Source organism: Anomaloglossus baeobatrachus, chromosome 2, assembly GCF_048569485.1.
Source record: "Anomaloglossus baeobatrachus isolate aAnoBae1 chromosome 2, aAnoBae1.hap1, whole genome shotgun sequence".
NCBI lineage: Eukaryota > Metazoa > Chordata > Amphibia > Anura > Aromobatidae > Anomaloglossus > Anomaloglossus baeobatrachus.
In genome coordinates, this window is record NC_134354.1 from 48,373,874 (window position 1) to 48,445,962 (window position 72,089).

At 49.2% G+C, this 72,089-nt stretch overlaps 2 protein-coding genes across 10 annotated transcripts in view; both read right to left on the minus strand.

The window, feature by feature from the left end:
* Positions 1-8,243: 8,243 nt before the first annotated feature.
* CFAP298 (cilia and flagella associated protein 298) lies at positions 8,244-58,708 on the minus strand. 4 transcript variants are annotated; one of them, XM_075332999.1, is made up of 8 exons: positions 58,614-58,708; positions 56,325-56,468; positions 43,713-43,880; positions 37,728-37,795; positions 35,351-35,509; positions 25,446-25,577; positions 23,622-23,717; positions 8,244-8,405 (listed from the first exon to the last, which is right to left on the minus strand). In XM_075332999.1, exons 1-8 carry the CDS (start codon positions 58,696-58,698, stop codon positions 8,295-8,297), a joined length of 963 nt encoding a protein of 320 aa, XP_075189114.1. In that variant the 5' UTR covers positions 58,699-58,708; the 3' UTR covers positions 8,244-8,294. The 4 variants fall into 4 exon arrangements, with proteins under 4 accessions (XP_075189114.1, XP_075189116.1, XP_075189117.1 ...); XM_075333001.1 differs by having other exon boundaries at positions 56,325-56,465; positions 58,614-58,695; XM_075333002.1 differs by lacking the exon at positions 58,614-58,708 and adding an exon at positions 57,743-57,820.
* A 12,339-nt stretch (positions 58,709-71,047) lies between these two features.
* The window catches only part of SYNJ1 (synaptojanin 1), a 191,692-nt gene continuing 190,650 nt past the window's right edge, over positions 71,048-72,089 (minus strand). For all 6 annotated transcript variants that reach the window (XM_075335047.1, XM_075335051.1, XM_075335048.1 and 3 more), the window contains one exon: positions 71,048-72,089. This exon is cut by the window's right edge and continues 715 nt beyond it. In XM_075335047.1, coding sequence (XP_075191162.1) covers positions 72,007-72,089 — 83 coding nt within the window. In that variant the 3' untranslated portion in view covers positions 71,048-72,006.

Consider the following 72,089-nt stretch of genomic DNA (forward strand, 5'->3'; position numbering starts at 1 on the left):
TGCTGCCTATCCATAGGAGGACACTAAGTAGATGCAAAAGCATAGCTCCTCCTCTGCAGTATACACCCCCTGGCCGGGCCAGGCAGTCTCAGTTTTAGTACACAAGCAGTAGGAGAAAAAGCAGTAAAAAACTTCTCAACAGAGGAACATGAGAAAAGAAGAGTCAAAACCAAATAAGGTACTGAGAGAACCAAGGCCCCGCAGGGCAACAAGGTGGGTGCTGTGTCCCCCAATGATGGCTAAGAGAAAACAATTTTACGGTGAGTACACAAAAATCCGTTTTTCTCTGACGCCTCATTGGGGGACACAGGACCATGGGACGTCCTAAAGCAGTCCATGGGTGGGAAACATAAAAGAAGACAACACAACCCAAGGACCAGGAACCAGTCCCAGACAGCCTGGAGCGCCTACTGAGAGAGGTGCTCTACTGCCGTTTGCAGAATTTTCCTACCCAGATTTGCCTCAGTTGAAACCTGGGTATGGACTCTGTAATGCTTTGAAAAAGTATGTAGGCTAGACCAGATCGCAGCCTTACACACCTGTTCCACTGAAGCCTGATGCCGAATGGCCCATGAAGCGCCAACTGCTCGCGTGGAATGAGCCCGCAGCCCACTAGGAATGGGCTTGAGTTGCAGGCAGTAGACGTCCTGGATCGCAGAGTGAATCCAGCGAGCCAGAGTCGCCTTTGAAGCTGCCTGTCCCTTCTTAGGCCCCTCAGGAATGACGAACAAAGAGTCCGTTTTCCTAAAGGGGGCTGTCCTTGATATGTAATATCTGAGAGCTCTGACGAGGTCTAACGAATGCAGAGACCTTTCCACCCTATGAACTGGGTGTGGACAAAATGAAGGCAGAACAATGTCCTCATTCAAATGAAACGGGGTAAGAACCTTTGGAAGGAAATCCGGAAGGGGGCGCAGAACCACCTTGTCCTGGTGAAAGATCAGAAAAGGCTCGCGGCAAGAGTGCTGCTAGCTCCGAAACCCGTCTGATGGACGTAATTGCCACCAGGAATGTTACCTTCCAGGACAGAAGAGCAAGGGAGGATTCCTTGAGGGGTTCAAAGGGGGACCTCTGGAGACCGTCCAGAACGAGGTTGAGGTCCCATGGGTCCAGCGGCTGTTTGTACGGGGGAACTAGATGGGAAACGCCCTGGAGGAAGGTCTTGACTTGCGGTTTTTGAGCCAGGCGGCATTGGTAGAAGATTGAGAGCGCTGAGACCTGCCCTTTAAGGGAACTGAGAGCCACCTCGCTTGCAAGCCAGACTGTAGAAAGTCGAGAATTCTGGGGATGGCCAGAGGCATAGCCTGGACGTTAGTTTCTCTGCACCATGAAAGGAAGATTTTCCACGTACGGTGGTAAATGCGGGATGAAGCAGGCTTTCGGGCGCTGATCATGGTGGAAATAACCGCGGGGGAGAATCCCGCTCTTGTTAATACCCAGGTCTCAATGGCCATGCCGTCAGCTTCAGGGCTCTGGAGTTCTGATGGGAAATGGGCCCTTGGGTCAGCAAGTCTGGGATGTCTGGAAGGCGCCACGGTGCGTCTGTGAGCATTTGTACTTATTCGGCGTACCAGGCGTGCCTGGGCCAGTCCGGTGCTATCAGTATCACCGGGACTCCCTCTGCCTTGATCTTCCTGATCACCCGCGGCAGCAGGGGTAGAGGTGGAAATATGTAAGGCAGGCGGAAGTGGTGCCAGGAGCAGACTAGAGCATCCGCGCCGATGGACTGCGGGTCGTGTGACCTGGCTATGAATGCGGGTACCTTGCATTCAACATTGAGGCCATTAGGTCCACGTCTGGTGTGCCCCAGCGAGTGCAGATGTGTAGAAACACATCTGGGTGGAGAGACCATTCTCCGGCGGCCAGGCCTTGGCGACTTAGAAAGTCTGCTGCCCAGTTCTCTACCCCTGGTATGTGTACCGCTGATATCACTGATCCCGTCAATTCAGCCCAGCTGAGGATCTTGTGGGTCTCGAGATAAGCCGCTTTGCTGCGGGTGCCCACCTGCCGATTGATATAGGCTACAGCTGTCGCATTGTCCAATTGGACTCGAATCTGACGACCCGCTAGCAGAGGGCAGAACGCTCTGAGCGCGAAGATCGCGAGGAGTTCCAGGGTGTTTATGGGTAGGGAAGACTCCTGGGGCATCCAACGTCCTTGAGCAGTGTGGTGCCGGTACACTGCTCCCCAGCCTAGGAGGCTGGCGTCCGTGGTCAGGACCAGCCAGTTCACTGGGAGAAAGGATCTCCCCTTCGATAGGGATGAGGACCGAAGCCACCAGCGGAGTGCGTACCTCACTGAAGGCGTCAGGTGAAGAGGTCTGTCCAGGGAGAAGGGGCTCTTGTCCCAGGCCGCTAGAAGGGCTAGCTGCAGCGGGCGGAGGAGCAGTTGAGCAAAGGGTACTGCTTCCATAGCCGCCACCATCCTGTCAAGCACTTTCATGCTGAATCGAATGAAGCGAGACGGAGGACGTAGAAGGCAGCGTACCGCTCATTGAAGAGCGATCGCCTTGTCCAGAGGGAGAAAGATCAAGCCCCGACGGGTGTCCAGGGACATGCCCAGGAAGATGATGGATTGTAATGGGACCGGGGATGATTTGTCCAAAATCACTAGCCACCCTAAGCGGGAAAGGGTGTCCACAGTGATCTGTACGCTGGTTGAGCAGTCGTGGGTATGTGCAGGTACGCGTCCTTGATGTCTATGGATGCGAGGAATTCCCCTTCAACCATGGATGCAATAATGGACCTTAGGGACTCCATTCTGAATCTCCGTACGTGCACATGCTTGTTTAGGTGTTTGAGGTCCAGGATGGGTCGAACTGACCCATCATTTTTGTAGACCACAAAGTGGTTGGAATAAAAACCCCCGAACTTCTCGTCGTCTGGGACAGGTATTATCACTCCTGCTGTTAGAACCGACTCGGGGGGTCGGGTCCGAAATTCTATGTGGTAACCGGAAGACACAAGGTCTCACACCCATTTGTCGTCTGAGGTGGCAGCCCAGATGTGTTGAAAGAGCCGCAGTCGACCTCCTACAATGAGTGTGTCTTCCGGGGCGCCGAAGGAGTCATGATGGGGGGAAACGTCGTGGCCGAGTCTCCCTAGTCCTGGTAGTCCTGGACTGTTTTGGTCTAGGCTGCCATGACGAAGTAGGTTTCGGGGAGAGCTGAGAAGGTCGGTCCCTGCGTAGTCCGTGGCTGGTGGCGTGGACAGCACGGGGTGTCGCCCAACCAAATGAGTTCCAAAAGGAGCGGAACGAGGACTGTGGACGTCTGGTGAAGGACAAATAAGGAATAACATTTGGAACACCATTCTAAAGGCTACTTAACACACTGCGATATCGGTCCCGATATCGCTAGTGTGGGTACCCGCCCCCATCTGTTGCGCGACACTGGCAAATCGCTGCCCGTGCCGCACAACATCGCCCAGACCCGTCACACATACCTGCCCGGCGACGTCGCTGTGACCGGCGAACCGCCTCCTTTCTAAGGGGGCGGTCCGTGCGGCGTCACAGCGACGTCACTGAAGTGTCACTGAACCGCCGCCCAATAGCAGCGGAGGGGCGGAGATGAGCGGGACGTAACATCCCGCCCACCTCCTTCCTTCCGCATAGCAGCCGGGAGGCAGGTAAGGAGAGGTTCCTCGTTCCTGCGGTGTCACACGGAGCGATGTGTGCTGCCGCAGGAACGAGGAACAACTTCGTTACTGCTGCAGTAACGATTTTTAAGAATGGACCCCCATGTCGCCGATTAGCGATTTTGCACGTTTTTGCAACGATGCAAAATCGCTTATCGGTGTCACACGCAACGGCATCGCTAATGCGGCCGGATGTGTGTCACAAATTCCGTGACCCCAACGACTCCGCATTAGCGATGTCGCAGCGTGTAAACCCCCCTTAAGTCTGAACTGGGTGCAAAAACCTAAAAAAACATCACTATGGGGAGATAAGGTATGCACACCAGTGACTATGTGCTATGAAATAGCAGAAACTGCTGTGTGAATACTGACTTGAAAAATCCAATAGCTATATGTAAGAGTGAAAATGTGAAAAAATGGAATCTGCATTACTGCCATGAACATATGAATCAAGAGAAATTTAGCTACTGAATTGATCAATGCAATAGAGCCCCAACACTACGCCAAAGTATTTCTCTACGTTGGGGTCCCTAGCTTGTGTGTGTCCTCTCATGCAGTTAAAAAACTTACCGTGTATGGGAAGCTGAGACCCAGGCTATTTATGCGTATGATATGGATTGGCAATAGGTGTGGTTGGTGTGGTTGGTTTTTCAAGTCAGTATTCACACAGCAGTTTCTGCTATTTCATGTATTCCCCTTACATAGTCACTGGTGTGCATACCTTATCTCCCCATAGTGATGTTTTTTTAGGTTTTTGCACCCAGTTCAGACTTAGAATGGAGTTCCAAACGTTATTCCTTATTTGTTAGTAGTTTTTCGTTTGTGAACCCTCCCCAACCACACCTATTGCCAATCCATACATTACGCATAAATAGCCTGGGTCTCAGCTTCCCATACACGGTAAGTTTTTTTAACTGCATGAGAGGACACACACAAGCTAGGGACCCCAACGTAGAGAAATACTTTGGCATAGTGTTGGGTCTCTATTGCATTGATCAATTCAGTAGCTAAATTTCTCTTGATTCATATGTTCATGGCAGTAATGCAGATTCCATTTTTTCACATTTTCACTCTTACATATAGCTATTGGATTTTTCAAGTCAGTATTCACACAGCAGTTTCTGCTATTTCATGTATTCCCCTTACATAGTCACTGGTGTGCATACCTTATCTCCCCATAGTCTGGTGAAGGACGTCCTGGACTTCAGCTGGGGGAGGGAGGTACTCTTTCCTCTCGTGGCGTCAGAAATGAGCTTGTCCAGACGTTCGCCAAACAATCAGTCTGGGAAAAAAGGTGAGGCCCGTGAGAGACTTCTTGGAGGCAGAGTCCGCTCGCCATTGTCGGAGCCAGAGAGCTCTACGGATGGCTATGGTATTTGAGGCGGTAAACGCTGCGCAGGTAGCAGCGTCCATGGAGGCCTGCATGAGGCACTCCGCCGCAGCGGCAATTTGAGCTGTTACCTCTGTGAAGGTATGAGTGAACTGGGATTCCTCAAGCGAAGTGTTAAGGGATTCTGCCCTGACCAAGATCGCCTTTGCGACCCACACAGAGGCAAAGGAGGGCGAGAGGGAGGAGCCCGCAGCCTCAAAAGCAGAGCGGGCGAGGTGCTCCACCTGTCTGTCTGTCGGGTCCTTGATGGAGGAACCATCGGGTAAAGACAGGAGCGTCTTTGTGGTAAGCGGGAGACCGGGGGGAGGTCGACCGAGGGCGGATCGGCCCAGCCCTCAGGAGCAGGTGAGGCAAAAGGGTACCGGGACTCCATGAGTTTTCGGTTACCGAAGCGCCTGTCAGGCTTCTCCCTTTGCTTTGTGAGTATATCCTGAAACTCTGGGTGATCAGCGAAAACCTTTTGGGGTTTCCTTGCCCTCTTAAAGGAGACCGCATGGTCAGTGGTAGTGGATGGGGGATCCTCCACATGCAGAGTTTGGTTGATTGCTGCTATAAGGGAGTCTATTGCAGTTTGATCATCTGGGGAGGCTGAATCCAAGGAATCCTCCTGGTACAAACAGCATTCTCCCTCCTCCAGCTCTTCAGACGCTGTGGAGCGTGTGGGAGAGCCTGCCCTGTGTGCTCCCGAGGGAGAGCCCGCTGGAGACACCCGGCCATGTGCTCTTTTCCTGATCCCTGCAACCGGTGAAGCATGTGCCCGGATTACCTCAGAAGGATCCTCCATAGGGGTATCCTCAGGCTGCGTTCCGTCCAGAGACCCAGAAGGGTGTGGAGGACGACATTGTATAGCCAGCACCAGGTTGTGACAGTTTTTCCATGGATTGGGACAGAAACTGTGCCCATTCCGGTGGGCTTGGAGCCCTAGGCTCTGGGCTGACGGTTGCGGCAGTGGTGGCAGGGGGGTCTTGGAGGGCTATAGGGGCACAGGACTCACAGAGAGAAGAGGTGTGTTTACGTGGTAGCTCAACGTGGCAGGCAGTGCAGGCTGAATAATAGACTATGTGAGCCTTAGCCCTCAGTGCCTTTTGAATTCTGCATGTTCCTGATAGGAGTATGCTAGGAGGGGGAGCAATGCTCAGCAGAGCTACAGTGAGCAGCACCTTACCAGAATCAGCCGATGGCTGGAGATCTTCCCACGCTTGCCTGGGGGGGGCTTATCGCGGCCGTGGGGGGCAGGGCTTAGCGCTAAAAGAGCGCGAAGAAGTAGTCAGTGTGGCCCCCCCGCTGTGGGTAGTAAAAAACGGCGGGAAAGGAGCTTCTGAGTCAGCACACAGCGTGTCACTGGTGGTTATCAGCCGGCTTTTCTGCTAGATCATATAAACAGAGCAGATAATAAACAGCGTGAGTCCCTGAGCTCTGTGATTCTCTAGCCACCCCGTCCCCCCTGGCACCAGGAAATTATCTGTGCAGGAGTTTGCAAACAGGAGGGACTTCCCCCCTCCTCCAGCCAGCAAGCTAGGGAAAAGTTAACACTGTGTGTTCAGGATTCCTGGGGCTCTCTTCCTTGCATTAGCCAGGGACTTTCTCATAATAAATACTGTATATTCATGGGAGCCTTTCCTGCACAGCCTTTTCTCCCTTTGTCTGGGAAACCAGTCGGGGGGGATCTCACCTTAAACACTGCTTGAATCGAGGCAGTGACAATAGCAGAGTCAGCTTGCTGTATCCGGTCACAACGGTGCCATAGTCAACTCAGAGCCTGCAAAGAGGGGCTGAGGAATTGATGCCATATTCAACTCAGAGCCTGCAAAGAGGGGCTGAGGAATTGTGCCTCTGCCCTGGGCTTTGGAAAATCGGTGTCTATGGAACCCGTCGTCCAGCCCAGGATCCAGCGTCGCGGGAGGGGGTACATGTAGGCAACACTTCACATTCCTGCCCGTTGATGGTAGTGGGAGATCGGTCCCAAAAGGAAACAGTCGCCCTCAAAAAATAACAAACCTTGAAAGGAAGTGCCTCCTACAGACACTAAGCTAAAACTGAGACTGCCTGGCCCGGCCAGGGGGTGTATACTGCAGAGGAGGCATCTACTTAGTGTCCTCCTATGGATAGGCAGCATAACACCCATGGTCCTGTGTCCCCCAATGAGGCATCAGAGAAAATGCAAATCTTTTTGTACGACGTATTAAATACATGTAAGTAAGCATGTTCAATACTTTTTCTCGGTGTCATCTCTCATTATTACACATCACTAGAATTGGTGACGTGATCAATACTTATTTCACCTGCTGTATATATTCAGAGTTATAAACAGACTGTATCATGCTAGATAATTTTCTATGGAAGTTAGGGACACTGTACAGCTCGGTCGCACCCAACTACACTTACAGCCCTAGCTCGTGGTCAACACCTGGTTGCGGTTATACCAGTCTCCTCCATGAAAGCCTGAGAGGGCAACATCCCTCTCGCAGAGCTTTAAAGAAGTACAGAAATGGCAAAAACGGGGGGTATTCAGTGAACCCTTGACCACCCCCTTTTCTAACCACTTATGTGCTTTGGTTAGTATTAGGCTATGTGCCCACGGGACAATGTACCCGCGGACTTTGCCGCTATCCATTGCTGCGGGATTCAAGCATTTTTGTTGCGGTAAATCTGTGGGACAAGTGCGTAAATACCTGTGGAATTCCCGCCCTGTACCTCCATAGTGGAGGAGCGGGAATTGCGAACATATTTCCACATGAATAATTGACATGCAGTTACGTGCGGCTGCGGGACGTCCGCAGCATATTCCGCAGCTGCACATATCGCACCATTGATACAGCAGTCTCCAAATCCCATAGGATAACATGGGGAGTGTCTGTACTTGCTAAAACCTGCGGATTTATCTAGAAAATCCAGATAAATCCGCAGGTTTTCCACGGCAAAATCCGCAGGTACGTTGTCCGGTGGGCACATAGCCTTAACCATGACATTCTGAGAGTTAAACTACTACAATCGAGTATATCTGTTGATAGGTTGAACGTTTTCCGAAACTTTTAAGCTAAATCCCAGCACGATATAGAGCGGCTGAAGTTGTGTCGCAGTACGGACTGTGTGACGTCTGTGTAATTCCCCAGGAAGCAAAACAGGGTGACACCTAGTGGCTGACAACAGCAAGTGCAGGACAAAGAGAAAAATGTCAGCGCGGCAAAGATCACTGGACACAAGCGTAAACAAACGAAGGATAATTTATTCACAGAACATAAGAGCAGGCGGAAAAAATACTGGGATCTTTATTTTGGTCTCCATTTAATGTCTTTTACACCTTGGAATTGTCTTTTCAAGGAGCTGCTGTCCGCCCAGTCTGCATTCAAGTACGATATATCCTCATCCTCTTCCAGTTTCTGCAATAAAATAGCTTCTTATATTACATGATGTACATAGTGCAATGCAACAAGAAAATAAAAGAATTCACTTTCCTTAAAAAGGGTTTTCCCATCTTAGACATTGCAAACCTTGCTCTGTTGTTTTCAAACTCCCATAGAAGTGTATAGAAAGCTGCGCGCGTGTGCATTCACCTGTCCATGGTGCAAGAGGGTCTGGTCCTACAGATAAGACCCACGTCTACCATAAGATCAAACATTACTGGCGTATCATAATAAAGAAGGGAATTTTGTTTACTTACCGTAAATTCCTTTTCTTCTAGCTCCTATTGGGAGACCCAGACAATTGGGTGTATAGCTTCTGCCTCCGGAGGCCACACAAAGTATTACACTTTAAAAAGTGTAACCCCTCCCCTCTGCCTATACACCCTCCCGTGGATCACAGGCTCGGCTCCTCAGTTTTGGTGCAAAAGCAGGAAGGAGAAAACTTATAAATTGGTCTAGGGTAAATTCAATCCGAAGGATGTTCGGAGAACTGAAAACCATGAACCAAAAGAACAATTCAACATGAACAACATGTGTACACAAAAGAACAACAGCCCGAAGGGAACAGGGGCGGGTGCTGGGTCTCCCAATAGGAGCTAGAAGAAAAGGAATTTACGGTAAGTAAACAAAATTCCCTTCTTCTTTGTCGCTCCATTGGGAGACCCAGACAATTGGGACGTCCAAGAGCAGTCCCTGGGTGGGTAAAAGAATACCTCAATAAAAAGAGCCGAAACGGCCCCCTCTTACAGGTGGGCAACCGCCGCCTGAAGGACTCGCCTACCTAGACTGGCGTCTGCCGAAGCATAGGTATGCACTTGATAGTGTTTCGTGAAAGTGTGCAGACTAGACCACGTAGCTGCCTGACACACCTGCTGAGCCGTAGCCCGGTGCCGCAATGCCCAGGACGCACCCACGGCTCTGGTAGAATGGGCTTACAGCCCTGAAGGAAGCGGAAGCCCAGAAGAACGGTAGGCTTCGAGAATCGGTTCCTTGATCCACCGAGCCAAGGTTGACTTGGAAGCCTGCGAACCCTTACGCTGGCCAGCGACAAGGACAAAGAGCGCATCTGAACGATGCAGGGGCGCCGTGCGAGACACGTAGAACCGGAGTGCTCTCACCAGACCCAAAGAGTGCAAATCCTTTTCACATTGGTGAATTGGATTAGGGCAAAATGAAGGGAAGGAGATATCCTGATTGAGATGAAAAGGAGATACCACCTTAGGGAGAAAATCCGGGACCGGACGCAGAACCACCTTATCCTGGTGAAACACCAGGAAGGGGGCTTTGCATGACAGCGCTGCAAGCTCAGACACTCTCCGGAGTGATGTAACTGCCACTAGAAAGGCCACCTTCTGCGAAAGACGTGATAAAGAGACATCCCGCAGCGGCTCGAAAGGTGGTTTCTGAAGAGCCGTTAGCACCCTGTTAAGATCCCAGGGTTCCAGCGGACGCTTGTAAGGTGGGACTATGTGGCAAACTCCCTGTAGGAACGTGCGGACCTGCGGAAGCCTGGCTAGGCGCTTTTGAAAAAATACGGAGAGCGCCGATACTTGGCCCTTGAGAGAGCCGAGTGACAAACCCTTGTCCATTCCGGATTGAAGGAATGAAAGAAAAGTGGGTAAGGCAAACGGCCATGGAGGAAAACCGTTATCAGAGCACCAGGATAAGAAGATTTGCCAAGACCTGTAATAGATCTTGGCGGACGTTGGCTTCCTGGCCTGTCTCATGGTGGCAATGACATCCTGAGATAACCCTGAAGATGCTAGGAGCCAGGACTCAATGGCCACACAGTCAGGTTGAGGGCCACAGAATTCAGATGGAAAAACGGGCCTTGTGACAGCAAGTCTAGGCGGTCTGGAAGCGCCCACGGCTGACCCACCGTGAGATGCCACAGATCCGGGTACCACGACCGCCTCGGCCAGTCTGGAGCGACGAGAATGGCGCGACGGCAGTCGGACCTGATCTTGCGTAACACTCTGGGCAGCATCGCCAGAGGAGGAAACACATAAGGCAGTCGAAACTGCGACCAATCCTGAACTAACGCGTCCGCCGCCAGAGCTCTGTGATCCTGAGACCGTGCCATGAATGCCGGGACTTTGTTGTTGTGCCGTGACGCCATGAGATCGACGTCCGGCGTTCCCCAGCGGCGACAGATCTCTCGAAACACTTCTGGGTGCAGAGACCATTCCCCCGCATCCATGCCCTGACGACTGAGAAAATCTGCTTCCCAGTTTTCTACGCCCGGGATGTGAACTGCGGAGATGGTGGAGGCTGTGGCTTCCACCCACTGCAGAATCCGCCGGACTTCCTGGAAGGCTTGACGACTGCGAGTGCCGCCTTGGTGGTTGATGTATGCGACGGCAGTGGCGTTGTCCGACTGGATACGGATCTGCCTGCCCTCCAGCCACCGATGGAAAGCCAATAGGGCTAGGTACACTGCCCTTATCTCCAGAACATTGATCTGAAGGGAAGACTCTATCGGAGTCCAGGTTCCCTGAGCCCTGTGGTGGAGAAAAACCGCTCCCCACCCTGACAGGCTCGCGTCCGTGGTGACCACAGCCCAGGTTGGGGGTAGGAAGGATTTTCCCTGCGATAGAGAATTGGGAAGGAGCCACCACTGAAGTGACGTCTTGGTTGCAAGGGAAAGAGAGACGTTCCTGTCGAGGGAAGCCGACCTCCTGTCCCATTTGCGGAGAATGTCCCATTGGAGTGGCCGCAGATGGAATTGCGCGAACGGCACTGCCTCCATCGCTGCCACCATCTTCCCCAGGAAGTGCATGAGGCGTCTTAAGGGGTGTGACTGACCCCGAAGAAGTGATTGCACCCCTGCCTGCAGAGAAAGCTGTTTGTCCCGCGGTAGCTTGACTACCGCTGACTGTGTATGAAACTCCATCCCGAGGTAAGTCAGTGATTGGGTCGGTGTCAACTTGGATTTCGGGAAGTTGATGATCCACCCGAACTGCTGGAGAGTCGCCAGAGCGACGGTAAGGCTGTGTTGACACGCCACCCGAGAAGGGGCCCTGACTAGGAGATCGTCTAAGTAGGGAATCACCGAGTGGCCCTGAGAGTGTAGGACCGCCACAACGGATGCCATGACTTTGGTGAAAACCCGTGGGGCTGTCGCCAGGCCGAAAGGCAATGCCACGAACTGAAGGTGTTCGTCCCCGATGGCGAAACGCAAGAAGCGTTGATGTTCGGGTGCAATCGGCACGTGGAGATAAGCATCCTTGATGTCGATCGATGCTAGGAAGTCTCCTTGTGACATCGAGGCGATGACCGAGCGGAGAGATTCCATCTGAAACCGTCTGGTTCTCACATGTCTGTTGAGTAGTTTGAGGTCCAGAACGGGACGGAATGATCCGTCCTTTTTTGGCACCACGAACAAGTTGGAGTAAAAGCCGCGACCACGTTCCTGAAGGGGAACGGGGATCACAACTCCTTCTGTCTTCAGAGCGTCCACTGCCTGAAAAAGTGCGTCGGCCTGAGCGGGGGGCGGAGAGGTTCTGAAGAAACGAGCCGCAGGACGAGAGCTGAACTCTATCCTGTAACCGTGAGACAGAATGTCTCTCACCCATCGGTCTTGAACATGTGGCCACCAGGCGTCTCCAAAGCGGGAGAGCCTGCCACCGACCGAGGATGCGGCTAGGGGATGCCGAGAGTCATGAGGAGGCCGCCTTGGAGGCAGTGCTTCCTGCGGCCTTTTGGGGGCGTGACTTGGACCGCCACGCATAGGAGTTCCTCTGGCCTTTCTCCGGCCTGCTGGACGAAGAGGATTGGGTCTTGGCGGAGGGACGAAAGGACCGAAACCTCGATTGTATTTTCCGTTGCGGAGGTCTCTTAGGTTTGGACTGGGGTAAGGAGGAGTCCTTTCCCTTGGATTCCTTAATAATCTCATCCAATCGTTCGCCAAACAAGCGGTCGCCAGAAAACGGCAAACCGGTTAAGAACCTCTTTAAGGCCGTGTCTGCCTTCCATTCGCGCAGCCACATGGCCCTGCGGACTGCCACAGAGTTAGCGGATGCCAGAGCTGTACGGCTAGCAGAGTCTAGGACTGCGTTCATGGCGTAGGAAGAAAAAGCTGACGCTTGAGAAGTCAAAGACGCAACTTGCGGAGCAGAATTACGTGTGACAGCATTAATCTCAGCCAGACAAGCTGAGATAGCTTGGAGTGCCCACACGGCTGCAAAGGCCGGGGCAAAAGACGCGCCCGTGGCCTCATAGATGGACTTCACCAGGAGCTCTATCTGCCTGTCAGTGGCATCCTTTAGCGATGAGCCATCTGCAACCGATACCACAGATCTAGCCGCCAATCTAGAGACTGGAGGATCCACCTTGGGACATTGAGCCCAACCCTTAACGACTTCAGAGGGGAAGGGGTAACGCGTGTCAGTGAGGCGCTTAGTAAAGCGCTTGTCCGGAACCGCTCTGGGCTTCTGGACAGCATCTCTGAAGTTAGAGTGATCGAAAAACGCACTACGTGTACGTTTGGGGAACCGAAACTGGTGTTTCTCCTGCTGAGACGCCGACTCCTCTACAGGAGGAGGCGGGGGAGAGAGATCCAACACCTGGTTGATGGACGAGATAAGATCATTCACTAAGGCGTCCCCTTCAGGTGTATCAAGGTTAAGGGCGACGTCAGGGTCAGAGCCCTGAGCTGCGACGTCCGCCTCGTCCTCCAGAGAGTCCTCAAGCTGGGATCCCGAGCAGCGTGAGGAAGTCGGGGAAGAGTCCCAGCGAGCCCGCTTAGCCTGTCTAGGACTGTGGTCCGGGCAGGAGTCCTCCACGTGAGACCTAGGGCCCAACCTGGGAGCGCGCTGCGGCGCGGACCGAGAGGGGCCTGGAGGCGACGATCCAACAGGGGCCGGGGCCTGTGTAAGGACCGGTCTGGACTGCAAAGCTTCTAGCAGCTTGGCAGACCATTTGTCCATAGACTGAGCCATGGATTGTGAAAGTGACTCAGAGAGTTTCTTAGCAAAAGAGGCGAACTCTGTCCCTGCCGCCTGGACAGGGGGAGCAGGGGGGTCTACATGAGCCGAGGGGCCCACTAGTGACCGAGGCTCCGGCTGAGCAAGCGAAACAGGGGTCGAGCATTGCTCACAGTGAGGGTAGGTGGAACCCGCAGGTAACATAGCCCCACAAGAGGTACAGGCCGCAAAAAAACCCTGTGCCTTAACAGCTTTGCTCCTTGTGGACGACATGCTGTTGTCTCCTAGGAGAGTGATCACTGAGGGTATATGTATACAGCCCGACCGAACAGAAATATATATATAAATACGTATCTATTCCGGCACCCTAGGGGGGCCAGCACCGGGTGACCGGTGTGGCTTACCGACCGCTAACAAGCGGAGTGTGTGTCCTCCAGATTCCCTGCCTTAGGTCCCCCGGAGCTGCAGAGCTCTTCACTGAGAATCCTCCACCGGCAGAATGCCAAAAAATGGCTGCCGGAGCTCTCAGGGGAGGAGTGGAGCCGTGGGCGGCGCCAAGAAAGTGCGGGAATCTGGGGTCCCCACAGTGATCAGTGAGGGGGGGAGGAAACATGCAGGATGCTCCGGCCCTCACATCCGACGTCAGGTCGGCAGTCCCGCCCTTATCCCTGACAGGCAGGCCCGGGGGCGGGATTTTTGCAACTAGGCCGCGATGAAGCCGGGGACTAAATTTGAGACCGCGCCCGACAAGCAGGCACGGTCGGCGCGGAAGTCCGCCGGCCTTCTCAATTCAGCAGCTGCCGCAGCGTCCGGGACGAAGGTGCGCTCCCTGCACAGTCCCCAATGGGGACACAGAGTACCTTAGAGTTGCAGGGCCCGGTCCCTGAGGTTGAATAGACTCCGGTCCGGCAGATTCCCACAGGGGCTGCGGAGGGAGCACGGTCCCAGTAAATGGATGACCGCTCGGGATCCCACTTCTCCCAGAGCCGCTAAGGGATGGTGAAGGAGACGGCATGAGGCTCCGGCCTTTGTACCCGCAATGGGTACCTCAACCTTAACAACACCGCCAACGTAGTGGGGTGAGAAGGGAACATGCCGGGGGCCCCGTGGGGGCCCTCTTTTCTTCCAACCGACATAACTAATATGAGAATGCATGAGTGGATGTGTGCCTCCTTCCACACAAAGCATAAAACTGAGGAGCCCGTGATCCACGGGAGGGTGTATAGGCAGAGGGGAGGGGTTACACTTTTTAAAGTGTAATACTTTGTGTGGCCTCCGGAGGCAGAAGCTATACACCCCAATTGTCTGGGTCTCCCAATGGAGCGACAAAGAAGAAGGGAATTTTGTTACTTACCGTAAATTCCTTTTCTTCTAGCTCCAATTGGGAGACCCAGACGATTGGGTGTATAGCTACTGCCTCCGGAGGCCACACAAAGCATTACACTAAAAAGTGTAAGGCCCCTCCCCTTCTGGCTATACACCCCCCGTGGGAACACGGGATGCTCAGTTTTAGTGCCAAAGCAAGAAGGAGGAAAGCCAATAACTGGTTTAAACAAATTCAATCCGAAGAACATCGGAGAACTGAAAACCGTTCAACATGAACAACATGTGTACCCGAAAAAAACAAAAATCCCGAAGGAAACAGGGCGGGTGCTGGGTCTCCCAATTGGAGCTAGAAGAAAAGGAATTTACGGTAAGTAACAAAATTCCCTTCTTCTTCGGCGCTCCATTGGGAGACCCAGACGATTGGGACGTCCAAAAGCAGTCCCTGGGTGGGTAAAGAAATACCTCATGTTAGAGCTGCAAAAACAGCCCTTCCCTACGAGGAGGCAACCGCCGCCTGCAGGACTCTTCTACCTAGGCTGGCGTCCGCCGAAGCATAGGTATGCACCTGATAATGTTTGGTGAAAGTGTGCAGACTCGACCAGGTGGCTGCCTGGCACACCTGTTGAGCCGTAGCCTGGTGTCGTAATGCCCAGGACGCACCCACGGCTCTGGTTGAGTGGGCCTTTAGCCCTGAAGGAACCGGAAGCCCAGCAGAACGGTAGGCTTCAAGAATTGGTTCTTTGATCCATCGAGCCAGGGTGGCTTTTGAAGCCTGCGACCCTTTGCGCTTACCAGCGACAAGGACAAAGAGTGCATCGGAGCGGCGCAGGGGCGCCGTGCGGGAAATGTAGATTCTGAGTGCTCTCACCAGATCTAACAAATGTAAATCCTTCTCATACCGATGAACTGCATGAGGACAAAAGGAAGGCAATGAGATATCCTGATTTAGATGAAAAGAGGATACCACCTTAGGGAGAAACTCCTGAATGGGGCGCAGCACTACCTTGTCCTGGTGGAAGACCAGGAAAGGAGCCTTGGAAGACAGCGCTGCTAGCTCAGACACTCTCCGAAGAGATGTGATCGCTACCAGAAAAGCCACTTTCTGCGATAGTCGAGAAAGTTAAACATCCCTCAGAGGCTCGAAGGGCGGCTTCTGGAGGGCAACAAGTACCCTGTTCAGATCCCATGGATCTAACGGCCGCTTGTACGGGGGTACGATATGACAAACCCCCTGCAGGAACGTGCGCACCTTAGAAAGTCGTGCTAGACGCTTCTGAAAAAAGACGGATAGCGCTGAGACTTGCCCTTTAAGGGAGCCGAGCGACAAACCTTTTTCTAACCCAGATTGCAGGAAAGAAAGAAAAGTAGGCAATGCAAATGGCCAGGGAGACACTCCCTGAGCAGAGCACCAGGATAAGAATATCTTCCACGTTCTGTGGTAGATCTTAGCAGACGTGGGCTTCCTAGCCTGTCTCATGGTGGCAACGACCCCTTGGGACAATCCTGAAGACGCTAGGATCCAGGACTCAATGGCCACACAGTCAGGTTCAGGGCCGCAGAATTCCGATGGAAAAACGGCCCTTGGGACAGTAAGTCTGGTCGGTCTGGTAGTGCCCACGGTTGGCCGACCGTGAGATGCCACAGATCCGGGTACCACGACCTCCTCGGCCAGTCTGGGGCGACGAGTATGACGCGGCTGCAATCGGATCTGATCTTGCGTAGCACTCTGGGCAAGAGTGCCAGAGGTGGAAACACATAAGGGAGCCGGAACTGCGACCAATCTTGCACCAAGGCGTCTACCGCCAGAGCTCTTTGATCGCGAGACCGCGCCATGAAGGTCGGAACCTTGTTGTTGTGCCGAGACGCCATTAGGTCGACATCCGGCACCCCCCAGCGGTGACAGATTTCCTGAAACACGTCTGGGTGAAGGGACCACTCCCCTGCGTCCATACCCTGGCGACTGAGGAAGTCTGCTTCCCAGTTTTCCACGCCCGGGATGTGAACCGCGGATATGGTGGATGCTCTGTCCTCCACCCACATCAGAATCCGCCGGACTTCCTGGAAGGCTTGCCGACTGCGTGTCCCTCCTTGGTGGTTGATGTATGCCACCGCTGTGGAGTTGTCCGACTGAATTCGGATCTGCTTTCCTTCCAGCCACTGCTGGAAGGCTAGTAGGGCCAGATACACTGCCCTGATTTCCAGAACATTGATCTGAAGGGTGGACTCCTGCTGAGTCCACGTACCCTGAGCCCTGTGGTGGAGAAAAACTGCTCCCCACCCTGACAGACTCGCGTCCGTCGTGACTACTGCCCAGGATGGGGGTAGGAAGGATCTTCCCTGTGATAAAGAGGTGGGAAGAAGCCACCACTGCAAAGAGTCCTTGGTCGTCTGGGACAGGGAGACGTCCCTGTCCAGGGATGTTGACTTCCCGTCCCATTGGCGGAGAATGTCCCACTGAAGTGGGCGCAGATGAAACTGCGCAAACGGGACTGCCTCCATTGCTGCCACCATCTTCCCTAGGAAGTGCATGAGGCGCCTCAAGGGGTGCGACTGACCTTGAAGGAGAGACTGCACCCCTGTCTGTAGCGACCGCTGCTTGTCCAGCGGAAGCTTCACTATCGCTGAGAGAGTATGAAACTCCATGCCAAGATACGTTAGTGATTGGGTCGGTGACAGATTGGACTTTGAAAAGTTGATGATCCACCCGAAAGTCTGGAGAGTCTCCAGCGCAACATTCAGGCTGAGTTGGCATGCCCCTTCAGAGGGTGCTTTGACAAGCAGATCGTCTAAGTAAGGGATCACCGAGTGTCCCTGAGAGTGCAAGATTGCTACCACTGCCGCCATGACCTTGGTGAAAACCCGTGGGGCTGTCGCCAGACCAAATGGCAGAGCTACGAATTGTAGATGGTCGTCTCCTATCACGAAACGTAGAAAGCGTTGGTGCTCTGTAGCAATCGGCACGTGGAGATAAGCATCTTTGATGTCTATTGATGCAAGGAAATCTCCTTGAGACATTGAGGCAATGACGGAGCGGAGGGATTCCATCCGGAACCGCCTTGCGTTCACATGCTTGTTGAGCAGTTTTAGGTCCAGAACAGGACGGAATGAGCCGTCCTTTTTTGGCACCACAAAGAGATTGGAGTAAAAACCTTGCCCTTGTTCCTGAAGAGGAACAGGGATCACCACTCCTTCTGCTCTTAGAGAGCCCACCGCCTGCAGAAGGGCATCTGCTCGGTCGGGATGTGGGGAAGTTCTGAAGAACCGAGGCGGAGGACGAGAACTGAACTCTATCCTGTACCCGTGAGACAGAATGTCTCTCACCCAACGGTCTTTGACCTGTGGCAGCCAAATGTCGCAAAAGCGGGAGAGCCTGCCACCGACCGAGGATGCGGAGAGAGGAGGCCGAAAGTCATGAGGTAGCCGGCTTGGAAGCGGCTCCTCCGGTTGCTTTCTTGGGGCGTGAGTGAGCCCGCCAGGCATCTGAGCTCCTTCTGAGTCCCTTTGGACGAGGAGAATTGGGGCTTGCCCGAGCCTCGAAAGGACCGAAACCTCGACTGCCACTTCCTCTGCTGAGGTTTGCTTGATCTGGGCTGGGGTAAGGAGGAGTCCTTACCCTTGGACTGTTTAATGATTTCAGCCAATTGCTCACCAAACAGTCTGTCTCCAGATAGCGGCAAGCTGGTTAAACATTTCTTGGAAGCAGAATCTGCTTTCCATTCCTTTAACCACAAGGCTCTGCGCAAAACCACAGAGTTGGCAGACGCCATTGAGGTACGGCTCGTAGAGTCCAGTACCGCATTGATAGCGTATGTCGCAAACGCAGACATTTGCGTAGTTAAGGACGCCACTTGCGGCACTGCTGGACGTATGAAAGAGTCCACCTGTGCCAGACCAGCGGAAATAGCTTGGAGTGCCCACACGGCCGCGAATGCTGGAGCAAACGACGCGCCGATAGCTTCATAGACAGATTTCAACCACAGGTCCATCTGTCTGTCATTGGCATCTTTAAGTGAAGCCCCATCCTCCACTGCAACTATGGATCTAGCCGCAAGCCTGGATATTGGGGGATCCACCTTTGGACACTGGGTCCAGCGTTTGACCACGTCAGGGGGAAAGGGATAACGTGTATCCTTAAGACGTTTGGAAAAACGCTTGTCTGGATAAGCATGATGTTTCTGGACTGATTCTCTGAAGTCAGAGTGGTCTAGAAAAGTACTCAATTTACGCTTGGGATACCGAAAATGGAACTTCTCCTGCTGTGCAGCTGCCTCCTCTGCTGAAGGGGCTGGGGGAGAAATATCCAACAGTCTATTGATGGCCGCTATAAGGTCATTTACCATTGCGTCACCATCAGGGGTATCTAGATTGAGAGCGGTGTCAGGATTAGACTCCTGATCACCCACCTCTGTCTCCTCACACAGGGACTCTTCTCGTTGAGACCCTGACCAGTGTGATGACGTCGAGGGTCTTTCCCAGCGAGCCCGCTTAGGCTGCCTGGGACTGTCATCCGAGTCAGAGTCTTCAGCCTGTGATGCCTGGGACCCCCTTGAAGTACGGATTAGTTCCAACTGAGGGGGACCGGGGAGCATAGACACAGCAGTGTCCATGGTCTGAGAAACTGGCCTGGACTGCAAGGTCTCCAGGATTTTTGTCATAGTCACAGACATCTTATCAGCAAAAATTGCAAATTCTGTCCCCGTCACCGGGGCAGGGTTCACAGGCGTCTCTGCCTGGGCCACTACTACCATAGGCTCTGGCTGCCGAAGTGGCACAGGGATTGAACATTGCACACAATGGGGGTCATTGGAGCCTGCCGGTAGATTAGCCCCACATGCGACACAAGCAGTGCATACCGCCCGTGCCTTGGCACCCTTGCGTTTTGCGGATGACATGTTCTTGTCTCCTCAGAGCAATATAGGGTATAAGCCAAGAAGCGACCGTACAGTGCAATATCAATATATATGGTACAGGGAAAAAATGCACCAAAAAACACTGTGGCACTAGTGGGGCCAGCACTTATGTGCAGCTTACCGCCCGCAGAAACGCGGGTGTGTGGTCAGCAGAGTCCCTTGTCTGGGTCCCCCAGAGCCTGTGTCCTTTCTCCAGCCAGACTGCATGCAGGAATGGCTGCCGGCGTCCTGTGGAGAGGGGCGGGCCCTGGGCGTGTTGAGACCAAGAGCGGGAAACCTGCGCCCCACTGTGCCCAGTGAGAGGGCTGGAGTATGTAAATAAGACTCCAGCCCTCAGCGCTGACTATGGAACAGCGTCTCTCCCTTCCCCTGATTGACAGGGTGGGGGCGGGAACGAAGCGGAGCTAGGCCGCAAAAGCCGGGGACTAGATTTATGAGCGCTGCCGCCGTAAAAGCGCGGTCAGCGCGAGTCCCCGGCGCACTACAAGTCCCAGCCGCGCCGCCGCTCCCGGAGCGGCCGGTGCGGTAGTTCCCAACAATAAAATCACTCAGCTAAGCTGCCGTGACTGTAACCCCAGCGCGCAGCGCTACTGTCCCCGGCGCACTAGCACACCCAGCAAGTCTGGAGTGTGCGTGGCCTGTCTGTGCGGGGACACAGAGTACCTGAATGTTGCAGGGCCTTGTCCCTGACGGTACTCAGCTCCTCCAGCAGGTTCTCTGGGTCTGTGGATGGAGCCCGGCCTCAGGGTTTGGGGGCCGGTAAGATCCCACTTCCACAGAGCCCCTCAGGGGGATGGGGAAGGAAAACAGCATGTGGGCTCCAGCCTCCGTACCCGCAATGGGTACCTCAACCTTACAAACCACAAGTGGGGTGAGAAGGGAGCATGCTGGGGGCCCTATATGGGCCCTCTTTTCTTCCATCCGATATAGTCAGCAGCTACTGCTGACTAAACAGTGGAGCTATGCGTGGATGTCTGACCTCCTTCGCACAAAGCTTGAAAACTGAGCATCCCGTGTTCCCACGGGGGGTGTATAGCCAGAAGGGGAGGGGCCTTACACTTTTTAGTGTAATGCTTTGTGTGGCCTCCGGAGGCAGTAGCTATACACCCAATCGTCTGGGTCTCCCAATGGAGCGCCGAAGAAAATATATATTACACACACACAATATATATATTATATATATATATATACATACACACACATACACACATATATACATTTTATAAACACACACACACATACATTTTATATATATTACATATACACATATATATACATATACAGAGACATATATATATTATATATACACACACACACACATACATACACACACACACACACACACACACACAAATGTCTGAGATGGGAAAACCCCCTTAAGAATGCGTCCTGCACTAGAAGATGATGGCCGACATGTCATATATATCAATCCTATCACCTATGAATGGTGTGGAAGCTGCGGAGGACAGAACGGCCACTATTCACTTCAATCATGTAAATGAACAGGGGTCAATCTTTCAATTATCATTTTTCGCTGTAAGTTCCGCTCCTGATTTTGGCAGACAAACACTGATGTAAAATACTGATGTGCGCATGACGCCTAATGTTGTGAAAAAGGAGACGAGGAAGCCACAGGGTAATACTGCTTAGATAAATATAAATAATATAAATATATAATATTAGTGGTCACAGCAGCACAGAGTATTTCTGAAGAGGAGTCTACTGATCTTACACATGCTAGTAAATTGTCCACCAACCTACAGAATCGGTGATTAATGTATGACTGGTGGGGGCCCAACTGAAGGTCCCCATCATCCCAAGTACAAGGGGTCCGAAAGTTTGCTATAAAAGGAATAGTGCACAGACCCCGTTCACTTCTATAGTGACTAGTGACCATGTTCCCATGGACAGTAAATAAAGTGTCCACACATCCATGGGGCCCATGATCTTTTGGGGGGGGGAAGGGAGTTCCCAGTAGGCAAGCCTATAAATCTAACACCTATCAATTTACTCCTTTTGTGCACCCTGCTGTACATGTACGTCATGATCTGGAGCCGTGCTCACCCCATACAGGACAGATGGCTGCTTAGATGACGTATGCTCATAACAGGAGCAATCGCTGCTATTAACTATTTAAATGTTGCTGTAAATCACTAACAGTGGCATATAAAAAATACAATTGTCGATGGGCGTGCTCACAAGTACTCCGCAACGTGATCTCGGGGAGGAACTATGGGTCACCATGCATGGGACCTGCTGGAGGCCGCAATCGCCATCTCAGCAATTGATAGGCTAAGTGTCAAAAGAACGCCACAATTATACTACATTAATTATAGCAGTATATAGTATAAGCAATCGCAGGTTAAAATTTACATTTTATTTTTATAGAAAACTTGTTAATGAGAATATGTATGTGTGTGTGCGTGCATAAGTTTACATTATATATATATATATATATATATATATATATATATATATATATATATATACATACATACATACATACATACACATACATACACATATATATATATATATATATAAATATTACATATATGCATGTGTGTAGAAATTTATATATACACTGTAATATATGTATGCGCACCCCCCATCGTGCTCCATCCCCCATGCTGCGCACCCCCATCGTGCTCCATCCCCCATGCTGCACCCCCATCGTGCTCCATCCCCCATGCTGCACCCCCCATCGTGCTCCATCCCCCATGCTGCGCACCCCCCATCGTGTTTCATCCCCGCATTCTGGGCAGCCCCATCGTGGTCCACCCCCCCATGCTGCACCCCCCAATGAGGGGGCATGGCCTAGCGGGCATCGTAGCATAGATAAATTTATTAGATAAATTTAATATATATAATCTCCATGGCAATGTACAATGTACAAGTTGTACTGATGAACTAAACCATTAATTTTACTATATAGTGTATAGAAAAAAACAGAGAAAAAAAAAGTAATGAAATTGCAAAAAAAAAAAAAAAAAAAAAAAGTGCAATTCCACGATTTGTTTTATTTTTTTTTTACATCATGTTAAGTCCGGTATATAGTAAAGCTGGCCTGGTGATGTGATTCTCCAGGTCAGTACCAGTAGTATGTCGATACTAAGCATGCATAGTCTGTTTTTTATCTGTGGTGAATTTTATTTATCAAAATTTGTAATAAAAATGTCCTTTTTGTCTCCATTTTCCGAGACCTGTAACGTTTCAATTTTTCAGGATTTGGTGCTGTGTGTGTGTGTGTGTGTGTGTGTGTGTGTGTGTGTGTGTGTGTGTGTGTGTGTGTGTGTGTGTGTGTGTGTGTGTGTGTGTGCGCTTATTTTTTGCGTCCTCACCTGACGTTTCTACTGATAGCATTTTTGGGTAGATGCGATGTTGTGGTCGCCTCTTACTGCAATGTTGCGGCGGCCCAAAAACCCCCATAATTCTGAAATTTTGTTTTTTCTTTATTACGCGGTTTACCCATTGGGTTAATTTATTTTATATTTTTCATAGATCGGACATTTCTGAAGCGGTGATACCAAATATGTGGATTTTTTTCAAAACTTTTTTTCTTCACTTTTTATTGTACTTGCTGGTCTCTTTAGGGGACTTGAAGCTGCGATTATGCACTTATTTGTGTTGTACAGAGCAGAGCATCAACGTCCGCACCGCTTCGTACAACAGAAATCACAATCTCCTATGAATGTCGCTCGCCGAGCTCACAGGAGGATCCTAATGACAGACACAGGGGTCATCAGCCGACCCCCGGATGTCATCACAACCCATCGGCACCCTGCGATGACGTCACGCGCGTGCCGATAGTAGAGGGGAATGGCGCTCTCCCTGCCTGCACGTGCTAAACCCTTCTATCACAGATTTAGGTAAATCCCGCTGTCAAATAACAGCCGCGGGCGAATCTCTGACCCACCCACAGCTGTTAGAGGCACATGATCAGATCAGCCATCATGTACAGGGCAAGATATAGTTACAAATTATTTTCTTAAAATGGACAAGAAGTTTATATGAGAGAAAAAAAATGTCACCTTCAGTTCTTCCTGGCGTCGGTGGTAATACATCATCATGTTCCTCTGCTCCTCCTCAGATATTACCGGCTCCCGCGCTGGGGCTCCGTGTCCTTTCTGGTTGGTAGAAGAAATCAGTAACACATCAGCATCACAACCGAGATCATAGACCGCAATCACTCCATGGAAATGGAGAGTTCTTCTAATATAACCGTCCTTTACGGGGCTATCCCCTTCCAGACAAATATTTCTCTACATACACACTCCTTTGCTTACTTTCCCTCCCGGGGTCTAGCGCACTGACTCTGCTGCTTCAGTCTCTTCTATACCCTGGCAGAGCCGCTGAGCTCAGTGATTGGTGGCAGCAATAACAACGTAACACGACCACTGCAGCCAAATATTGGAGACCAGGGCAACGGCTGATATATTGTGCCTAGCCCCAGGAGGGTAAGTAAACTAAGGTGGCTCAGTGGTTAGCACTGCAGTCTTCTAGTGGCTCAGTGGTTAGCACTGCAGTCTTCTGGTGGCTAAGTGGTTAGCACTGCAGTCTTCTGGTGGCTAAGTGGTTAGCACTGCAGTCTTCTGGTGGCTCAGTGGTTAGCACTGCAGTCTTCTGGTGGCTCAGTGGTTAGCACTGCAGTCTTCTGGTGGCTCAGTGGTTATCACTGCAGTCTTGCAGCGCTGGGGTCCTGGGTTCAAATCCCACCAAGGACACCATCTGCAAGGAGTTTGTATGTTCTCCCCGTGTTTGCGTGGGTTTCCTCTGGGTTCTCCGGTTTCCTCCCACCCTCCAAAGACATACTGATTGGGGCTCACAATCTAAATTCCCTATGGGGACAGTGTACTTAAAGCGCTGTGGAATCAATAGCATCAAAATCAAGGGGGCATTATATGTAAAGCGCTAAGGAATCGATGCCAATGTACGTAAAGCGCTGTAGAATCAATAGCACTATATAAAAGTGAATAAATATATATTATTATTATTATATTAAAGTGGACATCCCCTTTAAGTCAGCCACAAGATCCCTTAATACATTCTAACCCTATTGTATACCTAATTATGTGTAATACAGAAATTTATGGTGATGACAAAAACCTGTCTCTTGATCTGGAGGATTCATTTTATTAACAAATGTGTAATTCTTCTTTTCTCCTGAGGAGGTGCTGCAGGGAAATTAAACACTTGCTGTCAGGATCCTTTACAGGTCACAGTTGACTGCTAGGGGGGTTCATATATTAGTAAAGGATAAGATTGTAGTTCTTGGATTCTTCTAATGAAAAGCAAATCAGCTCCGACGAGCGACATAAATATGAATCGGACCTGTACATTCAACACAAGACACACTCGCCGCCCCTAACATTGTGACCGCCCCAAACACTCTGCAAATAGTCTAATTGCTCAAAAAAGTAATCAATGACCGGAATAAGAATTTTTTTTTCCACCATCACAGAAGAAGACATAACATTTGTTGTTACTCTAGAGCAGGGGTCCCCAACTCCAGTCCTCGAGGGCCGCCAACAGTGCATGTTTTCAGGGTTTCCTTAGTATTACAGGTGATAATTTAATCACCTGCACAGGTGATCATTCCAACACCCATGCAATGCTAAGGAAATCCTAAAAACATGCACTGTTGGTGGGCCTCAAGGACTGGAGTTGGGGAACTCTGCTCTAGAGGGTCTCGTTCCTCCTCATAGACTGTAGGGAGACCTGACGGTCAGGGAACACTCACTGGGGAAAATATACACAAATCGGCTGTGCTTGGGGGACTTTGTTTTGGAGAAGACTCTGGTTTAGTTACATATCCTAAATAACGTGGTAAGGAAGGTTTTTCAGATTTTCGTTACCTTTTGTATCTTCACAATAATTTTTGTTTTCTCGTTTTTGCCCACGTAGTCTGCGAGTTTCTGTTTCCTCAGCAGCTCTTTTCCAGCCCACCACAACTGGGCCGCGGGTTCCTCAATGACCATCTGTCCAGCCTGGAATATTAAGGACATTTAAAGGGAACCTGTCAGGTGCAATATGCACCCAAAACCACGAGCAATTCTGGGTGGATATTACTAAGCCCTGCCTAACTGTCCCTGTATATAGTAACATAGATAAAGAGATCTTTAGAATGTGACATCAAACATCGCTGGAACTGCAGCTGCACCGGAGGTGAGTGTAGACTTATTTATTTTTCTGGGGCGAATAAGGGGAATGAGAAGGGGCTGTCAAAATAGTGGAAAACCCCTTTTGAAGGGCACTTTTCCTCCCAAAAATTTGGGAGGAAAATGGGGGGTGCGTCTTATAATCGGAATATAGCGGTACCTGGGGGTCTTGCCTGTGCGGTAATCGGGCGGCCGGGTGCCTGTGGCTGCGTGCGGCCGGCTGCCGGGCGCTGTGTGCGGCCAGGTACCCGTGGCTGTGTGCGGCCGGCGGTCGGGCGCTGAGTGCGGCCGGGAGCTGTGTGCGGCCAGGTACCCGTGGCTGTGTGCGGCCGGCGGCTGGGCGCTGTGTGCACCTGGCTGCCGCCCGCACGCAAGCACAGGTACCCGGCCACGTGCATGCAGGGTGGGCGCGCAGCCTGCTGGCTGCCACTCTGTGCGTGCGGGGCGGGCGGCTGTGTAGCAAGTTACCCAGTTTCTCTGCGGTCCCACTTTCAAATGATGGCGCCGGGAGCGGGAGCGGGCGCATGCGCAGCTGGAGTTCTTGGATGAGAGCTCCATCTGCGCACGCGCTGCTCCGTGAGTCAGCGCGTGCGCAGATTGAGCCCTTGGATGAGAGCCCCATGTGCGCATGCGCCGCTCCAGGCGACATCACTTGAATCGGAACCGCGGACACACTGGGAAAACACGGCATCGGTCTGCTCCACCACTGAGCAGTCGCCGCTGCCACCTTTGAGCCGTCACCGACACTGCCACCACTGAGTAGTCACCGCCGCTGCCACCACTGAGCAGTCACCGCCGCTGCCACCACTGAGCCGTCACCGTCGCTGCCACCACTGAGCAGTCACAGCCATTGCCACCACTGAGCTGTCACCGCCGCTGCCACCACTGAGCCATCAGCGCTGCTGCCACCACTGAGCCATCAGCACCGCTGCCACCAGTGAGCCGTCACCGCCGCTGCCACCACTGAGCCGTCACCGCCGCTGCCACCACTGAGCCGTCACCGCCGCTGCCACCACTGAGCAGTCACAGCCACTGCCACCACTGAGCCGTCACCGCCGCTGCCACCACTGAGCCGTCACCGCCGCTGCCACCACTGAGCCGTCACCGCCGCTGCCACCACAGAGCAGTCACTGCCACTGCCACCACTGAGCCGTCACCGCCGCTGCCACCACTGAGTCGTCACCGCCGCTGCCACCACTGAGCCGTCACCGCCGCTGCCACCACTGAGCCGTCACCGCCGCTGCCACCACTGAGCCGTCACCGCCGCTGCCACCACTGAGCCGTCACCGCCGCTGCCACCACTGAGCCATCATTTGACCCGGGACCGCGGACAATGGGACACTCACTGCAGCGGCCTGCTGCACGACTCACCCGCCGCCGCTGCTGCCGCCACCACGGACCCCGTGGCTCCTGCCACCACGGACCCGCTGCCACTGACCCGCCGCGCCTGACAGCACAACCTGTGCCTCCTGTGACCCCGCTTCACCACCACTGCTGCCACCCTAAGGTAAGAGAACACCGAAGTATAAGACGGACCCCATTTTTCTTTTTTTTACCTTTTTTATGTCTAAATTTGGGGTGCGTCTTATAAAGCGAAAAATACGGTATATATATATATATTATATACACACACACACACACATATATATTACACATACATATTTATATATATATATATTTATATATATATATATATACATACATATATATACACATATATATATATATATATATATATATATATATATATATATACACACACATATATATATATATATATATACACACATACACACACACACACACACACACACACACACACACATATATATATATACACACACACATGTATATATATATACACACACACACACACACACACACACACACACACACACACACATATATGAAGGGAATTTTGTTTACTTACCGTAAATTCCTTTTCTTCTAGCTCCTATTGGGAGACCCAGACAATTGGGTGTATAGCTTCTGCCTCCGGAGGCCACACAAAGTATTACACTGAAAAAGTATAACCCCTCCCCTCTGCCTATACACCCTCCCGTGGATCACGGGCTCCTCAGTTTTGGTGCAAAAGCAGGAAGGAGGAAACTTATAAATTGGTCTGGGGTAAATTCAATCCGAAGGATGTTCGGAGAACTGAAACCATAACCAAAAGAACAATTCAACATGAACAACATGTGTACACAAAAGAACAACCAGCCCGAAGGGAACAGGGGCGGGCGCTGGGTCTCCCAATAGGAGCTAGAAGAAAAGGAATTTACGGTAAGTAAACAAAATTCCCTTCTTCTTTGTCGCTCCATTGGGAGACCCAGACAATTGGGACGTCCAAAAGCAGTCCCTGGGTGGGTAAAGAATACCTCAATAAAAGAGAGCCGAAAAACGACCCCTTCCTACAGGTGGGCAACCGCCGCCTGAAGGACTCGCCTACCTAGACTGGCGTCTGCCGAAGCATAGGTATGCACTTGATAGTGTTTTGTGAAGGTGTGCAGACTCGACCAGGTAGCTGCCTGACACACCTGCTGAGCCGTAGCCCGGTGTCGCAATGCCCAGGACGCACCCACGGCTCTGGTAGAATGGGCTTTCAGCCCCGAAGGAAGCGGAAGCCCCGAAGAACGGTAGGCTTCAAGAATCGGTTCCTTGATCCACCGAGCCAAAGTTGACTTGGAAGCCTGCGAACCCTTACGCTGGCCAGCGACCAGGACAAAGAGCGCATCTGAACGGCGCAGGGGCGCCGTGCGAGACACGTAGAGTCGGAGTGCTCTCACTAGATCTAATGAATGCAAATCCTTTTCACACTGGTGAACTGGATGAGGGCAAAAGGACGGTAAGGAGATATCCTGATTGAGATGAAAAGGAGATACCACCTTAGGGAGAAACTCCGGGACAGGACGAAGAACCACCTTATCCTGGTGAAAAACCAGGAAAGGGGATTTGCATGACAGCGCTGCAAGCTCCGACACTCTTCGGAGTGAGGTAATTGCCACAAGAAATACCACCTTCTGCGAAAGACGTGATAAAGAGACATCCCTCAGCGGCTCGAAAGGCGGTTTCTGAAGAGCCGTTAGCACCCTGTTAAGGTCCCAGGGTTCCAGCGGACGCTTGTAAGGTGGGACTATGTGGCAAACTCCCTGCAGGAACGTGCGGACCTGCGGAAGCCTTGCCAGGCGCTTTTGAAAAAACACGGAAAGCGCCGATACTTGTCCCTTGAGAGAGCCGAGTGACAAACCCTTGTCCATTCCGGATTGAAGGAATGAAAGAAAAATGGGTAAGGCAAAAGGCCAGGGAGTAAAACCCTTATCAGAGCACCAGGACAAGAAGATCCGCCACGACCTGTAATAGATCTTGGCGGACGTTGGTTTCCTGGCCTGTCTCATAGTGGCAATGACATCCTGAGATAAACCCGACGACGCTAGGAGCCAGGACTCAATGGCCACACAGTCAGGTTGAGGGCCGCAGAATTCAGATGGAAAAACGGCCCTTGTGACAGCAGGTCTGTGCGGTCTGGAAGCGCCCACGGCTGACCCACCGTGAGATGCCACAGATCCGGGTACCACGACCGCCTCGGCCAATCTGGAGCGACGAGAATGGCGCGACGACAGTCGGATCTGATCTTGCGTAACACTCTGGGCAACATCGCCAGAGGAGGAAACACATAAGGGAGTCGAAACTGCGACCAATCCTGAACTAACGCGTCCGCCGCCAGAGCTCTGTGATCTTGAGACCGTGCCATGAAGGCCGAGACCTTGTTGTTGTGCCGTGACGCCATGAGATCGACGTCCGGCGTTCCCCAGCGGCGACAGATCTCTCGAAACACGTCTGGGTGAAGAGACCACTCCCCCGCATCCATGCCCTGACGACTGAGAAAATCTGCTTCCCAGTTTTCTACGCCCGGGATGTGAACTGCGGAGATGGTGGAGGCTGTGGCTTCCGCCCACAGCAGAATCCGCCGGACTTCCTGGAAGGCTTGACGGCTGCGCGTGCCTCCCTGGTGGTTGATGTACGCGACCGCCGTGGCGTTGTCCGACTGTATGCGGATCTGCCTGCCCTCCAGCCACCGATGGAACGCCTTTAGGGCTAGATACACTGCCCTTATCTCCAGAACAGTGATCTGAAGAGAAGACTCGGTCGGAGTCCAGGTTCCCTGAGCCCTGTGGTGGAGAAAAACCGCTCCCCACCCTGACAGGCTCGCGTCCGTCGTGACCACAGCCCAGGATGGGGGCAGGAAGGATTTTCCCTGTGATAGAGAAGTGGGAAGAAGCCACCACTGAAGAGAGGTTTTGGCTGCAAGGGAAAGAGAGACGTTCCTGTCGAGGGACGTCGACCTCCTGTCCCATTTGCGGAGAATGTCCCATTGGAGTGGGCGCAGATGGAACTGCGCGAAGGGCACTGCCTCCATTGCTGCCACCATCTTCCCCAGGAAGTGCATGAGGCGCCTCAAGGGGTGTGACTGACCCCGAAGAAGAGATTGCACCCCTGCCTGCAGAGAAAGCGGTTTGTCCAGCGGTAGCTTGACTACCGCTGAGTGAGTATGAAACTCCATCCCGAGGTAAGTCAGTGATTGGGTCGGTGTCAACTTGGACTTTGGGAAGTTGATGAGCCACCCGAACTGCTGGAGAGTCGCCAGAGCGACGGTCAGGCTGTGTTGACACGCCACCCGGGAGGGTGCCCTGACTAGGAGATCGTCTAAGTAAGGGATCACCGAGTGGCCCTGAGAGTGCAGGACCGCCACAACGGATGCCATGACCTTGGTGAAGACCCGTGGGGCTGTCGCCAGGCCGAAAGGCAGTGCCACGAACTGAAGGTGTTCGTCCCCGATGGCGAAACGCAGGAAGCGTTGATGTTCGGGTGCGATCGGCACATGGAGATAAGCATCCTTGATGTCGATTGATGCTAGGAAGTCTCCTTGTGACATCGAAGCGATGACCGAGCGGAGAGATTCCATCCGAAACCTTCTGGTGCTCACATGCCTGTTGAGCAGTTTGAGGTCCAGAACGGGACGGAATCATCCGTCCTTCTTTGGCACCACGAACAAGTTGGAGTAGAAGCCGTGACCATGTTCCTGAGGGGGAACGGGAATCACCACTCCTTCTGTCTTCAGAACGCCCACAGCCTGAAAAAGTGCGCCGGCCCGAGATGGGGGCGGAGATGTTCTGAAGAAACGAGTCGGAGGACGAGAGCTGAACTCTATCCTGTAACCGTGAGACAGAATGTCTCTCACCCATCGGTCTTGGACATGTGGCCACCAGCCGTCGCAAAAGCGGGAGAGCCTGCCACCGACCGAGGATGCGGTTCGGGGAGGCCGAAAGTCATGAGGAGGCCGCCTTGGAGGCAGTGCCTCCGGCGGTTTTTTGGGGGCGTGACTTAGACCGCCACGCATAGGAGTTCCTCTGGCCTTTCTCTGGCCTGTTGGACGAGGAGGATTGGGACTTGGCTGAGGGCCGAAAGGACCGAAACCTCGGTTGTATTTTCCGTTGCTGAGGTCTCTTCGGTTTGGACTGGGGTAAGGACGAGTCCTTTCCCTTGGATTCCTTAATAATTTCATCCAATCGTTCGCCAGAAAACGGCAAACCGGTTAAGAACTTCTTGGAAGCAGAGTCTGCCTTCCATTCGCGTAGCCACATGGCCCTGCGGACTGCCACCGAATTAGCGGATGCTACCGCTGTACGGCTAGCAGAGTCCAGGACGGCGTTCATGGCGTAGGACGAAAAAGCCGACGCCTGAGAAGTCAAAGACGCAACTTGCGGAGCAGAGGTACGTGTGACCGCATTAATCTCAGACAGACAAGCTGAGATAGCTTGGAGTGCCCACACGGCTGCAAAGGCCGGGGCAAAAGACGCGCCTGTGGCTTCATAGATGGATTTCACCAGGAGCTCTATCTGCCTGTCAGTGGCATCCTTGAGCGATGAGCCATCTGCAACTGATACTACAGATCTAGCCGCCAATCTAGAGACTGGAGGATCCACCTTGGGACATTGAGCCCAACCCTTAACTACATCAGAGGGGAAGGGGTAACGTGTGTCATTAAGGCGCTTAGTAAAGCGCTTGTCCGGAAATGCTCTGTGCTTCTGGACAGCATCTCTGAAGTTAGAGTGATCGAAAAACGCACTCCGTGTACGTTTGGGAAACCTAAACTGGTGTTTCTCCTGCTGCGAAGCCGACTCCTCTATAGGTGGAGGTGGGGGAGAAAGATCTAGCACCTGGTTGATGGATGATATAAGATCATTTACTAAGGCGTCCCCCTCAGGTGTATCAAGATTGAGGGCAACGTCAGGGTCAGAGCCCTGAGCTGCGACGTCCGCCTCGTCCTCCAGAGAGTCCTCAAGCTGAGACCCCGAGCAGCGTGAGGAAGTCGGGGAAGATTCCCAGCGAGCCCGCTTAGCCGGTCTGGGACTGTGGTCCGTGCAGGAGTCCTCCATGTGAGACCTAGGGGCCACCCCGGGAGCATGCTGCGGCACAGACCCAGAGGGGCCTGGAGGCGATGATCCAACAGTGCCCGGGGCCTGTGTAAGGACCGGTCTGGACTGCAAGGCTTCTAGTAGCTTGGCAGACCATTTGTCCATAGACTGAGCCATGGATTGTGAAAGCGACTCAGAGAGTTTCTCAGCAAAAACTGCAAACTCTGTCCCTGCCGCCTGGACAGTGGAAGCAGGAGGGTCTGCCTGAGCCGAGGGGCCCACTAGTGACCGAGGCTCCGGCTGAGCAAGTGCAACAGGGGTCGAGCATTGCTCACAGTGAGGGTAGGTGGAACCCGCAGGTAACTTAGCCGCACAAGAGGTACAGGTGGCAAAATAACCCTGTGCCTTGGCACCCTTGCTCCTTGTGGACGACATGCTGTTGTCTCCTAGGAGAGTGATCACTGAGGGTATATCGCCAAAAGTAAACAACCCGGCCGAACAGAGAAAATATATACGAATATATATATATATATATATATATATATATATATATACACTCCGGCACCCTAGGGGGACCAGCACCGGGTGACCGGTGTGGCTTACCGACCGCCCAAAGCGGAGTGTGTGTCCACCAGATTCCCTGCCTTAGGTCTCCCAGAGCTGCAGAGCTCGTTCCTGAAAATCCTCCACCGGCAGAATTGTAAAAATGGCTGCCGAAGCTCTCAGGGGAGGAGGGAGCCGTGGGCGGCGACTAGTAAAGTGCGGGAATCTGGGGCCCACAGTGATCAGTGAGGGGGGGGGGAGGAAACCTAAAGTCTGCTCCAGCCCTCACTGCCGACGTCAGGTCGACTGTCCCGCCCTTACCCCTGACTGGCAGGCCCGGGGGCGGGAGTTATGGTACTAGGCCGCAATGAAGCCGGGGACTAAATTTAATACCGCGGCCGACAAACAGGCTCGGTCGGCGCGGAAGTCCCGGTCTTCACAAACCAGCAGCTGCTGCAGCGTCTGTGAAACAAGCGCTCCATGCACAGTCCCCATGGGGACACAGAGTACCTTTAGATGCAGGGCCCTGTCCCTGAGGATACATAGACTCCTGTCCGTCAGATTCCCACAGGGGCTGCGGAGGGAGCCCGGTCCCAGTAAATGGATGACCGGTCAGGATCCCACTTCTCCCAGAGCCTTTAAGGGATGGTGAAGGAAAACGGCATGTGGCTCCAGCCTCTGTACCCGCAATGGGTACCTCAACCTTAACAGCACCGCCGACGTAGTGGGGTGAGAAGGGAGCATGCCGGGGGCCCTGTGGGGGCCCTCTTTTCTTCCAACCGATAAAATCAGCAGCTGCTGCTGACTAAAATGGGAAAGCATGAGTGGATGTGTGCCTCCTTCCACACAAAGCATAAAACTGAGGAGCCCGTGATCCACGGGAGGGTGTATAGGCAGAGGGGAGGGGTTACACTTTTTCAGTGTAATACTTTGTGTGGCCTCCGGAGGCAGAAGCTATACACCCAATTGTCTGGGTCTCCCAATGGAGCGACAAAGAAATACATATTATATATATATATATATATATATATATATATATATATATATATATATATATATATATATATATATATATATATATATATATATATATATATATATTATATATATACACACACACACACACAGTTACTTTATTGAAGGGAACCTGTCAGGTCCTGTATGCACCCAGAATCAAGAGCGGCTCTGAGTGCACATTTCTAATCCCTGCCTAACTGTCCCCCGCCTGTAGTTACATACATAAAGAGAGGTTTAGAGAAAGTATTTCTAAATCTCTTCTATAATATGCTAATGAGGCCAGCAACTAGCCGCAAGGGTGTTACTTCCCTTGGCTAGTTGGCCCTGTGGTAATGCTAACATGCTAATGAATGCGCAGTGTCAGAGGCATGGTTGCTCTCACCTCTGCTGACACCATTGGTTTTTGTCTCAGTGCGCATGATCCGAAGCCTCCGTCACTTCTGGTCATGTGCACTACACCAGTTTGAAGCTAGGACGCGTACACCCCGGCTTCATAATGCGCATGACCGGAAATCCGGGGACTTCTGATCATGCGCACTGAGCCGAAAACCAGTGTTGGCCACGGTGGCAGCAGAAAGGTGAGTGCGACTAGGTCTCTGATGGTGTGCATTCATTAACATGTTAGCACACCCATAGGGCCAACTAGCCACGGGAAGTAAAGCTCTTGCGACTAGTCGCTGGCCTCACTAGTATATTATATAAGATATTTAGAAATACTTTTTCTAAACATCTCTATCTATACTACTAAATACAGGGACGGTTAGGCAGGAATTAGCAATATGCACCCAGACCCACTCTAGATTCTGGGTGCATACAGGACCTGACAGGTTCCCTTTAATAAAACAGCTGAAAAACAAAAATTGTCAAAAATGACTGTCCTTCAAAAGGGGTTTTCCACTATTTGGACAGCCCCTTCGCATTCCCCTTATTCGCCCCAGAAAAATAAATAAGTCCATACTCACCTCCGGTGCAGCTGCAGTTCCAGCGATGCTTGATGTCACATTTCCAGGGCCCACGTGATATTGTTATGACACGCGAGCCCGGTGACCACTCAGTGCCTGGTGTCTTGTCTTTCCGCCTTCGGACATTTGAGCAGGACGTCAGCGTAGCGCTCAACTCCTGCTCAACTGTCCGAAAGCGGAAAGACGCTGGGTGCTGATTGGTCGCGGAGCTTGCATGTCATAATGTCACGTGGGCCCCAGGAATGAGACTTCGGATATTACTGGATCCGTGGCCGCACCGGAGGCGAGTATAGGCTTATTTATTTATTTTTACGGGGATGTACGAGGGGAAGGAGTAAGAAGTGAACATGCTCTTTAAAATCTGGGAATATTTTTTTTTATCCGTCAGAATTGCGCGATTCTCTCAAATGGTGTATCATAAAACCTCTAATTATAGGATCGTTCAGAAATATAGAAAACAATATGGCGATCAGACCGTGATTAGTGACATGAATTTCCAGAACAGAGAAACTAAGCTCAAGAGTGGAGGTGTGAACAGGAGCCAGAGCGATCTCGCTGGGTTTTGGGAGCTGGAATTGCTCCATCAGGTGTTTTATGAAGACCAGTCCTAACGTATTAACAAGCCGAGCACCCCAAAAGGGTTAACCCATAAAACGTGATCTACCTGCGTTCCTGAGAGGTCTTCGATATTTTCGAACTCCATCCGGATAGGGTCGTGTGGCGGTAACCCCATGGGATACACAATCATGACAGCGCCTCTGAGCTGATCCAAGGCATCTTTTACCAGGTCCATTGTGACACAAACATTCGCTTCTGCCTGTTTCTAGATAGAAAACAAGGAGACAAAAGAAAAGTGGTGACAGGTTCTCATCAGATGACTCCAAAAAATAATAATGCGCCTTTTATAACCAATAACTCTGTTACTAGTAGCTCCCCCTAGAGGTGAATGTTAGCAGTGCACAGCTATGTCCATCAGCCCCATAGGCTATGAATGAGGAGGCAGTGGTCATACGCGAGGAGCCCTCTATTAAAAAACAGGGGACACAAGGTGCCCATTATGGGACCGCACACAAGCCAGAAACCATACATCATTATTTCGTTTGTATCTGTTATTCAATCATGGATTAGTTTTTTTTTTCCTTTTTGTAAATTTACCTGAACAGATCCTTTAAAAAAAGTGGTAAGAAAAGCTTAAAGTGTAACCAATATTTTAATTTTTATTTCATAATCATTTATTTCATAGATCTTATCAGACAAATTTGCTTCTCTCCCCCCCGGACTGATTTTTCATTCTCAAAATTCTGAATTTCCCGACAAAAACTGTCTTCAGCGAATACATAATTTTATATTACTGAGATAGGAGAGGACAGTTAGTGCTGATGAGAATCTATGTAGAAGGGAGAGGTAGAAAGAGAGGGAGGATCCAGAGGCAGAAAGAGAGGATCCAGAGGCAGAAAGAGAGGGAGGAGCCAGAGGCAAAAAGAGAAAATCCAGAGGCAGAAAGAGAGGGAGGAGCCAGAGGCAAAAAGAGAGGAGCCAGAGGCAGAAAGAGAGGGAGGATCCAGAGGCAGAAAGAGAGGAGCCAGAGGCAAAAAGAGAGGAGCCAGAGGCAGAAAGAGAGGGAGGATCCAGAGGCAGAAAGAGAGGAGCCAGAGGTAGAAAGAGAGGAGCCAGAGGCAGAAAGAGAGGGAGGATCCAGAGGCAGAAAGAGAGGATCCAGAGGCAGAAAGAGAGGAGCCAGAGGCAGAAAGAGAGGAGCCAGAGGCAGAAAGAGAGAGAGGAGCCAGAGGCAGAAAGAGAGAGAGGAGCCAAAGGCAGAAAGAGAGAGAGGAGCCAAAGGCAGAAAGAGAGAGAGGAGCCAAAGGCAGAAAGAGAGGAGCCAAAGGCAGAAAGAGAGGAGCCAAAGGCAGAAAGAGAGGAGCCAAAGGCAGAAAGAGAGGAGCCAAAGGCAGAAAGAGAGGAGCCAGAGGCAGAAAAAGAGGAGCCAGAGGCAGAAAAAGAGGAGCCAGAGGCAGAAAAAGAGGAGCCAGAGGCAGAAAAAGAGGAGCCAGAGGCAGAAAGAGAGGAGCCAAAGGCAGAAAGAGAGGAGCCAAAGGCAGAAAGAGAGGAGCCAGAGGCAGAAAGAGAGGAGCCAGAGGCAGAAAGAGAGGAGCCAGAGGCAGAAAGAGGAGCCAGAGGCAGAAAAAGAGGAGCCAGAGGCAGAAAAAGAGGAGCCAGAGGCAGAAAGAGAGGGGCCAGAGGCAGAAAGAGAGGGGCCAGAAACAGAAAGCGGGGCCAGAAACAGAAAGCGGGGCCAGAAACAGAAAGCGGGGCCAGAAACAGAAAGCGGGGCCAGAAACAGAAAGCGGGGCCAGAAACAGAAAGCGGGGCCAGAAACAGAAAGCGGGGCCAGAAACAGAAAGCGGGGCCAGAAACAGAAAGCGGGGCCAGAAACAGAAAGCGGGGCCAGAAACAGAAAGCGGGGCCAGAAACAGAAAGCGGGGCCAGAAACAGAAAGCGGGGCCAGAAACAGAAAGCGGGGCCAGAAACAGAAAGCGGGGCCAGAAACAGAAAGCGGGGCCAGAAACAGAAAGCGGGGCCAGAAACAGAAAGCGGGGCCAGAAACAGAAAGCGGGGCCAGAAACAGAAAGCGGGGCCAGAAACAGAAAGCGGGGCCAGAAACAGAAAGCGGGGCCAGAAACAGAAAGCGGGGTCAGAAACAGAAAGCGGGGCCAGCTCCACCTCTCTCCTCTTTTCTGCATAGAATCTTATAAGAACCAACTTTCCTATCTTTAGAATATAGAAATCTGTATTTTCCCTAGACAGAATTTTACTTGGAAAGTCAAAATTTTGAGAATCAAAGATGAGAACAGGAGGACAAAAAAGCAAATTTGTCTGATATAAAATATTACAAAGTTGCTTATTTTCATATTCACTATTGACTTATAAAATAAAAATTTAATTGGATGGTCTCGCTTTAAGAGAACAGAGCTCAGTATATAGTGTGACTATAACGGACATTGTAAGACACAACCTCCTCACACACAATGCACAGACGTTACTTTTGATATTAAGGCTTTGGCTTCTTCCATAGTTTTCTGTAAAACCTTCTTCATATTCTCATTTGGTGCTGAAAAGAAAAATATATATATATTATATAAGAAATATGTAATTAATTACATACACTGCACATATACATAATAAGCTATTCCTCATGTACTAGTGTAAGGCTAAGATCTCCCCCCAAATATGAGTGGTTATTATAAAAGAAACCAAACAAAACGATTCTGCACCAACAATACCCTCTACGGACGCCGGCCTGCCGCACTGACCACCAAAAATGGCCCCCGCTATCCCGACAGCCTCTGCAGGTTGGTTTCCTCCCCGCAGCCCTTTTATTGGAACGGCTCTAATGTGATCAGATCAGATTAAGAGATTACGTTAGGGATTTGCCCTAATAAAATAAGTGGTCTCAAGCCTCAGCTTTAGTTTAATAGAGGGAAAAAAAAAACCCAAAAACACAAGACCATTATTGCTAACTAACCACTTAAAGACTGAGCCAACTTCAACCTTTGGGACAATATATTTATTTTTCCTATCCTGTAGTCCATCAGCCATAAGCATTTTATAATATATCTGTTAGCCAGGGAGCGATGCACAAATAAAGCAATTTTGTATTTTTATTTTTTTAACAACATTTACCATTAAAATTAAAGGGGTTGTCCAACTACTAGGACAACCCCTTCTGATTCCACACTTTCCCAGGCAAAACAACAAAGCCTATTCTAATAATAATAATAATCTTTATTTCTATAGCGCCAACATATTCCGCAGCGCTTTACAATTCAGGAGGATCATATACAAACAAGTAACAGTTATAGAAAATACAATATTTAGAGGGAAAAAAGACAACCCTACCACAATGAGATGGGGGGGGGGGGAAAGGTACACGTGCTTATTTACAATGACAATCCAGCCATCTCAAGCAAATGGGGGCTAGATAGTGGCTTCCTGGACCAGTGGGCCAGAGCCTTGAGATGCATTTGGGTGCCATGGAGTTTGACGTGGAGTTATGTTGTGAGAAGTTGTAGAGGGACTATGTGACTTTAGTTTGATTAGGGAGTGTGATAGGCCGCCCTAAAAAGATGCGTCTTTAGGGAGCATCTGAAGCTGAGTAAATTGTGATTTGTCCTAACTTCTTCGGGTAGAGCGTTCCAGAGGATTGGTGCAGCTCGGAAGAAGTCTTGGATCCGGGAGTGGGAGGTTCAGATTAGTGTGGATGTTAGTCGAAAGTCATTTGCAGAGTGTAGAGAACGGGTGGGATGATAGACAGAGAAAAGGGTGGAGATGTAGGGGGGTGCTGCACCGTGGAGAGCTTTGTGGTGATAGACAGAGAGGAGGGTGGAGATGTAGGGGGTGCTGCACTGTGGAGAGCTTTGTGGTGATAGACAGAGAGGAGGGTGGAGATGTAGGGGGTGCCGCACTGTGGAAAGCTTTGTGGTGATAGAGAGGAGGGTGGAGATGTAGGGGGTGCCGCACTGTGGAGAGCTTTGTGGTGATAGAGAGGAGGGTGGAGATGTAGGGGGTGCTGCACTGTGGAGAGTTTTGTGGTGATAGACAGAGAGGAGGGTGGAGATGTAGGGGGTGCTGCACTGTGGAGAGCTTTGTGGTGATAGAGAGGAGGGTGGAGATGTAGGGCGTGCTGCACTGTGGAGAGCTTTGTGGTGATATAGAGTAGGGTGGAGATGTAGGGGGTGCTGCACTGTGGAGAGCTTTGTGGTGATAGACAGAGAGGAGGGTGGAGATGTAAAGGGTGCTGCACTGTGGAGAGCTTTGTGGTGATAGACAGAAAGGAGGGTGGAGATGTAGGGGGTGCCGCACTGTGGAGAGCTTTGTGGTGATAGACAGAGAGGAGGGTGGAGATGTAGGGGGGTGCCGCACTGTGGAGAGCTTTGTGGTGATAGACAGAGAGGAGGGTGGAGATGTAGGGGGGTGCTGCACTGTGGAGAGCTTTGTAGTGATAGACAGAGAGGAGGGTGGAGATGTAGGGGGGTGCCGCACTGTGGAGAGCTTTGTAGTGATAGAGAGGAGGGTGGAGATGTAGGGGGGTGCCGCACTGTGGAGAGCTTTGTAGTGATAGAGAGGAGGGTGGAGATGTAGGGGGGTGCCGCACTGTGGAGAGCTTTGTGGTGATAGACAGAGAGGAGGGTGGAGATGTAGGGGGGTGCCGCACTGTGGACAGCTTTGTGGTGATAGACAGAGAGGAGGGTGGAGATGTAGGGGGTGCTGCACTGTGGAGAGCTTTGTGGTGATAGACAGAGAGTAGGGTGGAGATGTAGGGGGTGCTGCACTGTGGAGAGCTTTGTGGTGGTAGAGAGGAGGGTGGAGATGTAGGGGGTGCCGCACTGTGGAGAGCTTTGTGGTGATAGACAGAAAGGAGGGTGGAGATGTAGGGGGTGCCGCACTGTGGAGAGCTTTGTAGTGATAGACAGAGAGGAGGGTGGAGATGTAGGGGGGTGCCGCACTGTGGAGAGCTTTGTAGTGATAGAGAGGAGGGTGGAGATGTAGGGGGGTGCCGCACTGTGGAGAGCTTTGTGGTGATAGACAGAGAGGAGGGTGGAGATGTAGGGGGGTGCCGCACTGTGGAGAGCTTTGTGGTGATAGACAGAGAGGAGGGTGGAGATGTAGGGGGGTGCTGCACTGTGGAGAGCTTTGTAGTGATAGATAGAGAGGAGGGTGGAGATGTAGGGGGGTGCCGCACTGTGGAGAGCTTTGTAGTGATAGAGAGGAGGGTGGAGATGTAGGGGGGTGCCGCACTGTGGAGAGCTTTGTGGTGATAGAGAGGAGGGTGGAGATGTAGGGGGGTGCCGCACTGTGGAGAGCTTTGTAGTGATAGACAGAGAGGAGGGTGGAGATGTAGGGGGGTGCCGCACTGTGGAGAGCTTTGTAGTGATAGAGAGGAGGGTGGAGATGTAGGGGGGTGCCGCACTGTGGAGAGCTTTGTGGTGATAGACAGAGAGGAGGGTGGAGATGTAGGGGGTGCTGCACTGTGGAGAGCTTTGTGGTGGTAGAGAGGAGGGTGGAGATGTAGGGGGTGCCGCACTGTGGAGAGCTTTGTGGTGATAGAGAGGAGGGTGGAGATGTAGGGGGTGCTGCACTGTGGAGAGCTTTGTGGTGATAGACAGAGAGTAGGGTGGAGATGTAGGGGGTGCTGCACTGTGGAGAGCTTTGTGGTGGTAGAGAGGAGGGTGGAGATGTAGGGGGTGCCGCACTGTGGAGAGCTTTGTGGTGATAGAGAGGAGGGTGGAGATGTAGGGGGTGCTGCACTGTGGAGAGCTTTGTGGTGATATAGAGTAGGGTGGAGATGTAGGGGGTGCTGCACTGTGGAGAGCTTTGTGGTGATAGACAGAGAGGAGGGTGGAGATGTAGGGGGTGCTGCACTGTGGAGAGCTTTGTGGTGATAGAGAGGAGGGTGGAGATGTAGGGGGTGCTGCACTGTGGAGAGCTTTGTGGTGATATAGAGTAGGGTGGAGATGTAGGGGGTGCTGCACTGTGGAGAGCTTTGTGGTGATATAGAGTAGGGTGGAGATGTAGGGGGTGCTGCACTGTGGAGGGCTTTGTGGTGACAGAGAGGAGGGTGGAGATGTAGGGGGTGCTGCACTGTGGAGAGCTTTGTGGTGATAGAGAGGAGGGTGGAGATGTAGGGGGTGCTGCACTGTGGAGAGCTTTGTGGTGATAGAGAGGAGGGTGGAGATGTAGGGGGTGCCGCACCGTGGAGAGCTTTGTGGGTAAGAACAAGCAGTTTGAATTGGATCCTGTGATATATGGGCAGCCAGTGCAATGACTGGCACAGAGCAGAGGCATCCGAGTAGCGGTTAGCCAGATAGGTGACCCTGGCTGCTGCATTAAGGATGGACTGTAGAGGAGAGAGTCTAGTTAGGGGGAGACCAATTAATAGAGAGTTACAGTAGTCGAGGCGAGAGTGGATCAGGGCCACGGTGAGGGGTTTTGTCATTTCCATTGTGAGAAAGGGGCGGATTCTAGAGATGTTCTTGAGGTGCAAGCGGCAGGAGCGGGCAAGAGATTGTATGTGGGAGGTGAAGGACAGATCAGTGTCCAGTATAACCCCCAGGCAGCGGGCCTGCGGCCTAGGACTTATCGTTGTGCCACACACAGAGAGGGAGATGTCAGGTTTAGGAAGGTTGGAAGATGGAGGGAAAAGCAGAAGTTCAGTTTTTGAAAGGTTAAGTTTCAGATAGAGAGCAGACATGATGTTGCAAACTGCAGTCAGGCAGTCACTGGTGTTCTGTAGTACAGCGGGGGTGAGCTCAGGGGATGAGGTGTATAGCTGGGTGTCATCAGCATAAAGATGGTACTGAAAGCCAAATCTGCTGATGGTCATTCCAATTGAGGCAGTGTAGAGGGAGAAAAGAAGAGGGCCAAGGACTGAACCTTGAGGGACCCCAACAGTGAGAGGGAGAGGAGAAGATGTGGAGCCAGCAAATGGCTCACCTCCCATTGCGGCGCCCTTCCAGTGGTGCTATTGTGACGACAAGCGAGCCCCGCATCCAATCAGCGCCTGCTTTTTCGTTTTCGGACCAAACGAGTTAATCAACAGGAAGTGAGTGCTGCGGATGCTGGTCACTTCCTGTTGGTTGCTTGTTTGGTCCAAAGGAGGGAAGAAAAGAAGCCGGTGCTGATTGGTGCAGGGCTCGCGTGACGTCACATGTGAGCCCCAGGGACACAAGACACGGCACCGCTGAGACTGTGAAAGCACAGGAGGTAAGTATAGGCTTTATTACCTGGGGGAAACATGTGGAATCAGAAGGGGATATCCAAGTAGTGGACTACCCCTTTAATGAATCAGGCACCTCACACCTCTCATGCTCGGTACTCTTAACTAGTGATGGGCGAGCACTACTATGCTCAGGTGCTCAGTACTCATAATGAGGCTCCACTCAAGTACCGAGTATAATGGAAGTCTCCTGGAAAAATGCTTGTGTGTACCATTGACTTCCATTATACTCAATACTTGAGTGGAGCCTGTCCGAAAGTCTGACCTGCTCATTAGGAGTACTGAGCATGGTAGTGCCCACTCATCACTAGTTACGAGTACTGAGCACACGAGCATGGTAGTGCCCACTCATCACTAGTTACAAATACGGAGCACCAGAGCATGGTAGTGCTCACTCATTACTAGTTACGAGTACTGAGCACACGAGCATGGTAGTGCCCACTCATCACTAGTTACAAATACGGAGCACCAGAGCATGGTAGTGCTCACTCATCACTAGTTACGAGTACTGAGCACACGAGCATGGTAGTGCCCACTCATCACTAGTTACATATACTGAGCACCAGAGCATGGTAGTGCCCACTCATCACTAGTTACAAATACGGAGCACCAGAGCATGGTAGTGCCTGCTCATCACTAGTTACTAGTACTGAGCACCAGAGCATGGTAGTGCCCACTCATCACTAGTTACGAGTACTGAGCACCTGAGCATGGTAGTGCCCGCTCATCACTAGTTACAAATACGGAGCACCAGAGCATGGTAGTGCCCACTCATCACTAGTTACAAATACGGAGCACCAGAGCATGGTAGTGCCCACTCATCACTAGTTACAAATACGGAGCACCAGAGCATGGTAGTGCTCACTCATCACTAATAAAAACTTGAAAAAGTGTTAAAATATTTATTACGTGGAAATAATTACTTGAAGTTATGGGCACAAAGCGACATTCCCATGACACCACTTCCTCCTCTGATTTCTATTAGTCAGGTAAGTCTGAAATCACTTAAGGCTCATAACAGAAATCAAAAGAAACAAGGTCATCAAAATGTCTCAGTAGTGCAGCCTCAGGACTTAGGCCTAATCAAACCACTACTCTGACTCCTCTAGTTTACTACATTTATTATTTTTACGTGATTTTACGCCATTAAATTCAATATAATGCTGAAAAATGAACCCTCACTAAGACTCATCCAGCAAATCCAATGCCCTAAATGCAGTGGGCAGCACCGGTCAGCCAGCGCCATAATTACCATGTCCATTCCGCCTTCCAATCTCGTCCTTTTTGAATACACTTCCTCCGCTGGGCACGCATTTAGTTTCCCATTCATCCTTTAGCTTCAGCTCCTCGATCTGCTCGTCCGTTAACCCTTGCATGTTGGGGGGCAGTGTGGTGCCGTGTTCTGACAATTCTTCCATCTCTGTGAACGGCAAGAGCTGTATAAGTGACAGTGGAAAACGTCTGCCATACAGTGGGTGAAATAAGTATTGAACACGTCCCCATATATCTAAGTAAATATATATCTAAAGATGCCATTGACATGAATTTCTCACCAGATGTCCGTAAGAACCTATCCAATCTACGCAGGCAAAGAAATCAAATCATAGATGTCCATAAAATAAGTGATATGTAATGAGAAATGACACAGGAAAAAAAAGTATTGAACAAACACATGAAGAAAGAGAGGTGCAAAAGCCATGAAAAGTCATGACATCAGCTGACATCTATCAGTAAGTAGAAAGCAATCCTGCCACTTAGTGAAAAATAATATCAAATGGTTCAACTGATGGCCTATAAAAATGTGTCTCATTGCCAAGGTGCCTCACAAGAAACATCTCATGATGGGTAAAACCAGTGAGCTGTCTTAAGACCTTCACAATCTTATTGTTGCATTATGTTCTTTCCATTTCTCGTTTATGGACCCAATAGTGCTCACTGGAACCTTCAGTAGTTTAGATATTTTTCTATAATCAATGGCGTCAGTAATTCAAATCAATAGGAGGCAGATGTGCAGCTGCTATAAGACGACGGAGCAGCTCTGGAGCTGATCATTCCAGACCGCCTACTGCTGTCGGCACTGAGATTACCTGATGGGTGGGGGTGCAGGGTAGCGGGCCCCGGCTGATCAGACATTGATGACCTATCCTAAGGGGTACTTTGCACGTTGCGACATCGCTACTGCGATCTCGTCGGGATCAAATCGAAAGTGACGCACATCCGGCGCCGGTAACGACGTCGCAACGTGTAAAGCCTGGAAGCACCGATAAACGATCGCAAATCGGTGATCTGTGTAGTGTCAATCATTTCCATAATTTCGCTGCAGCGACAGGTACGATGTTGTTCCTCGTTCCTGCGGCAGCACACATCGCTGTGTATGAAGCCGCAGGAGCGAGGAACATCTCCTTACCTGCGTCCCGCCTGCAATGAGGAAGGAAGGAGGTGGGAGGGATGTTTAAGTCCCGGTCAACTCCGCCCCTCCGCTTCTATTGGCCGCCTGCCAAGTGACGTAGCTGTGACGCCGCACGACCCTCCCCCTTAGGAAGGAGGCGTGTCGCCGGCCAGAGCGACGTCGCAGGGCAGGTAAGTGCGTGTGAAGCTATCACAAGATATTGCATCTGCGACGGGGGCGGGGACTATCGCGCTCGGCATCGCTACAATCGACTAGCGATATCTCAGCATCCAAAGTACCCCTAAGGATACACCATCAATGTTTAAGTAGTGGACAACCTCTTTAGTTGCCCTCATATTTCAAGTGGTTGTCCATCTATATCAGGGGTGGGCAATTAATTTTCCCATGGGGCCGCATGAGAAATTGGGATGGATTTAGAGGGCCGGACTAATATAATTAACTCAGTTTTACCCAATACTGTATACAGTATATATACTATCCCTTCATATACAAACAGTAAGTTACAGACTGTGTGACCCCTCGTGGCCCTGCACGCACACGTCCGTTTTTTCTCCGGCAGCACGGGTGTCACACGGACCGCACACAGATGTGATCTGTGTGACATCAGTGTGACAAGTTACCAGAGAAAACACGAGTCTTTTTAATAAAAAGATTTTCTATATTTACCTCTCTCCAGCGCTGCTGTCTGTGGCTCTGCTGTCTCTGGCTCTGCTGTCTGTGGCTCTGCTGTCTCTGGCTCTGCTGTCTCTGGCTCTGCTGTCTCTGGCTCTGCTGTCTCTGGCTCTGCTGTCTCTGGCTCTGCTGTCTCTGGCTCTGCTGTCTCTGGCTCTGCTGCCTCCCGCTCCTTATCGCTGGTAATTATACTCACTGAATATTCACTGCAGTGAGCAGCTGGAAGCAGGGACAGTGCTGGGGGCCGCATCGCTGGGTGAGTATACAGGTGTGTGTGTTGAGAACCTGGAATTCGGACCATCTCGGGGACTCGTCACAGTTCCCAATGAACTCTGATGAACCCATGAAGCTGTAGCGTGGGTGTCGCAGGGTGGTCATCAGAGTTCATTGGAAACTCTGATGACCTCCTGGAGGTCACTGTGCTTGCAGAATACTCACCTGTCCCTGCGGTGATGTCCTCAACAGTGCTGTGCCCGGTGCTGTCATCGCGATGCTCCGGCTTCCAGGTCCTGAGTGCGGTGAATAATCAATGAATGAGCGGTGGTCAGGAGCGGGAGGCAGCAGAGCTGAAGAAAGAAGGTAAATATGGAAAATCTTTTTATTTCCCAGACTCGTGTTTTCTCTGGTACCTGTCACATGTATGCAAACAGGTACCGGAGAAACGCAATCAGGCCCTGTAATGGCGGTATGGCGCTGCAGGGGGCGGGGAGGGAGCGCGTGGTACCCGATGTAACTCCAATACCACTTGCAGTTACGGGCTTCTCTCCCTCTATCTATCTATAAACACACACACACACTATATATATATATATATATATATATATATATATATATATATATATATATACACAAACAATCAATCCCCATATACTACATCACTACACCCCCATATACACCTGTAATATACATCACTACACCCCCATATACACCTGTAATATACATCACTACACCCCCATATACACCTGTAATATACATCACTGCACCCCCATATATACCTGTAATATACATCACTACACCCCCATATACACCTGTAATATACATCACTGCACCCCCATATATACCTGTAATATACATCACTACACCCCCATATACACCTGTAATATACATCACTGCACCCCCATATACACCTGTAATATACATCACTGCACCCCCATATATACCTGTAATATACATCACTGCACCCCCATATACACCTGTAATATACATCACTACACCCCCATATACACCTGTAATATACATCACTACACCCCCATATACACCTGTAATATACATCACTAGACCCCCATATACACCTGTAATATACATCACTACACCCCTATATACATCACTGCACCCCCATATACACCTGTAATATACATCACTACACCCCTTTATACACCTGTAATATACATCACTGCACCCCATATACACCTGTAATATACATCACTAGACCCCCATATACACCTGTAATATACATCACTGCACCCCCATATATACCTGTAATATACATCACTGCACCCCCATATACACCTGTAATATACATCACTGCACCCCCATATACACCTGTAATATACATCACTGCACCCCCATATATACCTGTAATATACATCACTGCACCCCCATATACACCTGTAATATACATCACTACACCCCCATATACACCTGTAATATTCATCACTGCACCCCTTTATACACCTGTAATATACATCCCTGCACCCCCATATACACCTGTAATATACATCACTGCACCCCCATATACACCTGTAATATACATCACTGCACCCCCATATATACCTGTAATATACATCACTGCACCCCCATATACACCTGTAATATACATCACTGCACCCCCATATACACCTGTAATATACATCACTACACCCCCATATACACCTGTAATATACATCACTACACCCCCATATACACCTGTAATATACATCACTACACCCCCATATATACCTGTAATATACATCACTACACCCCTATAAACACCTGTAATATACATCACTACACCCCCATATACACCTGTAATATACATCACTACACCCCTATAAACACCTGTAATATACATCACTACACCCCCATATACACCTGTAATATACATCACTGCACCCCTTATACACCTGTAATATACATCACTACACCCCTTTATACACCTGTAATATACATCACTACACCCCCATATATACCTGTAATATACATCACTACACCCCTATAAACACCTGTAATATACATCACTACACCCCCATATACACCTGTAATATACATCACTGCACCCCCATATACACCTGTAATATACATCACTACACCCCTATAAACACCTGTAATATACATCACTACACCCCCATATACACCTGTAATATACATCACTGCACCCCCATATATACCTTTAATATACTTCACTACACCCCTATATACACCTGTAATATACATCACTGCACCCCCATATATACCTGTAATATACATCACTGCACCCCCATATACACCTGTAATATACATCACTGCACCCCCATATACACCTGTAATATACATCACTACACCCCCATATATACCTGTAATATACATCACTGCACCCCCATATATACCTTTAATATACTTCACTACACCCCTATATACACCTGTAATATACATCACTGCACCCCCATATATACCTGTAATATACATCACTGCACCCCCATATATACCTGTAATATACATCACTGCACCCCCATATACACCTGTAATATACATCACTGCACCCCCATATACACCTGTAATATACATCACTACACCCCCATATACACCTGTAATATACATCACTACATCCACATATACAGTTAGGTCCAGAAATATTTGGACAGTGACACAAGTTGTGTTATTTTAGCTGTTTACAAAAACATGTTCAGAAATACAATTATATATATATATACTAGAAGGTGGCCCGATTCTACGCATCGGGTATTCTAGAATTTACGTATTGTGTAGTTAATGTATGATTTTTGTTATATATATATATATATATAGATGTTGTCGTGTGTAGTTACCAAGTGTTTGTGTAGGAGCTGTACATGTTCTGGGTGTTGTCTGGGTGTGGCGGGGGGTGAGAGCGGTGTTGTGTGTGTGTTGCGTGTGTTGCGTTGTTTGTGTAGCGTTGTGTGTGTATGTGTTGCACGGTTTGTGTGGGTGTGGTGTGTTTTGGGGGGAGGTATGTTTTGTGCAATGTGTGTGTTGCATGATATGTGCGTATATTTATGTATGGCGCGGTGTTTGTGTGTTGGGTGTTGTGTGTGTGCAGCGTTGTCTGTGTGTGTGGGTGTCTGTGTAGGGCGGTGTTTGTGGTTCCCAGTGTGTGTGGTGTGTTGTGTGTGTTGGGGGAGGTGTGCACCTCCCATCGTGCTCCATCCGCCATGCTGCGCACCCCCCATCGTGCTCCATCCGCCATGCTGCGCACTCCCAAACGTGCTCCATCCGCCATGCTGCGCACTCCCAAACGTGCTCCATCCGCCATGCTGCGCACTCCCAAACGTGCTCCATCCCCCATGCTGCGCACTCCCAAACGTGCTCCATCTGCCATGCTGCGCACTCCCAAACGTGCTCCATCCGCCATGCTGCGCACTCCTCATCGTGCTCCATCCCCCATGCTGCGCACCCCCCATCGTGCACCATCCTCCATGCTGCACCAGCATCAGCCTCTCTGCCCTCAGCATCAGCCTCTCTCCTCCCAGCATCAGCCTCTCTCCTCCCAGCATCAGCCTCTCTCCTCCCAGCATCAGCCTCTCTCCTCCCAGCATCAGCCTCTCTCCTCCCAGCATCAGCCTCTCTCCTCCCAGCATCAGCCTCCCCCAGCATCAGCCTCCCTCTCCCAGCCTTCCCCAGGATCAGCCTCTCTCCTCCCAGCCTCCGTCCTCCCAGCCTTCCCCAGCATCAGCTTTCCCCTCCCAGCCTCCCTCAGCATCAGCCTTCCCCAGCATCAGCCTCTCTCCTCCCAGCCTCAGCCTCTCTCCTTCCAGCCTCCCCCAGCATCAGCCTCTCTCCTTCCAGCCTCCCTCAGCATCAGCCTCCCCTTCCCAGCCTTCCCCAGGATCAGCCTCTCTCCTCCCAGCCTCCCCTTCCCAGCCTCCCCTTCCCAGCCTCCCTCAGCATCAGCCTTCCCCTCCCAGTCTCCCCCAGCATCAGCCTCCCCAAGCATCAGCCTCCACCAGCATCAGCCTCTCTCCTTCCAGCCTCCCCCAGCATCAGCCTCCCCCAGCATCAGCCTCCCCCTCCCAGCCTCCCCCAGCATCAGCCTCTCTCCTCCCAGCATCAGCCTCTCTCCTCCCAGCATCAGCCTCTCTCCTCCCAGCATCAGCCTCTCCTCTCTGTCCCCAGCATCAGCCTCTCTCCTCCCAGCGTTCCCTAGCATCAGCCTCTCTCCTCCCAGCCTCCCCCAGCATCAGCCTCCCCCAGCATCAGCCTCTCTTCTTCCAGCCTCCCCCAGCATCAGCCTCTCTCCTTCCAGCCTCCCCCAGCATCAGCCTCCCTCTCCCAGCCTTCCCCAGGATCAGCCTCTCTCCTCCCAGCCTCCGTCCTCCCAGCCTTCCCCAGCATCAGCTTTCCCCTCCCAGCCTCCCTCAGCATCAGCCTTCCCCAGCATCAGCCTCTCTCCTCCCAGCCTCAGCCTCTCTCCTTCCAGCCTCCCGCAACATCAGCCTCTCTCCTTCCAGCCTCCCTCAGCATCAGCCTCTCTCTCCCAGCCTCCCCCAGGATCAGCCTCTCTCCTCCCAGCCTCCTTTCTCCCAGCCTCCTTCCTCCCAGCCTTCCCCAGCATCAGCTTTCCCCTCCCAGCCTCCCTCAGTATCAGCCTCTCTCCTCCCAGCCTCAGCCTCTCTCCTTCCAGCCTCCCCCAGCATCAGCCTCTCTCCTTCCAGCCTCCCTCAGCATCAGCCTCCCCTTCCCAGCCTTCCCCAGGATCAGCCTCTCTCCTCCCAGCCTCCTTCCTCCCAGCCTCCTCCAGCATCAGCCTTCCCCTCCCAGTCTCCCCCAGCATCAGCCTCCCCCTCCCAGCCTTCCCCAAGATCAGCCTCTCTGCTCCCAGCCTCCTCCAGCACGCCGTGCTCCTCTGCCGACACTCACACACACGATCACATACACTCACACACACCCGATCCCGACACTCACACACACCCGATCCCGACACTCACACACACCCGATCCCGACACTCACACACACCCGATCGCATACACTCACACACACAGACAGACACTGACTATATCGCACATACGCGCTCACATTCACAACATCCGGAGATACCACATGCTTCTGGCCATGTGATCCTCCGTCAGGTCCTGGAAGGTCACAACAGCACAGTATCGAGGCCGAGAAGCAAGCGATATCGCCGGATGCTGTGAGTATGTGGATGCGATGTGTGTGTGAGGTGTGTGTGAGGTGTTTGTGAGAGTGAGTGTGATCTGATGTGTGTGTGTGTGTGCTGTTATGTGCGTGCGTGTGGATCTTCCGCCGCTGCAGGACCTTGATGTGCTAGTAACTATGCTAGGATGGTTACCAGCGCATCACGTCCCCCACTCGCACGGGAGCCCACACCAGCATACGGCGGCAAGGCCAGCAATGCGAGGGTAAGTGTCGGCTGGGTTGGCGGCGTACGCTGATGTGGGCTACCGTGGGGGGGGTGGTTGTACAGTACTCACCTGGGAGCCGTGACCGTGTCAGTTCGGGGAATGCGCGCGGGGGGGGGGTTTGGCAGAGCTAACGTCCATTGCGTGAGGGGGGCGTGGCGTGGCCGAGTTGCCAATGCCTGCAGGGTGCCGGGGCGAGAGGCCAATCTGTGGGGGGGGGGGCGGAGCCTGGGCGAGCGGCTGGCCAATCCGTGTGGGGGCGCAGCCTGGGCGAGCGGCCAATCGGTGTGGGGGGCGGGGCCATGGCGAGCCCAGCGGCCAATCAGCTTTGTGTCACCGTAAGGACACAATTTTGAAGCATGACAGACAGACAGACAGACAGAATAAGGCAATTATATATATAGATATGGGCTGAAAGTGCACACTCCCAGCTGCAATATGAGAGTTTTCACATCCAAATCGGAGAAAGGGTTTAGGAATCATAGCTCTGTAATGCATAGCCTCCTCTTTTTCAAGGGACCAAAAGTAATTGGACAAGGGACTCTAAGGGCTGCAATTAACTCTGAAGGCGTCTCCCTCGTTAACCTGTAATCAATGAAGTAGTTAAAAGGTCTGGGGTTGATTACAGGTGTGTGGTTTTGCATTTGGAAGCTGTTGCTGTGACCAGACAACATGCGGTCTAAGGAACTCTCAATTGAGGTGAAGCAGAACATCCTGAGGCTGAAAAAAAAGAAAAAATCCATCAGAGAGATAGCAGACATGCTAGGAGTAGCAAAATCAACAGTCGGGTACATTCTGAGAAAAAAGGAATTGACTGGTGAGCTTGGGAACTCAAAAAGGCCTGGGCGTCCACGGATGACAACAGTGGTGGATGATCGCCGCATACTTTCTTTGGTGAAGAAGAACCCGTTCACAACATCAACTGAAGTCCAGAACACTCTCAGTGAAGTAGGTGTATCTGTCTCTAAGTCAACAGTAAAGAGAAGACTCCATGAAAGTAAATACAAAGGGTTCACATCTAGATGCAAACCATTCATCAATTCCAAAAATAGACAGGCCAGAGTTAAATTTGCTGAAAAACACCTCATGAAGCCAGCTCAGTTCTGGAAAAGTATTCTATGGACAGATGAGACAAAGATCAACCTGTACCAGAATGATGGCAAGAAAAAAGTTTGGAGAAGAAAGGGAACGGCACATGATCCAAGGCACACCACATCCTCTGTAAAACATGGTGGAGGCAACGTGATGGCATGGGCATGCATGGCTTTCAATGGCACTGGGTCACTTGTGTTTATTGATGACATAACAGCAGACAAGAGTAGCCGGATGAATTCTGAAGTGTACCGGGATATACTTTCAGCCCAGATTCAGCCAAATGCCGCAAAGTTGATCGGACGGCGCTTCATAGTACAGATGGACAATGACCCCAAGCATACAGAAAAAACTACCCAGGAGTTCATGAGTGCAAAAAAGTGGAACATTCTGCAATGGCCAAGTCAATCACCAGATCTTAACCCAATTGAGCATGCATTTCACTTGCTCAAATCCAGACTTAAGACGGAAAGACCCACAAACAAGCAAGACCTGAAGGCTGTGGCTGTAAAGGCCTGGCAAAGCATTAAGAAGGAGGAAACCCAGCGTTTGGTGATGTCCATGGGTTCCAGACTTAAGGCAGTGATTGCCTCCAAAGGATTCGCAACAAAATATTGAAAATAAAAATATTTTGTTCGGGTTTGGTTTATTTGTCCAATTACTTTTAACCTCCTAAAATGTGGAGTGTTTGTAAAGAAATGTGTACAATTCCTACAATTTCTATCAGATATTTTTGTTCAAACCTTCAAATTAAACGTTACAATCTGCACTTGAATTCTGTTGTAGAGGTTTCATTTCAAATCCAATGTGGTGGCATGCAGAGCCCAACTCGCGAAAATTGTGTCACTGTCCAAATATTTCTGGACCTAACTGTACATCACTAGACCCCTATATACTACACCTGTAAAACTACATTGCCATATACTACATCACTACACCCAAATATTACTCACCAGTTACCGCCCCCCTCCCCTCCACTCCCCCCATTGTCCCCTCAGGTTACTAGTCACCACTCACCTTTCCCTCCTCAGACACCTTTGTACGGGCTCCCGCTGACATCCTTCTTCTCCTGCCGGGCAGGAACTTTTCAAATGACACACACGCGCGCGCCGTACTGACGACATCAGGGCGCGCGCGTGTGTGTCACAGATAAAGTGCTGGCAAGCAACAGAGGACAGATTCCTTCGTTCCGCTGCTGCACTGTGCAGCGCTGCAGGATCTGTCCTCTGTTCCCTGCACGCCGGCACGCAACGTGTGATGAGGGCAATCTGACCACGGGCCGCCCGGAGCCTGGAGCTCCGGACAACAGGTCAGATTGCCCTCATCAGTGACCGGCCAGCAAGGACGCCCGGAGCCAGGCGGGCCGGTCACAGAGAGAAGGCGGGCCGGATGTGGCCCGCGGGCCGCCCCTTGCCCAGGTCTGATCTATATAATATTGATGAAGTCTCTTTTGGATCGGTCATCAGTATTAGATCAGTAGGGGTCTGATACCCCAGAACATCACCGATCCGCCATTCCCAGGATTTACTGTCTGGTGCCCGCTGCCAAGAACGGCCGATAAGTCCCAATTTAATTGTACAGGAGGTGATCAGTGAACAGAGATGTGTGGTCCGCCTGGGAATGGCTGAACGGTGGGGGGCCATGTTTGAGACCCCTACTGATAGGATATTGATGACTGATTGAAAAGAGAGGTCACCAATATCATAAAAAAAAACGACCCCCACTTTAAAGGGAACCTGGCAGCAGAAATTTTGCCCTAAACCTAAACGTTTCCCCTTCTGCAGCTCCTGGGCTGCATTCTGGAAAGGTTCCTATAGTTTTTGTGCCCCCTTTTAGACCAAATTAAATACTTTATAAAGTTGTACCTTTTGGTATGCAAATCTTCTAAATTATCCATGGGGCGGGCCGTCTGGTGTCCGTTACTGTCCCTCCTGCCGATTTACGTCGTCCCCCAACGCTCCATTTCATACTTCAGGACACCGCCCAGTGCGCCTGTGGTCCTGGGCATGCGCCGTGCGACTGTACCGGGACTGTGCACTGTGTGCACAGTGTGACCGCTGGTGACGTGTTGCGCAGGCACGAGATTATAGGCGGCGCTGTGATTGTCATCAGCAAGTATCCGCCCATAATCTCGTGCCCGCGCTTTCCCCTCTGCCTCCAGCGTTCTGCGCAAGCGCTGGCCAGATGACCCCACGTTACCTCTTTCCCATCTTGCCCTGGAGCAGGAAATAGATGGGAGGTGCGGAGCAGGACACCACCAGTTACGAGAGGTGACGTCGGGTCATCTGTCCAGCGCTTGCGCAGAACGCTGGAGGCAGAGGGGAAACCACGGGCACGAGATTATGGGCGGATACTTGCTGATGACAATCACAGCGCCGCCCATAATCTCGTGCCTGCGCAACAGGGCACCAGCGGTCACTGTGTCCTGAGGTATGAAATGGAGCGTTGGGGGACGGCGTAAATCGGTAGGAGGGACAGTAACGGATACCAGACAGCCCACCCCCATGGATAATTTAGAAGATTTGCATACCAAAAGGTACAACTTTATAAAGTATTTAATTTGGTCTAAAAGGGGGCACAAAAACTATAGGAATCTTTCCAGAATGCAGCCCAGGAGCCGCAGAAGGGGAATCTTTTAGGTTTAAAGAAAAATTTCTGCTGACAGGTTCCCTTTAAGTGTATATGGATATTTCTAAGTTATAATTGATTTTGAAGAAAACTGGGTGTCATCCAATCAGTCAGTCCTGAATGCCAGGAAGCCAGCTCCGGGGCAATACCGGTACATAGCTAATTACAGTCTCAGCTTGCTCAGGGTCTGTCCCTCTGTAGCCAAAATGTTGTGAGTGTTTCGCCATTGTCAGTTATGGCGCATGCGCAGGGTCAGTTTCTCAGCTCAATGGCGTTATTCGGAAGCTACTGCGCCTGTCCAGCCACCAACAATGACACCGCCTGAGGGAGATTGTGGCCAGAAGAGGCAAATACTGACTGGTCAGTTCTAGATCAGAGGCGGGCAGGGGGTGGATAATACCAAGACTGTCAGGAGAACCGGCCTGCTGCGCTTGCACCATGAAACTCCTACGGCTGATTACAGAATGACAAATTAGGTTTCGGCAAATAAGTTATCCTTTAAATCATCTACAAAGCACAAAACCCCATCCATGTCTCTTGTTAAAGGGAATCTGTCACCGGGATTTTGCTCCCTCATCTGTCAGCAGCATAATATAGAGATATAGATCCTGATTCCAGCGATGTGTCACTTACTGAGCTGTTTGCTGTCATTTTGATAAAATCACTGTTTTCTCTGCTGCAGATCTTGCAGTTATACAGAGCTCATGAATATGCTGGACTACCTGCAGCACAAATAGTCCTCTAATGATAATCTCCTGCTGATTAAGCAGTGATTCTATCAAAACTACACTAAGTGGCTGCTCACATCAGTGGTATTTTGCAGGAAAGCCGGATCCGGCACAAATTCGTTTCAGTTCTATTCATTTACAATGGAAGCGCGGCAACATGCGGTTGTGTATGACGCACGCAACCACATCTTGCCACAAGTCCATTGTAATGAATGGAACTGAAACGCATTTGTGCCGCATCCGGCTTTCCGGCAAAATACCACTGATGTGAGTGGCGCTTAAGCAGCCCAATTGAAAAAATACCCTGGAGACAGGGAAAGATAGACAAACGTGGCGCCAATCTGAGTGTAGTGAGTATATATATATATATATATATATATATATATATATATATATATATATAAAAAATAAATAAATAAATAAATAAATAAAGGTGTTACATTGATACATCTTTTTTCTCATAATTATACCTGAAGAAGGCTGAAGGATAAAACATCCGAGCCGAAACGCGTTGTATAATTAACCATATTTTAATCAGGAGCGCCGCAAGACTGGTAATTGCCTTTGGAGCTTAAGCAGCCCAGTAAGTGACACATTGCTGGAATCAGGGTCTCTGCTCCTACATTATGCTGCTCTCAGATTATGTGGCAAAACCCTGGTAACAGATTCCCTTTAAAAGTCCAAAATTCTGCTAATGTCTTTCATGGAGAGAATCCTCCGCGGTTTCCTTCTGATAGGACATGTTTCATGCACAAGGTCTCACCGGCACAGATCCTACTGACTTTCAGGCGTCCATTATATATGGAGGTCACTTCCTTCACCAGTAAATCTACAGGAACCTCAACGCTTGTATCAAGCAGGAACTGACTCTCGTCGCCATGTTTCACATGTAGTCGCACCATATCTGCTGATGAAAAAAAAAAAAAAAAAAAAGAAAAGTCACATGACGTCATATGGGGGGACATGTAAATATAAAATAAAAAAATAAAAAATAAATCACAAAATAATATCATATTGGTGGGTTTGTTCAGAATATTAGTAGGACCATCACAATTAAACAGAGCTAAGTGGTGCTACAAGGCTCCGATGTCATTTGTAAAGTATCATCCTGTAAGAATTATCTTCTCGACTGTATAAAAGCATTCATATCACTCACTCTCTGTTGGAAGAAATCCCCTTCTCACACTTCACAAAGAGCTTCTGCAGCAGCAGCAGGATAATTACTAACACCCTTAAAAGGGATTGTCCAAAATTAGAAAAACATGGCTGCTTTCAGAAACAGCGCCTCCCCCAGACAACAGGTTGTATGTGGTATTGCAGCTCATCTCCATGCAGTGAGGATAGGCAGAGCTGCGACACCAGACACTTCCCAGGATCAGGGGCGGCTTCTGAAAGAAAGCAGACGTCTTTCTAGTCCTGGACAAGCCCTTTAAATTGAAAGTACCGTGTTTCCCCGAAAGTAAGACCCTGTCTTACATTAATTTTACCCCAAAAAGTCCCACCCTGTCTTACTTTCAGGGGAGGTCTTACATTAGCCGAAAAAAAATTACAATTTCTTTTTAACCAATAAATTAACATTTATTAACATGCTGAAGAGTCGGTCATCACCAAACAGTAGAATAAAACAAATGTAGCGTATCAAGAAGATCTTGTTACTACCGTATTACCGTATGACGGTATTTCCATGTATAACATGTAAAACAACGAACTAACAACAACAAACAGTCTGACTGTACAGACTGTAAACTGCACACAGCCCCATACCCCATAACAGTGCCGTATCCCACTGCACACAGCCCCATACCCCATAACAGTGCCGTATCCCACTGCACACAGCCCCACATCCCAAAACAGTGCCGTATCCCACTGCACACAGCCCCATACCCCATAACAGTGCCGTATCCCACTGCACACAGCCCCATACCCCATAACAGTGCCGTATCCCACTGCACACAGCCCCATACCCCATAACAGTGCCGTATCCCACTGCACACAGCCCCATACCCGTGCCGTATCCCACTGCACACAGCCCCATACCCCATAACAGTGCCGTATCCCACTGCACACAGCCCCATACCCCATAACAGTGCCGTATCCCACTGCACACAGCCCCACACCCCATAACAGTGCCGTATCCCACTGCACACAGCCCCATACCCTATACAGTACATGTTTCCCTACTTGGTTTTTAAATGCTGGACGTTTTCCTCTGCGGTGCGGCTGTGGGTGCGAAAGGCCTGTGCTGCAGGGAACGCTGTGCCAATCAGCAGGGAAACAGCGGTGACGTGGGGCTGGGGCGGCCAATTACAGCCCGAGCTGCTGGGCCAATCAGCGCTCGAGCCGGGGGGCGGCGGTGACGTGGGGAGCAGAGGCGGCCAATGAGCTGTTGAGCTGGGTGGATTGCGGGGTTAACACAGCGAGTTAACCCCATGAGCACTGGACCCGCCCAGCTGCACCTGAGGACACCTCTGGAGCCTGGGGACCCAATGGGGGACAGCGGCGGCTCAAAGGTAAGGGCCTTACATTTCACAGCGGCCCCCCAACCCTGCCTTACATTCGGGGGAGGCCTTACATTGAAGGACCCCCCCGTAACCCCCACCCTGTCTTACTTTCGGGGGGGTCCTACTTTCGGGGAAACACTAGGAGTCATTATCCCTTATACCGTATCTGTGCTGTAGGCAAACTACAACTCCCAGCATGCCTTTCCAGTAAGATATTAATGTTCTGATCGCTGACACCAGGTGTCACACGCATGATATACTCCAGCTGTGCGGCTGTCAGGGCATGCTGGGACTTGTAGTGTCGTCACTTAGTGACCTCTGGCCCCACTCTATAGCAGAAGATAGACGTTTATACAGAACGCTCCTTTAGTCCGGCATCACTGGGCCGAATACGATTAAGGTTATCAGATATACTGCTGACCAATTACAGAAAAACCACAACTCCCAGCATCCTGCATGAGCTGCTGATGGCGGGGGCCGTAGTTCTCTTAGAGGAGAGTAATAGGGCGGCTGACATAGTCTACATGTAGAATTCTGCCTATAGCACTCACCGGCGGCTCCCAGCTCCTGACGGGCCTGCTGACTGCTGCACACTAAACTTCCGGTGTTGGTTTCCACGGAGACAACTGTCAACATCCGGCTTCCAGGGAGGTCCTGTCAACGGGCTTTGGTATAGAAACCACGCCTCTGGTCGCTGATTGGATAAGCGTCTTTTTTTCGTTGCGGAAGATAAAGCTGATTGGTACAGAACCTGTGACGTCACCAGTGCTGCTCGCTGAGGTTGCCTTGTGGGTGTTGTTCTCTGTTATCAGCCACTGGCTTCCGTGGCTAGCAGACATCCGGAGTCACCCGGGACAATCAGACCTGAGACCCCTTCCAGGGCTTATATATTGCAAGTCTAAGGCTATGTGCGCACTTTGCATCCTCTGGCAGAAATTGTCTATGTCAAATCTTTGGCTTTGACCACAAAAACGCTGTAAGGCTTTGTGCGCACTGGAAAATGGAATTATCTCAAGAAAATTCTGCAGGCATTGAAAGATTACGGTAAAAAAAACGCGACAAACCGCACCCAAAAACCGCATGCGGTTTGCCGCCGTTTTACCGCCGTATTGTTCGCGGTATTGCCGCGTGCGGGTTGGTACATGTGCTTTATTGCATTCAATGCAATAAAGCACATTGAAGGAAAGAAAAAAAATTTTTCCTTCTGAGATAGATAGTAGATAGATAGATGACAGATCGCTGCATTTCTCACGGTCGGCAGAGAGTTCACATTACCGGCTGTGGGAAATGATCGGTAATTACCTCTCTGCTGTCTTGCTGCGAGGCTGCATTCAGCGCTGTGTCAGTCGCAGCTGGATGCAAGCATCACAGGACGTGGATTACGCCGAGGCTTATTTGTGTTTTATTTAAAATAAAGGATTTTTCGGTGTGTGTTTTTTCACTTTACTTACGGGTTAATCATATTAGCTGTCATAGACTCTGCCATGGTCAAGCCTGGACTTAATGGCGGCGATCCGCCGCCATTAACTCCTTATATTACCCTGACTGCCACTGCATCACTGCAGCAGGAAGAGCCGGGGACACTCCGGTACTACCACATAATGGATGCGACAGTGCCGGGGCAGCTGCGGCTGATATTCTCGGCTGCGGGAGGGAGGGCGGCGGGGGACATTAACCCTGCCCCTCTCCCTCCCCAGCCTGAGAATACCGGGCCGCCGCTGTGTGCTTACCTCGGCTGGACGGAAAATATACAGCGGAGCCTGCGTGGTTTGTTTTCTATATTTCCGTTTGATGTGTGTGTGTTTACTCTCTGCTCCGCTTCCTCTTCCTGTCATAATAACATCACTTCCCTGCAAAACCGCAGGCAGCGATGAACATTACCGCAGGTAACCCACGAAATACCGGAGGGAATAACGCAGGAAAACGCAGTGAACCGCACAGAATTTGCTGCCTGCGTTATTCCCTGCGGGATTTTACGATTACATTGGAGTTAATGGAGTGAAATCCCGCAGCGATGTGCGGAAAAGAAGTGACATGCACTTGTTTTTGCTGCAGGAATCCCACAGCAAAACATGCAGCTGTCAAATTCCGCATAGTGCGCACAGGATTTTTTTTCCCCATAGGTTTTGCTGGTGATTCACTGCAGAGATGTTATGAACATTTTCTGCAGCAAAACCGCAGGAGATCCGCGGCAAAATCCGGTAAGTGCGCACAGGGCCTAAATACGCTTGCATTTTTACCAAGTTTTTACCGCGATTTACCTGCTTTTTCAGTGCTTAAAGCCAGATGCATTTTGACTATATATACACACACTACTAAATAAAGTTTAAACATTCAAACACTGAAAAAAAAGATAAAAATTATGATTAATATCATACAAAAAAATGTTTTTATTAAAATAGCTGTGTGCTAATATTTATGCATACAATTACATTTATTTATTGATTTTCCTACAATGAATTGTCAGAGTGTGTGTGTGTGTGTGTGTGTGTGTAGGGACATATCATGCCATTAATATTTTGTCAAAAATGCATGGCTTTAATTGGTCCAAAAAGCATGTTTTCTGCATCAAAAAAGCAGGTAAAACGCTGGAATTTTTAAGTAGATTGCTTTTTGCTACTTCTCATTAACTTCAATGTTAGCAAAACGCAGCCCAAATGGCAAAAACAATTGAAGTGCTGCTTCTTTAAACGCTGAGTTTTTGCCAAAATTTCTGCAACTAAAACGCTGCATTAACAGCAAAGTGCGTGCAAGAAAGCCCCATTCCCCATAGACTTTGCTTGAAAATCAAAACGCATGCATTTTGGCATTAAACGCTGCAGTTCAAAACGCTGCAGAAACGCATGAAAAGACGCAAAGTGCGCACATAGCCTAATTGTAGCTGCGATCTTCCCCCATTTATTTTACCAAATAATGTTCTAAAAAAAATTAAAAGTGATGAAAAAGAAGAAATGCAAGTCTACCATGATTGTTTTATTTTATTTTTTGCATTTTGTGCGGTAATAATGACCCAGTGACACTATTCTTCAGGTCAATCTAAGGACGATGCTACCAAACATGACTAGGATTATTTTATTATTATTATTATTATTATTATTAATAATAATAAATTAGTATTATATTAGTGGCTTAAAAAAAAAACCTCAGACATTTGCATAAAAAAATCTAAAAATCTCATTTTTTTTTCCTCAAAAAAACCCCTGATTATATACAGTATAATCTCAAAAGTTTTTTTTACAAACAAAAAAACTTCAGACACTTCTGTAAAGAAAACAAACCTCAGAAGTTTGTATGAAAAAAAAACCCCAAAAACCCTCAGAATTTGATGTAAAAAAAAACCCCTCAAGTTTGTAAAAAAAAAACACAACCCCTCAGAATTTAAAATAGATAGGAGATAGATAGATTTAAAATTGAGGTGTTTTTTTTTTTTATACAAACATCTGAAGTTTTTGGGTTTTTTTTAATACAAACTTTAGGGGTTTTTTTATATACACCAAATTCTGAGTGTTTTTGGGGTTCTTTTTTCATACAAACTTATGAGGTTTTTTTTCCTACATAGATAGCTATATCTATCTATCTCCTATGTAGGAAAACCCCCCCTCAAGTTTGTATAAAAGAATAAATAAATAAAAAAATAAATAAAATTATATATATATAGATAGATATATAGATATATTTGAATTGGTTTCTGTCCCTGCCTTCAGTAACTTTTTTTTTTAAGTTTTGTGGTCAGTGCCGCTAAGTTTCTTTTATTTCCTGGTTTGTTTTTGGGTTTATTATGCCATATAGTTTTTATTGTTCCATATTGGGGTACAGATTGGCATATTTTGTAAGATACAGTATATCACAAAAGTGAGTACACCCCTCACATTTTTTGTACATATTTTATCTTTTCATGGGAATGCACTGAAGATCTGACCCTGTGTTACAATGTACAGTGTAAATTTAGTGTCCTCTAAATATTTCATCACATAGCCATACCTGTCACCACTTTTTTGGCGTATAAGCTGCGGCCACCACCAGTGGGCTCTTATATACAGCATGTTAGAATACTGTATATAAGAGCCCAGGCCGCTGTGTAGAACGTAAAAATCACTTTATAATACCTAAGGGGCGGTGTGGTGCAGACTGGTCGGATGGGCGTCTGTTCTCCGGTACCGGCGCCTCCTCTTTTGGCCATCTTTGTCCTTCACCTGAAGCCTGTGTGCATGACACGTCCTATGTCATCCACATGCGCCGGCATTGAGGTCCTGCGCAGGCGCGCTACAATACTTTGATCTGCCCTGCTCATGCTTAAGGCACACCACCGTAGTTCTAAAATGGTAGCTACATCTCTGCATTTACCTTATGGGTTAAATCATTTTATATTTTCATATATCAGACTGATATGGACATGGCCGAACTACATGGAGTGTGTATGTTCTCCCCATGTTTGTGTGGGTTTCCTCCATGTTCTTTCCATATTCCAAAGGCAGTGATAGTGAAATTACATTGTGAGCCCCAATGGGGGCAGTGATTAGCACATCTGTAAAGGGCTGTGGAATTAATAGCGCTTTATAAGTGAGCAAAAAAAAAACCCCAAAACATTCCTATTATATTTGTTAATTTTTTTTATTGGGAAAAAAGGGTACTTCCATTTTTTATTTTTAATTGTTTCAGATTGCAATTCCATCACAGGTGGGGAGAGGGGGAGGAGAGGTGATGGGTGCCCTATGTGATTGCACAACTTAAAGAGCAGTGATCTAAATTCCCCTTAATCACTATAGCTGGCTGTATAACACAGCTGGCACCTGCCTTGTGTGGAGCACCCGAGCCATTTCTATACCCCTGCACCATGGCACAATAAGGCTATGTTCACACTAGAAAAATGATTTTTCTTAAGAAATTTCGAGAGTGAAGGATTAGCACACCTGCGTTAAAAAACGCAGGTGCGTTTTTGTTGCGTTTTCAGTGCGTTGTTTTCAGGTTGGTCCTTGCATTCTTTAGTGCCTTTGCAGCAATAAAGCATGTTGAAAATGAAAAAAAGAAAAAAATAGATAATACAAAGATAGATTATAGATAGATAAGAGGGATAGATGGATTGATAGATAATAGATATTTAGGGGAATAGATAGATAAGAGGGATAGATAGATAATGGATAGATAGATAGATAGATATTTAGGGGAATAGATAGATATAGAAAGATAGATAATAGATAAGATAGAGATAGATAGATAAATAGAGGGATATATTAATAGATAGATAATATAGATAGAGATAGATAATAGAGGGATAGATAGACAGATAGGCAGAGATATTCCAGCTTTATTTATGATGTTTCCCACACACACACACACACACACACACACACACACACACACACACACACACACACACACACACACACACACAGCACTTCTCGCAGCCAGTAGTGTGTTCACATCACCGGCTGCGAGAAATGTCCTGTAGTTACCAGCAGCCTCGCTCAGGAGCCGCATTCAGTACTCGCTCCCTGACCGAGGCTGCGTGGAGAACTGTCACACGCGGCTGGAGCAGAGCTGGAAGCGCCGCGGGACATCGCTGTGGATTACGTCGGAGCTGTGTGTTTGGGAGGGGTTAATAAACTGGAGAAAGAGGGGCTTTTTGTCTTTTATTCAAAATAAAAGGATTTTTCGGTGTGTGTGTGTGTTTATTTACTTTCACTTACAGATTAGTGACGGCATGTCATAGACACTGCCATTACTAATCTTGGACTTATCGGCAGCTATTGGTTGCCGTTAACTCCTTATTACCTGGATGGCCACCGCATCACAGCATCTGGAAGAGTCAGGGACACTCTGGGACTGTCGCATAATGGATGCGACAGTCCCGGGGCAGCTGCGGGTGAGATTCTCAGCTGCAGGAGGGGGGGGGCGGGGGCATTAACCCTGTCCCTCGCCCTTTCCTGCCTGAGAATACCGGGCCGCCGCTGTGTGTTTACCCGGCTGGAAGGTAAAAAATACAGCGGAACACACGCTTTTTTTCCTCTCTTCTTCTTCCTGTCCTAGTGACATCACTTCCCTGCAAAACGCAGGGCAGGGATGTATACTGTGTCCTGAAAACGTGAAAGAACGTGGGAATAACGCAGGAATAACACGGGAATAACGCACATCACTTGCTGCCTGCGTTATTCCTGCGCTATTTCATGATTACATTACAGTCAATGGAGTGAATAACGCAGTTAGCTGCAGAAAAGAAGTGACATGCTCATTCTTTCTTAAAATCTACCGAAAGAATTTTCTTAAGAAAAAAAAACGCAGTGTGCGCACAGCTAATTTTTTTTTGCCATAGGTTTTGCTGGGGAATGTCTGCAGAAAGGTTACAAGAATTTCTCAAGAAATTTCTGCAGCAAAAACGGACCAAAAACGCAGGTAAAAAAAACGCAGTGTGTGAACATAGCCTAATACACCAGTGAGCGAGATGGGGTGGATAAAGGACTGAGTAAAAAAATACAGAAGTGGTACCAGTGTTTCCATTATACTTTTTGTCCCCGAGTGTTCCACTCCTGGTTTTGGCTATGAATACAGAGGTAAAAAAAACCCTTACCAAATGCTCAACATGTGACCGTGGCCTCGGATTGCAAAATGTACTGACATTTTCAGCATCCTATAAGCGTGGGGTTAAAAAAAAAAAATCATTATTAAACACGTCCATCTTAAATCAATAGATCTTGGAATAAAATTAAGTTCCACAATTTGCACAGCTAATTCTTTCTGTGAGGTAAAATATTTCCCTGCCTATTTAGAAACTATCCCTTTGTGAGTTTAGAAGTACATAACCTGTCCCAATTACATTCCTGGATGGGCTTCTCAATATAACAACAAGACAATGGCCAATTTATTTAGAACTTTTTTTTTTTTTATGGGAGACCCCCTATAGTGCAAATAATGAATGAATCGGTTTCTAATCAGTCATTTTTTGTTTTTATTTCAACATCACTCCACGTATTTCACAGGACGGTGCACGGGTTACATTGTACAGATACTGTAATACTGCAGATACACCCTGTCAGTATATAATCTCATACACATACCACAGAAGCCATGTAAATCTGACAAAATTCATCACGTATACCACAGGTTTTAGAACACAACACTCCCAATTTCCTTAGCGGTCGAGAACAGAGTATGGATCGGTTACACATCCATAGTACGATGGATAAGGCAGAACGGGGAGAAAAGACGCCAATTGTACCTGTATAATGCAAGTAGCCATTTTTTATTTTGTACACCAAATTCATTTTTTACACCATAAATCAGCACAAGAATTATTTCCGGTAGACACTAACGCTGCATTCCCCCAAAAGAAGGATCAATATAGGGCGTTTAATATGGATTTAAAGGGGAACTGCCACAGAGGCAGATTTTTTTTTACCCATTATCCCTTATTAAAAAGGTTTTAAAAAAAAAAAAAAAGTTCCAGAAACAGCGCCCCTTTCTGTTTCCAGGCTGTATCTGGTATTGCAGCTCAACCCCATTTGAGAAAATACAACCGAGCTGCAATACCAGCGACATCCTGCACACAAGTGTGGCGCTGTTTAAGCAAGCAGCCATGTTTTTAGTTTTTTTTCTGATCTTGGAAAATTCCTTTAAAATCGAGAAGCGCTGCCAACAATCCAATATGAGCAGGATCATTGATGCCAATGTTTATAAAGGTCGAGTAACACATACACATATGGCCATTCACACACAGACGACGACGATATATTAAATACGTACATAATGTACAATAGTCATAGGATTACACAACGTCATTCTAGATAGAAGCCCCGCTCTCTAGAAGCATCAATGCAATTTGCTTTTCTAGAAAATATACAAGATAGAATCACAATATAAAATACATTTCCCCTCCCTCCCCTTATTCTATGATCTAGAAGTCAAAATATGGCCTTAAAAATCTAGCGAATATATTAAATATTTCTTCCATGCTAGTATATTACTTTAAAAAATAAAAATAAATAATAATCTAATGTGCTGGATAGGCCTAGAAGTTAGTAGGCCTCAGTCATCGCTTAGTGACACCTAGCAACCAATCAGCATGCAGCTTTCATTCCTCCAGAGCAGTGTGAGGGAATGTAAGCTGCGCTCTGATTGGTTGCTATGGGTAACAGTGTCTGATTTTCTTTTTGGAGTAGATAAATATGGCCTACGGTTTTTGTTTCTACATGAAGCTTGGTTTATTAGAGAAAGGATCGTGTGACCCATCAATATATTTATATCGAGCATTTCTCCCTTTAAAAAATAAATAAATCGTCCACATCCGTCCAATTGTTAACACTTTAAGCGCTGTACTCAGTGACGACTGGTATAGTTTTCAGAATTCACAACTGGCGTCACCCATTTTTCTCAAATCTATCGCGTATTCACCACAGCAGCTTTGACCTTTTTTGGGACTCAAGGGGGGTGGGGTTCGTGGGGGGGGGGGGCTGGGTTTGTCTGTCCATCACCAAAAATACCTTTTAAAATTCAGGTTATTACCCTGCGTCGTTGCTCCTCAAAAACAGACCATTATGACAGAGGTAGCTGTGATCCAGACCGACATGGCGGCCATTTTGTTTTACCGTAATGGCGGTCCTTGGCATACAAGGGCGGCTTTTTGTTTGGGTAAGGGGGCCATTTATGATATTCAATCCCCTAATTTGACAGATAAATGCAAAACTATTCCAGGCTACAACCCCTCTCAGAAAGAACATGATCAGAGGTAGCTGTGACCCAGCCAGACATGGCGGCCATTTTTTTTGTTTAATGGTGGTCCTCGGAATACAAGGGCGGCTTTTTGTTTGGGTAAGGGGGCCATTTATGATATTGAATCCCCTAATCTGACAGATAAATGGCAAACTATTCCAGGCTACAACCCCTCAGAAAGTCAGAAAGGACATGATCAAGGACATACTATGCTTTCTCTTCGTACAGAGCGGTATTAGTAGGGCTGCCATAAAGGTGCCCAAGGCCTCCATAAACCAATGGCAAGGATTGTGATTCACAAAGCAGCCACGAGTATCCCGACATTAACCTGACAGCCTATGAGGCCATCAAGAGAAACCCAGGAAGCAGGGCACAAAACGTCCTCCTCCGTTTGATAACTAGATTAGTGCAGAACTATTACAACGTTTTGGCAGTTCAGGGCTTTCATCAAGCCACAGAAAAAGAGATATGGCTTGATAAATGCCCTGTGTGGCCGAAACGTTGTCATTTTTCTGTAATAAGGTTACAAAAAAGGAGGACACTGGGTGCCCTGGTTCCTGGATGTGTCTGTATTCCAAGTATGGACTGAAGTGTCTCCAAACTCTGCACCCTCATACATATATGCATTCTAAAATGTTGAGTTGGGGTCCCAGGAAAGCTGCGCCTAATGTCTAAAAATGATGAAGTTGGCGGCGGAAAACCCACCTGGAGGGTGCAATACCCTTTAACCATTTTTTAAAAAGTAGATAACTATAATAACATGGCCTCTGAGCTTTCCCAGACCCCCGTCAGCTACCATAAGAAACACTAAGCAATTTTAAGAAAAATCGGCAACAGCTGCTGTAAATTATGGCAACTGCCATAATGTCCTCCAGCTCCCCTGAAAACAGATAAAAGTTAACACTTGACAGAAGGGAACTTTTCCATCTCTAACGCTTTACATTGGGTAGAAATGCTTTTAATCGCATGTGCACTGACCGATATAGGAAATCTGTACAGGAATGTATATAGGCACCCCATCACTACATTATTATGGAATATATTAAGCATTCATACCTGTAAATTTAGGTTTCTACTCTAAAAAACACAGAATTTGGACCAGACAACCATACAGTGTACTTATATAAACTACCGGCTAGGTTTAGGATACATAGTGTGTGTATATACAGTGCCGTATGTATATTACATGGCATGACCGTGGGTTATAAAAGCGTATACTTACTCAACTTGCACCAAAATGCAGCCATATTGTGACCAACCAAATATTCCGTCAGCAGCGAGTTTTCCTGAATATTGGCGCAGCTGGCGAAAGTTTATGGGCTTGAAATTGGCATTACGGATGTTTTACCACGAGCGGAGGATTATATGAGTCAGGCACGGTACAGAAGCTCGGGAATAGAAAATGCTTTGAAATGTAAGGAGACAAATAAAGTGCATCATACTTATATGTGCCGCATCCCGATACAGCGTAGGCGGGAACCAATTGTGTGATTAGTGGGAGTATTATATACAGAAATAGAGTGGAGTAAAATGGAAAATGGTCAAAAAGCTTAGTAATGGCATCCTACAAAGAAGGTTTCTGTAGACCTTTCCAAAGCTGCAGTTATACAGAGTGTAGTAGAGCAGTGGTTATCCATAATGTACCCCAGAGAGTGTGAAGAAATAATAATGCAGCTGTCAGAGCGACTTATCCAATTTCTGTCAAACTGAGTGCTGCTCCATATTTTCTCTGCACCTTGTGTGCTTTTACACAAGACTAATAGTAATGAGCAAGCACTACCATGCTCGGTACTCGTATCTAGTGATGAGTGCACGCTACCATGCTCAGGTGCTCGGTACTCGTATCTAGTGATGAGCGAGCACTACCATGCTCGGGTGCTCTGTACTCGTAACTAGTGATGAGCGGGCACTACCATGCTCGGGTGCTCTGTACTCGTAACTAGTGATGAGCGGGCACTACCATGCTCGGGTGCTTGGTACTCGTAACTAGTGATGAGCGAGCACTACCATGCTCGGGTGCTTGGTACTCGTAACTAGTGATGAGCGAGCACTACCATGCTCGGGTGCTCTATACTCGTAACTAGTGATGAGTGAGCACTACCATGCTCGGGTGCTCGGTACTTGTAACTAATGGTGATGAGCCAGCACTACCATGCTTGGGTGCTCGGCCTACATTAAGAGAAGTTGGATGCTCAGATGTCCATGACTAGAACACCTGAGTATAATTGAAGTCCAAGGGAAACTTGAGGCCCCCATTGACTTACACTACACTTGAGTGCTCGACTCACGTCTGTCCAAGCATCAGACTGCTCTTAACGAGCACCTGAGCATGGTAGTGCCAGCTCATCACTAGTTACGCGTACCCAAGCACAGTAGTGCTCACTCATTACTAGTTACTAGTACAGAGCACCCGAGCATGGTAGTGCTCACTCATTACTAGTTACTAGTACAGAGCACCCGAGCATGGTAGTACTCACTCATTACTAGTTCCAAGTACAGAGCACCCGAGCATGGTAGTGCTCACTCATCACTAGTTACGAGTACTGAGCACCCGAGCATGGTAGTGCTCACTCATTACTAGTTACTAGTACAGAGCACCCGAGCATGGTAGTGCCCACTCATTACTAGTTCCAAGTACAGAGCACCCGAGCATGGTAGTGCCCGCTCATCACTAGTAAACTAAAGCCAAAGAAACGTCAAAAGGTTACTTAGGGCAGCCCAAGTCAAACTTTTTTTCCCATTCGAAAGTAACAGCATTTTATACAAATCGCCTAACAAGCCATCATGGGTGGCCCTGAGTGCAGTCTTAAAGGTACATGTATTCACTGGAGCAAATACGTTTGTAAACTATTTCATGGGAAAAATCCATCAAATGTTCAGCTAATGTTACAGGTCCATATAAAAATTCCTTGTAAGGAGGAGAGGGAGAAAAATTAATCAGTTGTGCCAGAAAACTGGTGTGAAACTGTCTGCGACTTGGTGTTTTGAAGCCATGCTTTGACAACTTTTTGGAAATGCCTAGCACAAAAATTGCATTAAATTCATTAAGAATTTACACATTTTCCTCAAATGACAAACATAATGTCAGTCCTGATGAATCAACCCTTGGATGACACTGATGGTGTGGCGCTCCCATGATGGGGCCGTGGCCTAATGGGGTGAGGGGGGGGATACCCTTTCCTGTAGGTGATGCCACCTACCGACAATGGGAATTTTGGTTGTAATTGAAGGATACGTTTCGCAAAGCCGCCTACCTACAACTCTCATTGTGCCAGAGGTATATAATGTGTCCTAGCTTGGGACATGTTCTCTGCCCCATTATAATATATTGCAAATTTTATATATGGCAATGTCAAACAATATGCCCACCTTATGCATTGTGTGCATGTAAATTTACAAGCGTTCGATAACTACTCATGGCTGCTCGTAAACAAGAAAGAAAATAATTGCCAACGTTGACCTATTTTACCATAAGAATAGAGCACGGGATTAATATTTATCACCTTCTATAGCTATAGTATATCTTTACAATCAAGGAAAGCTGAGATCGTGTACAATTGCGGATGTGACTGGGTCTGTGCAATCGACCACATTGGTGATGAGTACAGGTGATGACAGTCCTTAAAACTAGGACTATCATATCCAAAATAGAAGACTAGCGCATGCTCCACCTTAGGTCCGAATGGACAATTGCACTGGTCAGACGTTCGTTGGAACGTAGCCTGAATAAAGGGTTAATACCTGATATTTTTTTCAAGTACAGTGGAACCTCTATTAACGAGTTACCCAGTTAGCGAGTATTTCGCTTAACGAGCAAAGCTTGCTGTAAATTTGTAACTTAGTTTACGAACAATGCTTTGCTGTGCGAGCAAATACTCGCTGCACACACTTCCGGTTCCGTACTTCCATCGCGCTCCGACCCACTCTTGCAGTCCACAAACACACACACAAACACACACACACACACACACACACACACACACAAACACACACACATATTATGCTCACCTTACCTTCCGTTCCATCGCCGGCTTCCCGGTTCTTGTAGTTCACCGCTACAGGATGTATATCCGGTAACCATCGTGACGAGGGAGGAACTTCCGCTTTCAGCCGCTACTCTAAGGCAGCGCGCTGACCAATCAGAGGCAAGCGGCTACTGCCTTTGACGTCAGCGCTCTGGCAGCGGAAGTTCCTCCCTCGTCGCGATGGTTACCGGATATACATCCTGTAGTGGCGAACTGCAAGAACCAGGAGGCCGGCGATGGAATGGAAGGTAAGGTGAGCATAATAGGTGTGTGTGCGCGTGCTTGTGTTTGTGCATGTGTGGAATGGCACAATAGGGGACCAGGATGGGAGATTGCACAAGTTGTGGAAGGAATTGTCTGCATTGCAATGATTTGCTATGGGAAATCTTGCTTTGCTATATGAGTAACTTGATTAACAAGCACAGTCCTAGAACGGATTGTTCTCGTTAACCAAGGTTCCACTGTACATCCAAGCGTTACTTATATTGCCCAGGTGGGGGTGTAAGGGCATACGTTTCGGCACCATTCGATGTATCACACACAGTCCGCCCAAAATGACCAATACGATATTTTATGCTTTGACCCATGATACTGCGAAAGCTCAAAAATCGCTCACCGATAAATCTAGCCTCTGAAACATCATCTTTCCATCTAGACTACTGTAAAGCCTCCCACACATTTGGTTTCTATTCAAGTTTGCCCTTCTTTCATGGCAATTTCATGAAGTGGTTTACCTGTTACTGCAGTAAACTTAAAGCGTATAATAGTAGTTTCCTACAAAAAAAATAAATAAAGAGCAAAAAGGAAGCTGTATTTTGGACAAGCCCCCAATAACACAACCTGTACCCTTAAGAAGCTTTCTCAAATGGTTTAAGGTCTTAACACTTTCAATGGCGTCAATTTAAGAATCGAAGGCCGCCTGTTGAACATTTTCAAGGACCCTTGCACCCACTTTGGTTGGGTTATATGTAGGATACCCCATCTCAATGAGTCCTAGCCAGATCACAGCTTCCATTTGAGTGGCCTCAGAGTATGCAAATGTACAATAAAAAAAAATCCCAAAAATAAAGTTACATTTGAAATGTCGTCCAGACGTACAGGGAAGATAGGAAGATATTAAATAGTGGTTTGGGGTGAGTTTGCATTAGGTAGCCATGTCATTCCTCCATCGGGTAAACATATTGCACGCCAGAGAAAGTCAGTAGGAACGTCTTGTTTACCGGTCGGCAAAATAGAAGTTTGCCGACAATTTGGTAGCGGGTGGTTCAAGTCTTGTTCTTGATGGGATGCGTGGAGGGG

Coding starts and splice junctions, on each gene's coding strand:
- CFAP298 (XM_075332999.1), bottom strand. CDS start 58,698: ATGTTGACAGTTGTCTCCGTGGAAACCAACACCGGAAGTTTAGTGTGC. Junction 35,510..37,727: donor CCAAAGCCTTAATATCAAAA/GTAACGTCTGTG, acceptor TTTTCTATCTAG/AAACAGGCAGAAGCGAATGT. Junction 25,578..35,350: donor AAGACCTCTCAGGAACGCAG/GTAGATCACGTT, acceptor TTAATATTCCAG/GCTGGACAGATGGTCATTGA.